Source organism: Vidua macroura, chromosome 2 (assembly GCF_024509145.1).
Source record: "Vidua macroura isolate BioBank_ID:100142 chromosome 2, ASM2450914v1, whole genome shotgun sequence".
NCBI lineage: Eukaryota > Metazoa > Chordata > Aves > Passeriformes > Viduidae > Vidua > Vidua macroura.
The window spans coordinates 32,293,651-32,365,739 of record NC_071572.1 but is presented as its reverse complement, the minus strand read 5'-3'; the positions used below and the strand labels follow the sequence as shown (position 1 = coordinate 32,365,739).

The 72,089-nt window shown below is 42.1% G+C and overlaps 2 protein-coding genes across 2 annotated transcripts in view; both read right to left on the bottom strand.

The window, feature by feature from the left end:
• Window positions 1-7,024, bottom strand: part of GABRG3 (gamma-aminobutyric acid type A receptor subunit gamma3) — a 297,044-nt gene extending 290,020 nt beyond the window's left edge. Inside the window, exons 1-2 of the mRNA XM_053970180.1 lie at window positions 6,972-7,024; window positions 3,667-3,815 (exon numbers count right to left, since the gene is read on the bottom strand). Of these exons, the coding sequence (XP_053826155.1) occupies window positions 3,667-3,815; window positions 6,972-7,024 (202 nt within the window). The remainder of the gene's footprint in view (window positions 1-3,666; window positions 3,816-6,971) is intronic.
• Window positions 7,025-13,732: 6,708 nt separating this feature from the next.
• On the bottom strand, window positions 13,733-70,070 carry GABRA5 (gamma-aminobutyric acid type A receptor subunit alpha5). The gene is made up of 11 exons (XM_053970209.1): window positions 70,000-70,070; window positions 69,290-69,348; window positions 68,512-68,664; window positions 60,438-60,559; window positions 58,615-58,682; window positions 58,283-58,503; window positions 42,304-42,386; window positions 23,618-23,761; window positions 17,684-17,836; window positions 16,228-16,439; window positions 13,733-15,276 (listed from the first exon to the last, which is right to left on the bottom strand). Exons 3-11 carry the CDS (start codon window positions 68,595-68,597, stop codon window positions 14,974-14,976), a joined length of 1,392 nt encoding a protein of 463 aa, XP_053826184.1. The 5' UTR covers window positions 68,598-68,664; window positions 69,290-69,348; window positions 70,000-70,070; the 3' UTR covers window positions 13,733-14,973.
• Window positions 70,071-72,089: the final 2,019 nt, after the last annotated feature.

The window sequence follows — 72,089 nt, the reverse complement described above, 5'->3', positions numbered from 1 at the left end:
ATGTGACTTGCATGGTAGCAAGTCTTACTTCACGTAGAAAATTATACATTTCCATTAAACAGGTTTTCACTTCAAAGCACTTTGAAACAACACACAGAATACCTGACTATGGAAGAGATGTTAAGACCCTCATAGGTCTGAATTGGTTTAGTTTTGTTCTAGGATTGGTGCCTTTCATACCACACAAGAGACCTGAGTACCTCAGATCTATAACTGTAGCTGGTAAAAAAATAGGTGAAAAGATGCTTTACATCATAAAACACTTTTCTTTTTGATCTAATCAGTACACTCTTATTAGCTGTTCAGTATAAAGTGCTTTCTTTCTTTTTTTTTTTTTTTTTAATTCAAAAAAGCATGTATTTTTTGAGGTGTAATGGAAACTTTCCAAATGCCACCAATAAAATAAAAGCACTCAAAAGCTATAATATTCATGGAGATAAGAAATCTGCCAAGTGTGTGGCCACAGGGGATGCAGTCAGGCATTCCCCTGCTGGTAGAACACTGCTTTGTTTCCAAAGATCAAAGGAAATTCCCTCTTAGCGAGACAGGTCCTGTTAAGGCATCACTTTGCTAATAGCCTTCACAGGTTAGCTCTTTTGCCTAATATTTAGTTTGTTCAATCCACTCTTTAAAAATCCTGGCTTGGAACCTTGCAAGTGATGCCTGAAGTGCTGTGTAGATTCTGCCTATGATCTGAGCAGCAGTCATTTACGTGGAAGTTGAGGCCAAGTATAGGCCAGGATGAGGGGGGAAAAAAAAAAGTCCTAGCCTTGCATCCAAGCAGTGACCTACACTCCTTAAAGTGGTTTAGATGTGCTTGGGTGACAGTAGGTAGGAAAGAGGGTAGCTAAGTGTTCACAGCTCCCTCACTGATGGCTGTACTGCTGGCCTGGAGGAGATGTGCTTGCTGACAATGGCAGTGCCCACAGTATGGCAAAGGGGCACTCAGAATATGCCTTTACCAGGCAGGTCTTTATTTTGAGCCAGCCAAAATATCAGTTGCCCTGAGAAGAATGAAAAACCACAGAGAAGTCATTGCCTGTGCCAGCATGCACTTTGATACATTTTATTCACCACAGTCTTCTCCTTTTCTCCATGGTTTTTGGTTGCAGAAGTGTCTTCCCAAGTGATCTGAAACCGGCAATCCTAACCTTAGAAAGTGCAAAGTATTTCCTGGGCCTTTCTGACTGCATTCAGAACAAAGATCATTTCCTCAGGACCACAGCTAAAGCTACACACTGTTAGAAATAGTGGATTTGCAATAAAGGATTGAAAAACTGAGTGAAGAGCAGTGTGACATGAAATGGTGAGTGTCCCTGTCCTCTGGGTCAGACAACTTACTTCCCAGCAGTCCCATGCTAATGTAAAGGCCCTAGTGAGTAGGTGATTGCATACGACTCCTGGATTTAACCCCCAGTATTGGCTGAACTTCTGCTTGATTCTGAGAATTCTCTCTTCTTCTACTGGTTCACTCCACGCTTCCTCTAATTTCCAAAACACACATTTTCATATTGTATAGTCTATGTTACCTGGCACATTACCTTTTTTTCCTGGTCCTCTAGCTGGTATGTATAATGCTTTAAAGCATTTGTATTAATACTGAGACCTTCAAGGCAGCAAGACAATTCTGTTGCCAGGACATGTCAACCACCCTGTTAGGAGGATAACTGGCTCCCAGATGGAATGGAAGATGTGCTTGTGTGTGAGGCACCAGCCAGCTATTCAGGGAAGCTATCTGTAATGCCTGATTCTCTAGCATTCCCCTTGTGTTCTCCTTGCCAAATGCGACACCTCTGCAACTTCAAAAGGGCAATGTTATTTATCTGCATCAAAGGTAGGAGAGGTGCAAAGAGGGACCAAGGGAGGAAGCAGAGATGAACTAACTTCTGTAGCATTTGAACAACACTCAGCTCAGGTTCTGAAATAGCCAGATTGCTATCAAAGACAAAAAAATGGCCTAGGACCAAGATGCTTGATAGAAATAGATGTAGTTGAGAACTGTAAAATCTGTTTGATATATGAGGAGCTGTGTAATTTGACTCCTTTTTCTAAAACGGGATTTACAAAATGTTGTGGAGACACAAAAGGAATTATTTTGGTAACAATGACTTCCCAGTGCTGTAAGATATGTCTGACCTCTACTGATTTTATGGCAACTGAGATGGGGACTTTGAATGATTACTTTGCCCCACATAAGCATAATGTAATTCACTCTGCCTTAAGTCAGCAATCTGAGGACACAGTGTACAAAATAAATAAAAAAAATTTGCCTGAGACTGTCTTCCGGATATTGATATGGGTGGGAAAGTATGTTAAAGCACCTCTCCATCAGATATTAAAGATAGCTAAATCCAGTATGACAAACTAAGTAGAGAGAGATAAATGTCACTTTGTGATAAAAGCAGGCACACCTATCAAATATGATCTTTGTAAATACTATGAAAATCAAAGTAATAGCTACAAAAAAACCTAAACTGACCCTTTTTTTAATACCACAGGATAGTCTCTTTTTTTTTCTGCAACTGTTGCATTATTGTGTAGCTATGAGACTCTAATAATTGTAATGATGAATACATATACAGAGCTCTTACTTCCCTCTAAACTGATCCAAAGGCATCACCTAGAAAGTATATCAATACATGTGCCATTAGCAAACAATAATTACACTTATAATCAGTGGTAGGAATTCTCTGTCTAATCCCTGCAAATATTTAGGAAAAGCAATATATTAGGTGATTGTTTTGAGTATTCCCCATTCTCAGTTTGTTCTGAAGCACATGCAAGGTACAGTAAATATAAATGACAAATTCTTTCTGATTTCTGTCATACAAATTTGCTGTGGACAAACTGAGCAGCAGTTATGCTACAGCCATTATGCTCTAGGGGTGTAAAGTGGGAAAAAGGGCATAACTACAATAGGTGGAGCACTAAAAAAAAAAAAAAAAAAAACCAACCAAAAAAAACAAAGAAAAAAAAAACACAAAAAAAAAAAAACCCAAACAAAAAAACCCACAACTGGTTTGAAACCTCATTATACAAGTTAAAACAATAAAATAGCCCAAGATGGTAATATGCAGGTACCTACAGGCTCTTAATTAAATTTTATACTTATATGTAGTAGTGATGACCACCAGACACTGATTCTATAGAATTTCTTTTGGAGATGTCTGCTGGTTTGTGCAAGATCATCTCTGGAGTTGCCCTATACACAGGCAAATCCCAGTGCCTTAAGGAACAGCACTAAGGACCTTTCAGGATCATATTTTGAAGAGAATAGGTGCACAGTCTTCTCTTGCTGTGTCCTACTTTTTGTTTTAATATGCTGAGGTTTTGCTTACTTCTCAGAGTGTGAGATTTTTCAGCATGGACTGGATGATTAAAGAGGTGTGTTCCTTCCTCTGCCAAAGACCTTCTGAATACGTAAGGACTAGCCCTTCCATATCCTTACACAAACTGTACAAACAAACCAGATTTTAGGACCCTAAGCTACTGCCAGATTTCTTTGTGAGAATTAGCATTTTTAAAATACTGACTTAAAAATCAATTTCAGCCAAAAAACTTAATCTACACTTCCCCAGATATTCGTGTACACTTCCAGAATATAGTAACATGTCTACTCTGCACTCAGAGAAGCTTATCCTCACTTGTACAGAAAGAAGTACTTACTTCCAATATCTGGCCGCAGCTTTTTGTCATACTCTCTCAACAGCTTGTTTAGTATGAGAGTCACATCTGTGTCTTGCGTTTTTGGAGCTAAAACCCATTTTTGGTTAGTTGTTCCATCTTCATATTCATCCTCTTCAACCTTTCTAGAACTGCAAAACAAACGAAACAAATAGATATTATTTTACATTACTAAAATAGGAGGCAACAGGATGCAGCAGGATGCAACAGGTGCAACAGGATTTTCCCATTAACAATTTTTGAGTATCTGTGGATGGGTCATGAATGACAATTGTTTAGAAATTGTCTTCTGGAAGTGTCTTCAAAAAGTTATACTATAGCAGATAATACAGCTATCAGAGTAGTATTTTATATCCTGTATTTTAATGAACCTATTCTGACTAGTTTACAATATACTTTACAAAGAGTGAACATCTGCAGTATTACTTTATTAATACATCAAGACAACTGATTCATCTCTTGCACAAAGGCTAATAAGAGTATTAAAAATTCAGATCTGTTAAGGCTTCCTGATCATTTTATCCTATTAATAAATAATTATATTCTCAGTGCATGAATTTCAGAGTTTAATGTATTACAAGGCTTAGAATTAAGAGCTCATTCCTTGAATTTGAGATGGATTATCACAAGCACACAAACACATTGCATAAATTAATCTGCATTTCCCTCCAGCTTTAGTAACTTTTTTAAAAAACAGTACTACACCTAGAGTAGCAACTTTATTCCTTTATAGGTGGATTATGTTTATTTTAAGGGTATATTAATGCAAATGTGGTGAAACTACAGTTTGGCCAGAAATCACAGCAAGAGATATTTTCACACAAGACAAATTTCATTTGTGCAGCTTTTTGTGAACGGACTTTAAAATGTTGATTTGAAGATTATATCTTCATCAGATCTATCTTTTGGTATCTTAGAAACCAAATCTGTTTGATGCCTCTCACTGGAGAAAATCTATGACAGACTGAGATGAAGTTATTAGGAGAAAAGATAACCTCAGTGGTGGAACCTATGGAAGGAATAATGTGTTATTTCAACCTGCAATTACCCAGGGGATATGATATCATTTTGCAACATTTTTACATAAATGTCAATAATGATGTGAGTGGAGAATGACAGGAACCAGCCTTGTTTGTTCATGGGATGTGCTACACACATCTGTGCAACTTTCTTTCTCTCCCTCTCCTTTTCTCCATAATGACACTAGTGTATTTTAAAATACCTCAGATGTCCAGAAGACTTGATAAATACTCTATGTGAATATAAAACAACCTGATACAAATAAAAAAATTTAATCACAGAGCATCAGCCCTCACATTGCTTGAAGACCACTATTTGAGAATGTAATGAAACTTTAAACTGAAACTGCTTTACAGCCAATATGCCCCTAAAGATTAACCATGAATCACTTAACACGACCTCACAATTTGCAATTGCTGTAGGCACAATTTCTATATAAAAATAATTTTTAAACCTAGACCCTGGGGATTTTCTTCAGAGAGCTCATATAACTGAGTTGTAAAAATAGAGAATACTTAGGACAAAATTTTGAATAGACAACCACTACTTTTCTGTTATTGGGCTCTATTTTCTAAAAAACTTGACTTTTTTTTTTTTTTTTTTTTTTTTATAATTCACCCAATGAGGATTGAAAAAAAAACTCGAGAGGATTTTGGGAGATTTTTTTTTTTCATCAGATTCATGATAAGCCCTGTGTTTTAATACTGTTACAGAACCATTCTGAAAGGAGGTATCATCTCCAAACATACATGGTTGATATTTCTGAGCTGAAGCTCTGCAGTGGTGCTGAATTGCTGATAGCAAAGAAGGACAAGTCATATGTCTTTTTCTGCTGCAGCCACCACAACTTTACCACAGGCATTCAGACTGCACCTGGAAATGAGAACTGAGTTCAGGTAGTATCACGATTCCTATTTCAGGGAGATGCTGCTTTAAAACAAGTCACTAACAAGAGTCTAACTAAGCAGACCTTTTAGATCCCCTCACTCTAGCAGCTTCTTTCCTAGAAAGTACCTTCAAACCATTTAAATCCCTACCTGTCTTCTAGATTAAGACTGGAGGTGGGAGAGGTTTCACAGTGGATCAGACTAATACACTAGACACATATTTTTCAAGCTTTTTTGCTTTCTTCCTTAAGAAGTTATTATTTCACTTCCAATGCTTGCCTCTACATAGTTAAGGCATAGTGCTCCTTCAAGGCCCTTGACATTGTATTTTTCTTTTGTAACCCTACTGGTGACTGCCAATTCCTATCACATTCCTGTGATCCAGAGAAATAACAAGCCAGTTATCTGGGTGATGACAAGCCAGTCTCAAACTAGGAAGGAAGAAAGGCTATATGCCTTTCCCCAGTTCTTCATCAGTTTTGATTCTGTAAGGTGACAGAGAAGAATCTGTGCATAGGGAAGAAGTCTAGAAAACTCCGAGAGGCTGTCAGGAAAGGGTTTATTTCCTGCAATAGGTGTGTCCCACACTTGATGTGGAGGCTGGCAGGAAGCATCCTCTAGTTGCTGTGGGGATTTAGGAGAGACACCACTCAGGTGTGGGGCATGCTGCCAAGGACAGGGGAAGGCCTTTGAACATGCCTGTAGCCTGGTTTGTGGTGGTTCCTTCGTGGGGGGGAGCTGAGCTGACCCCTTTGCCTGGGTTATTCTGTGAGGGTGTACGACATCCTCGGACAACCAAAAGGACCGAAGTCCAAAAGGTCAGGGCTGACGCTGCCGGCTGTGCCCCTCTGGCCTCTAACAGCGGATAATGGACCCCCGTCGGGCAGACCCTTCCCGGCCCTGAAGCGGGGAGCAGGGGGTCAAGCATCCCGCGGCTCACCCTCTCCCTCCTCACGCCCGCCCTGCCTGCGGATCCCCCGAGGGTGGCGTGGAGGAAAGCCGGGGCCGCGAGGGGAGCCCGGACAGCTCCAGCCGCCGTCCCACCGGGTGCCGCAGTCGCCCGAGGGGGAAACTTTCTGCCGGGCCGGCTCAGGACAGGGCCCTCGCGGGCAACCTCCGGCTTCACGCGGGGCCGGGAAGGGACAGCGGGGGTGCCACCGCCCCGGGAGCACCGCGGAGCCAGGCGGGTCCCGGGATGGAAGCGGGGTAAGCCGTGCTTGGGAATAGAGCCCCGCCACGGCGCGGAAGAAGGTGGGGAGAGCCCACTGTTCTTCCTGGGTGCCGAATATTGTGCAAACTCCGGCAAATGGGACTTCAGCCCTCCAGCCCCAGTGCAGAGAGGAGAGGGGCTGGAGGGAGGCGAGGGGAGCGCAGACTTACCAAGCGTGGAACACTGAGAGGAGGAAGAAAACCGGCAGGAGCTTAACGGACATGGTCCGGACAGCGCTGGCCAGGTGAGAGGTGCGGCAGGATGAAGGAAACGTTGCAGAATGTTCACATGGAAGGGAGAATGAGGCAATGAGGTAAAGGTCTGAGCCTCTCCTCTTCTGTATTCTCAGCTTAATACCCTGAAGAAAACACTCTCTTCCACAACGCTCCGAGAAGGGAGGGGGGAGGCGAGAAAAAAAAAAAAAAAAAAAAAAAGCAGAAGTGGAACGAGGGGGGAAATCCCCAGCGGAGAAGCCAGGTATAAATCAGGCTCCGCGGGCTGACAGGTGTTCAGCGGGCACGGAGCTGCGGCGCGTCCCCTTTGCCGGCAGCCACTTGCCGGGCGCAGCGGCGCGGCCTCTCCCGCTGCCCGGGCTGGCGCTGGCCGTGCCCCCCGGGCGGTGTACAGCGCGGAGCAGCCCGGGCCCCGCCGGGCCGCGGGTGCCGCGGGGCGGGCCGGACCGGGCCGGGCCGGGAGGGGGGCGGGCAGGGGCGGGGGGAAGGGGCGCACCTTGATCCCCCCGCGGAGCGCCTGCCCGCAGCCAGCCCTGCAGCGCGGCACCGGAGCGCTGCCGGGGACCTCCCCGCATCGGAGAGCACCTCGTCCCCGCTCCCTGCCCAACAGGTTCCCGCCTCGCCGGCAACTAGAGGAGTCGGGAAGTGAACCCTGCCCCCGCCCCAGCGGGCGCACACACACGCACACAAGAGAGGGGGAGCAGCAAACCCGGTAGCTGGGACTTCTCCCCGACATCACCAGCCCGACGCCCCAGACAGGGTGGCCGGTGGAAGGATCCCTGTGCTGTTTTGCGGGGTGTCCTCACGCCCAAACCCCACAATTACTTGCCGAAAGTCCCCCCCACCGCCCGAGGCTGGAGGTGCTCTCTTCAGAAGGAGGGAGAGGGGTCGAGTGCTGGTCTCGGGGTGATCGGAGCGACGGGCATCCCGATGTACACACAGGCGCAGATCCGTGTAATCGGTGCGGCTGCTTACACGGACAGATAGGCAGTGTGTTTCGGTATCTAGGTGGATGTATGCAGGAAGTTTGCATGCACTATACAAATGCATAAATACACGTTTATATGCACAAGGTATGCCAGAAAAATGTATACACGGAGAAAAGAAGAGGTCTACACGATCCCGTAGAGCAGATTACATGGACTTATGTGTACATTGTGAACTTTGAAGTAAATCAGGTTTTTCTTCTGTGAGAACTTGGAAATGAGACAACAATTAAGTGTATTCAGGGCAAAATTAGTTTGGGTTTGGACAAGCTTTTTCTTTCTACTTCAGTAGGAACAGCACAGATCTAATTTTTAGCGACTCAGTTCTCTTCAGGTATGTGGAGCTTTGCACCGGCATCAGGGTAATTGGAATATTCCCCTTTGTTTTCAGAATGGGGAGTGACAAAATTTCACTTACGTAATGGTAATTTGAAAACAAAAACCTCTGCCAGAAGTACAGCGAGTCACTGCTTTCTTGTGATCAGAAATCGCGGGAGTGCAAATCTCTGTCTCCTTTTCCCTTAGACATAACTTCCATGTTCTGGAGGACTCGTTTTTAACTGTTTAATATATTAAAAAAATCTTCTAGAAGATGCAGTCTTGCTTCTGGAATAACTCCTACATGATGCCTAGAAGAGCTAGCTATAGAGATTTCTGTTCCCGAAGTAGATTTTAGAAGGAACGACACAGCTTAAGGAAAATCTGTCGTGAGTCAGGCAATTAACTCTGTTATTCACTTTAGGGGTTTTCTTTCAACCTTTAGGGTTTAGTTGGGTTTTTTATTTCCAACCTAAACGCCTCTTTACTAGATTATACAGCAGTGTTTACTTTGTCTAATTGCAGTTACGGTGAATTGCTAATAATCTTTTGTTGCAAGGCTTGTGCTCTTTTCCGTCACCAGCAGAGAAATGCGGGTGGAAGCCAGGCCGCCTGCTGCCCTGAGAAAATGAGGAAGGGAACGGAGGGCGAATGCTCGGGAGTTGCCTGGCTTTCACCAGGAATAGCTATGCTGACGGTCAAGCAGCACGGCGATCCTCTGGTGTGAAGTTTGCGGGAGCACCGGCGCTGTGGGGCGGGCGGGAGGCGGGACGGGCGAACAGGGGAGCCGCCGCCTCCCAGCGAGCCGAGAAAGTCCCGCCAGCGCCGGGGAGTCCCGGCTGCAAGGGGTTTGGTACCGCCGCACGGCGACGGACAGCAGGCACTTGAAGGTTTCTTGAAGGCTGCTGCTTATGCAAATATCATTTAGGGCTCCCAGGTCGCAGTGCCCACGTCCCGGCTCGCAGCGCCCGCGCGTTTGGAAAGCAAGGACGGGAAGCGCCCGTCATGCGAGGAGGGGTTTCCCCTGCGCTGGCCATATAGAAAAATGTGTGTATTCACACGCACACTCAATTTGAATAAATAAAAGCTTAGCCCGGCCTCGGCAACCCTGTCGGGGAGCCCAGCAGCGCGAAGAGCTGGGGCGGTGCTGCAGCATCGAAGGCTGCGGTGGCCCGGGCCGGGGGAGCTCGCTTCGCCGCCAGCGGGAGGGGGTGGTTGGGGGCCGCCGTGCCTCTGCCACTTCCTGGGTGGGCGGCACGAGTGAGCCAGATAGTAGGCAGCAGAAAGACCCAGAGGAGAGACAAGCCGGCGGCGATTTACGATGGGAAATGGCGAGGGCAGGTACAGCTCCGCATCCCGCTCTCGGCGGCCCTGCTCCGCGGGGACCCCCGGGGGGATGGGAGGGAGCCGGGAGTGGCTTCCCCGCTGCGGTGGCTCCGTCGGGAACCGCTCCGCCTCTTCCTCGCCCGCCAGCCCCATCCCGCCCTCAGCGCATCCTGCCGCGGTGCCGGGATCCTCTGGCGGCGGCAGCGGGAAGCGCGAGGGATCGGGCCAGGTCTCCCACCCCGCGCTGCCTCCAGCCGGCGGCAGAGCGCTCGGTTACCCCTGCGCCGTGACCGGAACTCTATGTGACCATCGAGTCACTCAGACCTCGAGAAAGACCCTCACAGTGTCCCCTCTTTCCTTGCAGAGTGTCAGAAATCCCCAAAGCTCGATCGGAGCAATATGGTTCATTGGTTATTGACTCCTTCTCCTCAGGCTGTAAGAAAAAAGGTGATGTTTAAGATTTTCTTTCCACTGTCCTCGGTGTGTTAATGCCAAAGGGATACTTTAGCACCACTCTTCATTACACCTCGGTCATTGCCTCGTTCATTTCTGCTCCTCCTCTTCATACTCACATCCTTTTATTTTACTTTTAAGCACACTTTCTGCCTTTGCTGAGCCTTTCAAGTTGTATATTCAGGTAAGGGTCATTATGATCCAGCACGGGTTTTAACAAAAGAACAGTTTATCATGCCATTTAATGATAGTAAAATGTTGATGTTCTCAGTAATATTCTCCAGCACAACCAAATGCATTCACATTTTAACTTACCTTTCACTGAACTTTCACAGAGGGCAACTATGTTTTCAACCTGAGGGAAACCTCTGTGGTACGTCCTGTGCAATGGGGAAGTATGAGTCTCTGAAAGTAACTGTGCAGGGAGCCAGCTAGCATAAATAAGGGGGGAAATGCCAAAGAAGGGAATAGGACTCATGGATCAAATTCCTCACTTGCTAGAACCCTGTCTCAAGCACTGAACAGTTTAGGCACCTGAATTTTCTGAGATTCAGTGTTGAAGGAGAGCCCTACTGGTGGTTTTCCTGGCACCCCAGTGCTACCTATATACCATGAGAAGCACAGAAGGGAACTGGGGCTGCTCTGAGACAAAGAAGGAAGGACCTGAAATCCATTTCCTACAGCTCCTGGAGTGCTCCAGCTGAAAGCTTATTAGAGATTTCTAAGAGGCTTGAGCCAGTTTATTCTGACAGAAGGTCTCTGTTGCTCCTGCTGGAGCCTTTAGGTAGGAAGTTGAACCTCAAGAGGTCCTGACAATTTCTGTGTGCTCTCAGTTCTGTCCTTCAACACAGGGATCTCTGCTCTCTGGTTCATGGGCAGGATAGGGAGAATCCCTCCTGATGCTGCCATGCTGCAGCTTTTCAACAGATTTGTGTAGACTTCTGGCAGAATCATGGACATCCAGGGCAGGCAGGGCTGCTCCTCTGGGGCCAGGCTACCCTTGAGCAGCTGTCCTGAAAACATCAAAAAACACCAGTTCCCAGTGAATGAAGAACTGAGCCCAGATCCACTGCAGCCAAAACTGCCTTGGGTGGCTGGCTCCAACATTTATTATCACTTATGTGTTAAGTTATAGTGGGTGGTTGCCCTCTGTGTGCTACTTTTCCTACCTACAAATCCAGCCTATCATTGTTGGTCCATCCATTGCAATCTATCAGGATTTCTCAAAAACTCTCCAAATTCATCTAAGTGAAATTAGTTGGTATTTTCAGTCAATATTCTTACTTTTTACTTTGCTTTTAGCCAGGGACTAATTTAAGCAGCAACTTTTAAGACATTATGATTGTGAGAAGTGATAATTGTTTTTGAGGATGGCACTGAAAAGGAAATAATACATTACAGAATGGGACACTTACACTTCAGTCTAAATTAGGGGTAATCCTTAGACAATCCTTCAGAAGTCCTTTGGACTTCATAAAATCTAACTTCCAATCTTTCTATCTTCTCAAAAATGAACAAATGTCTGTAACAACATAGTGGAAGATGCAAATTTGTTAAAGAAAGGATGTCATCTGAGAGTCACCATGCAATGACCATACTGAAGTATTTGTACTGACATAAAAACATAGGAAAGGTTAGAAAGGACTTAAGCAATCTTATCATTTCAGTGTCAATTCCAATCTGAGAAATAAGGGTATTAGGGAAATACATCCTTATTACAAAGAACTTTATCTCCAGATTTAAAAAATCTGCAAGTGCTACATTCATTTTTTCTACATAAAATGAAAAGCAAAATAGTTTCATTTTTCTTCAGTTTACCTTAGATGTTGAGCAAGAATTTTTGAAAGACAAGATTATTTCATAAAATCATTACTTCCTCAGTTTTGTGTAAATATGTTCAGTTATTCCACAGTGGGCACATTCCATTTAGAAAAAAGCAGAACACAACTTGAGATAACAGAAGAGGCTTCAGTTTTAGAACATACACTGTTGCTTAAATTCATCCTTGAAGTAAGCTGGCACAGCTCAAATATCAGAAATTTAAAATCTCTTCCATTGTATTTGACTTGTTCTTTCATTCTTAATTGGTGCAAGGAAGGAAATTTGGCAGCAGCCTGCACACACTTCCCCTATAGTGCTGAATTGTTGTGATTCACTTCTCAACTCTTTTTTCATGAAAGCATACATGAAAAAATCAATGAGAAGCAATTCCCATTTATTACTCCCTTTGGCCATGACTAGGCTGTGAAGTAGCTGTGTCCTGCAGGGTCCTAGTTCACCCGTGCTGGGGACAATGAACAGCTTAGTCCATTCCCAAAAGCCCAAGCTACTTCCAGGGGATACCAGAGGAAGTTGATGCATATCCAGATACCACCTTACCCTGAGGAAGGACAAAGCCAAGATATTTTGGTTGAGCCACGACCTGGAAAATGCTCCCATCTCCCACAGTTCAGGTAACATCTCAGTGAGTAGTGACCTCCCACACAAAGAGTTCCACTGACTATGGAGAGATTTAAATTGTGAGGTAGGATATAATGCAAGGCAATAGCATTTAAGTATTCCAGCCTGGAGTGTATTGGCTTATTGAAGCATCTTCCAGACTATGGGACACCTAGTGTTCATGCACAAGCACAGGCTGCAGGTAGACCCATATTTGTTGAAGATTACTTTCCACGTAAGTAAAATAGATCAGATTTAGAGATCCTTTCAGTGAGTCCTGCAATAGACCAGGAAATAATGCTGTAATACAGAGTAGGAGTCAGACTTGGGTGTAAGCAGATAAAACAAAGTACAGAAACTCTCTGGGGAGAGTTTCTCCAGAACTGGCCTGAATAAGATGCTACTCAAAGATGGCTCTGAGTTTCTCATTCACAAAACTCAGTCATGTAACTCTTCGAGTTTCTCACCTGAAGAAATAGCCAAGGGATTTATTTATAAAGTTTTGCCTTGCAATAAGCACTGCAATTTTTCATGGTTTTTGATCCCCGAAGGGCCAAAGGGATCCCCCAAGGGGATGATGAACAAGGAGATGTGCAGCTGCTGAAAGACACAGAGGCATGCAACATGGAAACAGAGATCCACATCCTCACCTCAAGCTAGCACTGAATAGATAGATGGGTGTGCCCCCTCCCTTCCTCATGTTTATCAGCATCCAGTCACTTGCTCAGTCCCATGGCTTCTCTATTGCCCTCAAGAATGTATGAATTTCTCATTCCACAGAATCAAACAAAAAGCTTCAAAAACAATAGACATATGAGATTTTTTTCTTGGCAATTTTTAGGAATGAAAGGGTTGAAGAGAAGACACAAAAGAAGCCAGAGAGCTCCCCAATTCTAGACCAGACCCTCACCTCAAAGTGAAGCATGAACTCTCCCCTCTGTCCCCAAAAGATCATGGGATTGTTGCTCCAGTGCAAGATAGCACCAAATTCTGCAATAACTCAATTCACTGTGTTCATTCAAGGCATGTCCCTTTCTGGGCAACAGGGATGATATGCCATGTGTGCACATGAGATCGAGTTGTGTGCATGTGTGCTTTCCAGTTAATTCTTCAGCTTCTGTGGTGTGCTCTTTGGTCTTTCTAAAAGGACAACCAGTATAAGAATGACATTTGAAATCAAATGTTGAATGCATTTTTTATTTAAACATTAAGATTTAATTACAAAAGCTTCTGGAACAATTAAAGGATGCCAAGGAGGAAAGAGCTGAACACTCCGACTGCATTTTCTCATTCATTGTGAAAGCTAAACACATTGTCAGCAGCAAGGCGTTTTATAGAAAAGTTTCAGATGGACAGTACAAAGACCTTTCTGTCAATATTGTCACTGAAACACCTTGCTTTCATGAAGCACATCTTTTTTTCTGATCACACTTTCTAGTGTTGGCTGATTGATTTTTGCAGTGGGAAACAAGTAATAATTATTGCAGAATTACTGTAATTATTTTCTGCTAATCTCTGCTAATATAACACAGTCTTCTTCTTGGAATAATGTCCAAACATAATTTACTTTACCCTGATAAAAATGTCTACTGCTGTTGTTAGAAGTTTTATTTGCACAAATATGTTCCTAATCTATGTTAATTTCATGCAATATAATTCTTAATTTTTGGAATAAATACTGAGAATCATTATAGAGAATTCTTTGGAATGCAAAATCCAAACAAACTTTGTATTTTCATTTAAGGGCAAGATTCCATCATCTTTATTTACATAAGTAGCATCCTGCTCCCTGTGTTACTTCACTGCAAACTAGAGGAGTCTCAAGCAGTGAAAATCATCATAGTCCCATTAGGATTTACTGCATTGTATTAAACTTCCAATGAAAATTGGGCTGAGCAGTTTTGTCTATGGAGTAATGCACTACCTGTAACTGGTAAAGGTGCTCAAACATAGCCCTACACTTAATAATTTGGCACATTTACAACTGGCGTTACTCAGTAACTTATCAGATGACAATAGTGGAGCTCTTCTGTAAAATATAGGTTAAGCCCATATTTGTATGACTGTACATCTGAAGTATAAAAACCACGATATGTAGTACACTTGAACAGTTAAAAAATATAACTTATTTTATTTGTAAACTATCAATGCAAGATACTCAGCAGCAAAGAAGCCATGTTCAATGTCTTCTGATCTTTTATAAAGATCTGTTGCTGTAAGTAATATAATTGTCTCCAAAACATCTGAGGTTACATGTAGAAACAATCAAGGCAATATTATTTGTACATATTATTAAACATGCAAAAAATTTCCTGAAGAATATTGCCCAAATGTAGAAAGTCATCTGGATCTCAAATTTTCCTTGGTAGCATCTGCTTTGTAAGTATGGCTCACATGTGGCTCCAGAGTACTTCAGTTTATTTTGGAGAATTGGCACCTTTAATAACAGGCTCCCTATTCAAATATGTGGCCCAGTAAACTAAGTTAAAAGTTCCAAACAGCACTGGAAAAATTATCCGGGACATTTTGTCAATCTTACTGATGCTGTTGTAAGTCTTTTTGCTTTCAGGAGGCTTTTCTTCTGCAGGTTTCACTGGAGCAGATGTAGTGTTTGAGATGACAGCTGGGGCTGAGTCCTTTGGCATGTTTGGTGCAGGAGTCATCTTCCCAGTGCTGTAGGTATTAGTTGGTTTATTTCCCAGCAAGTTGCGCTCTTTTTTCTGTAGCGTAAAGAACAACATGTTATACCACAAGAAGAGAAAATGGAAACATGTTCTCAAGAGACTGACCCAAAAAGCTGAGCGCCATAATCAAGCATGCCCGTTAATGCCTGTTGGCTATTCTGACTTTGACTATCAAAGTCAGAATCAACAGTCAGTCATCAAACAGATGTTTTTCCTTTGATTTTGTAACCCTTACTCAAATGTGACTTTCCCTCATGGGAGAAAGCTAAGACTCACTGGCCGGACCCACATCCCACCTGGCATGTGCATTAGCAGCTTCTTTGGTCAGTGAGATGTGGTCTGGCATCTGAAGAGGGCGCTGCCCCAATGACAGCTGACAAAATGGGAATCTCATTTCCCCAGCTGCTGCAAAGGGTGCGGGGAAGGGCTCATTGCCCCTGCCAGCTTGGCCTCTTTGTAGGCTCTTTTGGGATGCCTGTGGGTATGAGATCTCTAGGAGATGATTTACTAAGAATCAGTCCTATCCCAAAAGTTTCATTTCAGCATGAAACTCAAAAGTTTGTGTTTTCACAGAACCAGTCTTTGGTTCCTTTTTTTACTGTGGTGGGACCCTGACTCATGGAGCTTAATGTGAGCTTTGTTATTTATTTAGGAGAGCATACAGGGACTGCTCTGCAGAGATATGTTTCATGGTATATGTCCACTATTATCAGAAGTCTGATCACTGAAATCCTGCGTCCTGTGTACTCGATGCCCAATGTGCTTCTGTAAGCAGTCCTCTTCATACAGATGATAGGGACTGGTAGTCTTATCTCTGTGAAGGGAAGACACCATATTTCCTTGCAAATTTTCCTCTACAGGAAGGTATGTCATGAGGAAATGAAATACCTTTTTCACAAAGAAGCTGAAAATTGACCCTCCAGTTATTTAAACTATACTGAATACCTGCTTTTTATTTTATGTATTTAAAAAATATAAATTAAGCACCTTGATTTTTGCAGCTTCCTGGGCTTTTTTGCCATCCCATGCCCAACTCCTCTTGGTGAAATAGTTGACTGTTGCAAATTCAATCAATGCCGAAAATACAAAGGCATAGCAAACAGCTATAAACCAGTCCATTGCAGTAGCGTAGGCCACTTTTGGCAAAGAGTTACGGGCACTGATACTTAAGGTGGTCATGGTGAGGACTGTTGTTACTCCTGCAAAGAAAAAGGAGTGAGAGATCAGTTTTCTAACCCTTATGGGATGCCAAATGAGTTATGAGCAGGTCCCAATTCAGCAGGATACCTAAGAAGGCCACATGAAGTCAGTCAATGTTTGCATATCACAGTTTGAAAGAATATGAAAAAATGAAAGCCTTCATGCTCAGATGTTTTAGTCTATGGAATTCTGGTTAGTTCTAGCTGCATTTAAATAAGGATTTATAGGGTAACACAAGCCCAAGGTTTACAACTGTCCGAATGAAGTGAGATTACTTATTTTGTTTTCTTATACAGAGATTGTATGTTTAAAATTATTGACTGTTACTGTCTTCCTTGACTGTAGCTCCTCCTTTCCCGTATGACAATAAATGACAAACAGCCGATGCTTTCATCTGTGGGAGGATTTCCCCAAGATCAAAAAACTCAACTCTCAGTTAAACCTAGAATAAGTCAGCAAAGTGATGCTACTACGTATATTCTCTCCATACAACTTGTTCAGCTGATTTTTGAACAAGGCTGCCAACTGACTTCAGGGGGCTGGTACAGAAGAGTGACTCCTTTCAAATAGCTGAAAAAAGCTTTACTTCATAAACTGTTCCCACTCCCCTTGTTTTTCTTCCGGTAAAAATCTTGTATTTCATCAACATTCGCTTGAGAAAGTGCTTATTTTCTGCAACCAACTAGGGATAAACCAAGTAATTTAATGACACCCCAAAGGCTTTTTCCATAACAATTTCTTTAGTAAATATACATTTTCTAAATGCAAAGTCATATTAATTTGTTTGATGGTAATAGAGATAATTGTCACTAATTAACCTCTACATGGTTTTCCCAGATAAACATCCTACAACAAAGATAAACAAAATGTCTTGAAGTGATATCTGCTTCAAATGCATAGCTAGGGTATACATTAAGTATGATAATCCGTATGTCTTTTTTCTAAACCATCCAGCATCCACCAAAGTAGAAAAAACCCAACATAAACCACACTAATCTGGTTCTTCCATCTTCTGTTCTTAATTTTCACATAATTGATTGGCCAATTTCTGTCATAACTTTACAAAAACAGCCCAGACAGGGCTTTTAAATTGATTTTGAGTTTAAACCAGAAGAGAATGAGAAAAGATTTACAACATCTCAAGCAGAAATACACAATAGTGAACTGTGGTTTTATTAGAGCAAATCACTTCCACAAGCCACAAAGATCCTATCTGTGTTCTAGGAGAAAGTGGGATACTCACCAAAGACAGTTCTAGCAGGGACAGATTCTCTGTTTAGCCAAAACGACACTTGCGATAAGATCACAGTCATAATGCAAGGAAGGTACGTTTGGATGACAAAATAACCAATTTTTCTTTTCAGATGAAAATGGGCTGTCATAATAGTATATTCACCTAGAAAAAAAATATGCATTTGAGTAAAATAATGAAGGCTTACTGATTTAGGACTGAATGAGACCAGTTCCACCCCCCCATTGGAGGATATCACTCAGCCATTCTCAATTTCATGAAAAATGTCTGGATTTCTGTACTGTGGAAAACCAAGAATTGAGACAGAGGTGCTGCTAGATCCTCACAGTCTTCACATTCTGTCTCCAAAGCAGAAGACAATGACTGCTATTCCCACTACACTATAAAGCTGCAGTCCTCCTATGCACTTGGAATGTTGTGATGTTCACAGGCTTAAAAATCTGCTTTGCTGGCACTGCCTCAACACTGTCTGGTTTTGATTCAGTCTTACAAACTCTTGTAGCATAGTAACAATTAAGGTCCTCAACTCTTCAAAACCTGATTTAGCAGCAGGTTTAGCAACCTCATCAGCAAAAGTGTTACAGCCAAGCCATCAGTTGTCAAATATGAAAATGACACTCCTTCTGCACCACATTTTAGGGCTTGCCAATTCCAGCATCTTCTGCAAGAACTGCCATTTTGCATATGGATTATGCAATGTCTTATTAATCTGAGTACCCAAACCCTTCAGACTGCTGGTCCAGAAAAATAAATGTCCCTCTATTGCATGCAGTGTTCCTAGAATTTGGCACACTTTAGCCCTTCAAAAGATTATCTGTTTCTGGATGCATATTGTGTCCTGTCTTGTTCGCCAGTGCAATGAATATTGTACTGCCTTCATGCAGAGTTCCCTAAAAGCTGCCACAGCAGTGCTAAATTCCATTTCTTTTTCATAAACCAAATTCATAGCATTGTCTTAATATGTCGTTTATCGGCTCCTCTGAATTTCAATAAAAGCCTAAATAAATGCACTCAAAAATCCACAGACCAGCTGTCACCTTCCCTAATGTTTCAGAAAAAATCAAACCTTAACCAGTTCTTTCAGATTGTTCCTGGAAAACCATATAGTTGTTACTGAAGGCTACTCCTGGTGGTAACTGCTCCCTGGTTCTTTCAGAGTATTTCTGGAAAACCATGTAGTTGTTATTGAAGGTTATTCATGATGGTAACTGCTCCCCAAAATCCAAAATCTTGCTAGCTAAAAGCATGCTACTATTTGCTTAGGAATAATAACAGTAAAAACAAAATATAAGAATAAAAAGCAATCCATTCCTTCACGCCCTAACAGTTCTTCACTGATATCAAAGAAATTTAAAAGCATGCATCATTCAGTTGGGTACTGATGAATTAGAGAAATGCCTGTTTTGAAATATATATTGTCCTTCAAGAACAACTATAGCTATAATCTCTCTTGCAAGATTTGACTGTTAGTCTCTACAGAACATCCACAAAAGGAAAATATTCAACAGACTGATTCTGCCTTGAGTGAATAGCTCTGAGTTGAGCTGTTACCAGCATTACTAAGCTATTAGATTTGGCAGATTACTTCTAACTGACAATAAGGCTAATTAACAGAGAACAGGTTTACAGTGAAAGGGTTTTTGCATGTATAGCTGCACTCGTACACTATGCTACAGGAACTCTGCTATTCTGCATCAAGTTTACAGACCTTGTTCATTATAAGGATTTTAGAAAACTAAATAACACGGAAATACCTTAACTGACATCCTGCCTCAATCTTTCTGTCTTTCTCCGGAAAGACATAAAAATTTTCTGGTGATTTTTCTCTGATTTTCTGGTGAAACGGTTCCCTGAAGAGTGATGTGGAAATAGACATGGAATGCTGTGAAACTGGGGAGGAAACCCTTGCGAAGAGAAGCCTAATTCCCTTCCATTTGGTGTAATTTTGAACCAGGAGACTGAACATGCAATGGTCTCAGGAGGAAGTCCACTTGTTCTTTATTAAGGAGTATTTGCAGCAGGGTCTGCCTGCCTCGGTAATCTCAGGCAGAAAGACTGTTTCTCAGTTGCTACTGCACTGGGATGTGTTTGAGTCACAGTTTCCCCGCTTGCTACAGAGTGACAATGTGCATTATCGATTTTGACAATATGCTCTCAGAGCTGGAATAAAAAAGGAATCTACACAGCTTCGGAAGAGCAATAGGACCCTCTTTTTTAATTTTAAAAACACAGAAAATTACTGCCTACATTCTGATGGCCCTCCACAGCTGATTTTTACCTTACCATTTTCTTTAACCCATCAAAACTCTTGTCTCCACTGAAATAATCACAGCACCTTGATTTTGTACTTGCTCTTCTCCCAGCTGATATATTTGATTTCCCATGCTGTCCCTTTCAGAGATGTGTATACTAGAAATACTTCCTCCTGTAGACTTAGGGCTTAAGAAAACCCCACAGCTTGGTTTTTAATGCCCTGGGACTGCGGCTTGAAGTAAAGCTAAAAGCTGCCTGAGCTGGCCTTTAGTTTATAAACAATATACTGGCTCTGTTGGAGCAGCAAAGCTCCCTTTTACTTCTGTAAGGCCACTGTTTATCCTTAGACCATAAGCTTTCTTGAGCAAGAGCTAATTTTTGTTATAGGTTTATGTAGCACTCAAAAGAGAATCCTGTTCCTGATGGGGTCCACTCATCACTGCAGAAAACAAATTATTGTTAGTAAACAAAAACAAATCTAGTACTAATGAAAAGCCCTAGAGCAGAAATGGCTGCACTTCATGGAGCTGTGCTACTGTGCTGCTGCTCTTAAGGGGGGTTTTATGCTTTAAAAGCTGCTACAGTTTTTTTTTTTTGTTTTGTTTTTTTTATCTAGTTGATGGAGTTCTGGAGATCACGCTTACAGATTTTCCAGGATCTTAAACACATTATTCCACTGTCATTATGCTGAGATTCAATTGAGTATTTTTAGGAGGGTATATCAGACCCCAGGCTTGTTTGTTTACTGGATATACCTGGACTCAGTTCTATCAATAGCTGTTCTGGCAAGATCCTGACATTAGGTACATTAAATACCTCCCTGGATATGCTGACATACAGAATATTTTGGCTCATAAAAAAAAAGCATATTCCCTTTTATAGTGATACTAGAGAAATATTCATCTCAAGAAAAAAAAGCAGAATTATTTGGTTCAAAATGAAGAGCTGAATGATTCCTTTATTATTTAGGCTTTGGATATTATGGAGCTCAGGCTCCAGCTGGCAGTATACAAAAGAGTGGGTTTATGTTTTGTTTTGTGCCACTGCAGATCCTAAGTTAGCTATGAGAGATTCTGGGTATGGGGAAAATAATTGGACAACCATTTGTGGAAAGCAGCAAGATCCACTTGGACTCAAATCTCATATCTGATTGATTTCAGCACTTTTACCACCAGGACATAACAGATGTTGGTTCTGTTAGAAGCAGTTTGAGTAGTAAAATGTTGTTCTTTCAGATGAATAACATTTGGTTATGTTAGCACAAAAACCCTCAAAAAATAACAACAACAACAAAAACCAGCCCCCCCCCCCAAAAAAAAAACCCCACCAAAAAAAACAAAAAAAAAAAAACCCAGGTGACACATGACAGAGCTGTTTTCTGTGCCATGGTTAAAATGTTCCAAGTTTCAAGATTGGCTGGAGAATTAGGAATGCCAGGGTATTTTTTTCTGAGGAGCTGGCCAAACAGCAGCTTGCCTACAAATCAGCAGAATCCCAAGGAACCAGTACTGGTCTGGAACTTCCATTTTTAAAAAGTCTGCTAGAAAGAAGGGCATAAATGACCTATGACATACACAAACACTTTGTCTATGCAACTGCAAGGGCTGTGTAGTTTGACTTGTGTGTCATAAAAGCCACAAAAGATCTAAGCACTTGGATTATGCAATAGCTATTTGGTTTTTCTTTTCCACGTTCAACAATTCAATAGAAGGAAGAAATGCCTTCGATGGCCATTCGTAAGTAATGCTGATTACTGGCCTCCTACGAGCTTGATGAACTCCAGAAAATCCATCGTTGACTGATGCTTTCCCTGTGCAAAATCGGATTTTTGTATTTTGCTAATCCCCGGTTACAATCTGTGTCCTGCTCTTTGTGATCCACCCTGCAATCAGAATCCAGCCAGCCCAGATGTAACCCAGGACATTAATATAAAATCTTGACATTGGAAACACAGCATTTATTATAAATCTTAAATACGTGAGGGAGGTGTTTACTGTGCAGAAACTTTGGGATTTGTCTGGAGTGTTTCCTTGGGCTGAGGAGTACAAGGAGCTTTCACAGGCAAAGCGGCAAATTGGAAGTGGCCTGGAGCTGACACGCTGGAGCACTCACTGCCTGGGCTGGATGGTTTTCTTGCTCTGAGGAGTAGGACGAGGTTGTAGGAGATGCTCCAGTACATCCTTTGGATCTTTTTCTTGGCAACAATGAAGGCAAGAGGGGAGCTGCCATTCATTGCGGAAAACAATGCGGCTATGATGGTGAACTGGTAAGGAAAAAAGTGTCTTTACTCTTTAATGGGAGATAGTGTACTCATTCTTTTTCTGAAAAAGTGACCACTCTGTTTATATGTTTCTCTTGACTTTATGAGTCTTCACTTTAGCATCAGCTTTGTGTCTTCTGAAATTGGCAAGGGAGGGGGTGAATGTATACAGGATGGAGATGGCAGTCAAGTTTAGTGGCTGCCCAGGGCAAGCCTTCCTTTACTTTGTGTTCTTTCTGGAGTACAAGCAGCAAGCTCAGATGTCTCCTCTTTATTTGCCAGTTGGAGCACAAAGTTTTATGCATCTTTATGTTTCAGTCCAACTAACTTTGTCTGCAAGTGTACATGTATGTACGTGTTTTCATGTCTCCTAAATTTCCTACAGATAGTAAAAAGTTCCCAATTTAATCTATACTTTGTCCTCTACCACTCTGCCCATCATTTTTCTCCAGGGAGACAGTGTATCACCAGCACTCTGTTGGGCTTTGCCTGCAGGAATTGCTCCCAGGCGTGTTGCCACAGGCTGCCCCTTTCCCCAACCCAAGCCCCTTGCAGCCACCAGCAGTGGAAATCCCCCTTTTCTTCATGGCAGGCTCATTAATTTCCACCTGTTCTCCCTCTCTTCGCTGGATGCCACTAATGCTCTCCAGCCGAGTGCATTGTGTAAGCTGGTGAAGCCCCGGTCCTACTGAGCGCACGTGATCCCTTGTCCTGGCCTCGACCCCCCCAGGAGTCTCCCCCCACCAATGCACACCCAGGGCTGCCCTTGCGTGGGAGCCTTAAGAAGCAGAGGGGCACAGCTCACGTGGATGCCCGGCCTGGGATTAAAGCTTCTTTGCCTCCCTAATGCTGCCACATCTGGCGCCTCCGCTTCCAGCCTGAGAGGGAATGGGGATCCTCGGGGCTTGCACCTCCTCTCTGGCCCCGTGGTTGCCCGGACATGCCGCAGAGCTGTGCCATGCCACAGTCTCCCCTGCCCCCCCCATTCCCTCCCCCCCACGCGGTTCCATCAAGCAATCATTTTAAAGCGATGATTGAAAGGGATCAAATGCGTGGGTGGTGTTTGCCTCCCAGGGTGGTTCCTCCCATGGGGAAATAAACCAGCAACAGCGCTGGCAGCCACAGCGAGGGCGATTGCCAAGAAACTGCGTGAGGCTTCTCAGGCACTCCTGTAAATACCAGGATCTTGGATGTATCTTCAGCCACAGCCTTGCAATGTACCTAAGAGGTAGCATTTAACCCTCTCAGTGTTTAAATGCCTCTGCTAAGTGGCCATGAACCTGCACAGGATCTTCCTAGCATTCCACATCCCACAGGTGCTTCCCTAGCCTTACTGCAAAGTAACCATAGCCTGTGAATCTCACCTCCTGCTCCAGCCATCAGCAACTGTGGGGTGGAAATATTCCCCCTACCTGTACTGGTACTGATGTTTTCCGTGCCCACAGTTTGTCCCATCAGGTGGTACTGGTTAAGTCGTGAGCCATCTTCGGCGACCACCACGGATGTTGTGGTGCTGTTAGTCCACACATAGATCACTTCAGAATTGGGGTAAGCATCTGCCAACAAGGAGGGGAAAAAAGACAGTAAGGAGTAAAACCCACTGTGTAATATTTTAGTGGATCCTTAAATGATAATGACAGAGAGAGAGAAGAATGGAGGAGTGAGAGTGAATGGAGAAAAACAAATAAAGATGATATAATCAGGGTCCCATATGCCCAGCTCAAAAAATATTAGGTTGAAGCCTTCTAATATAAGAGATGTGTGGGATGGTTTGTGAAAGGCTGGAACAGCAGAGGTATAAATATAATCCATCACAACCACTCAGTTTGGGAAAGAGCAGCTCAGACCTACACTCACCTCACTGGTGGCTCCTAAACTCCAGCAAGCTGCAAAAGGTATTTTGCTGAAGTTCTCCTCAAAAGGACTCAGACACCTTGAATGCCAGGACAACAGGGAGCCTCCATTTCCTGTCCCGTCTCCAGGACAGAATTCTAAGTGATGCCCCGTGCAAGTGCAGGGTCTGGTGTGTATGCACTGACTGGAATATGTACATGTGAGTGAGGGCATAGGTCCTGCATGTGGGTAAAGGAAGCTGGAACATGCCTGCCTGTGCCTGCGATGCTGAAGAGCAGACACAGGATGGAGGGGTGAGAATGCATGGAGACCAGGAAAGGGGCAGGGAGCTGTGAGAAGAGGGTAGGTGTTTGTGCATAGCAGAATGGGTGGTGGTGTGAAAACACCTGCACAGCTGCATATGTGATTTCTCTCATGTTCATTTAGAAGTCCTAGGAATTAAATGTGGCTGCAGTACTGCAAACTCATTCCTTCCTCTATGATGCTGCTGTAACTTTTAATGCTCCAACACCCAGAGTGTTCATAGTATTATAAGGGAATCTCAGTTTTCTTTTACAGTCAGTCAATTTTAGGTCTTCTCTGCAGATGGTCTCAAAAACCCCAGGAGACAGCTCTGTATTTAATTATATTTTATTTTATTTAAATAGCTCTCACACTTTTTAGAACTGTTCTAGTACTAAAAGCCTTCAGGTCACATTCCTGCAAGCATGTTACAGTAGGCTAGAGTACATTGTACTAAAATCTCTGGAAATCAGGCAAGGCTTACTCTCCATATGGAAGGTGAAAAGCAGGTAGACTTGGAAGTGGTTTGTAGTCAAATATTAATATCTCATCTTCTGCACTTTTGAAACTGGAAGATGGGAGTGCAGAATGTTTCTTTCTGGAAAAAAACCTGACATCCTAGTTCAGGAGAAAACATATGGTAGCTTTCCAGATCAGGACTTGAGAGTCAAGGACAACAGGCTAGGTCGAAGGATGAGTACTACTCCATCAGACTGCATGTTTTATTTGCCAAGTGAGCTGTATTGGAAAGGTACAGCTCCATGGAGGACTTACAAAAAATTCATAGGCATTGGGTCAACATGAGCTTCTGAGGCACTGCAAAGGCAAGAAATATGGTAAGGTGATCCCTGGATCCATAAAACGAGGAATGTCCAGCAGAGAATAGGAAGCAATCCCAGTTCAGGCTAAGAGCACTTGTGTAGCACAATGAACCTGACTTCAATGCTCGACCAGGTAGCAGGGAAGAAAGCAGCACCTTCTTTGCACTATTATTAATGTTACTGTGTCGGATGTGGGAGGCAGGGCACTAGGCTATATACAGCTTTGCTCTGATTGTTTATGGCTTTTCATTCACACCTCAGAAAATTCATAGAAATTATGAGAAGAGAGAGGGGGAGAGAGGTCAAAAGAAGGTTACAAGTACCTCCAGGGACTGGAAAATAAGTCATGATTTGAAACTTAAGCAGCTCACTGACAAAAAAGCTGAGATGTAGCTCAAGCTCAGAGTATAGATACTTGCATACAGAAATCAGAAAGCAGGGTGAATCTCTTGGACTACTCACAAAAGGTGCCTGAAAGATGGTTCCAGGCAGATTCAGATGAAGAACAGGGCAGAATTTCCTAACTGGGTGGGAGACGGGTAATTATACAGTGGATAACCTTCTAAGGAAAAAAAAAAAATTAACTACTGTCACTAGGAAGACAATGATAATTTGAAATCTTTTTTTGACCCATATCTGACAGTTGCTGCTGTATCTAGGGCTGGAGCTGATCCTGGGTTTGGAAGTTGAGAATCTACAAATTTTTCATCCTTTGTTAGCCATGCAGGACTGCCCACATGCCTTCCTTATGCTTGTATTTGTAGCTCTGCAGTAAAATTACTGTAATTATATGTCATGATCTGCTTTGAAAGGCTAAGAAGGAATAATATCTTCCCTATTTCAAAATATTTGCATCACAAAAAGTCATGGAATTTCACCTTCCCTTTAGAGCTGAGATACTTTACTATTTCTGAGATGATTATAAGTTCACAATATACTGTAAATAATTTCAAAGCTGGATCTGGTGAAGACAAGTGGGAGGAGATGGGTCAATTAAAAAAAGTAATGCAAAAAGCCCTCCTTTTATTAAATGGTATATGGTATATGTTGTTCATGGGCTGATTATCCCCAGGGAATGTGGGATATATTTAGGTAGATTTGGAATTGTCAGAAAATTAGATTTTTATCTATGTTACTTCCTATGCAAAAAAAAGTTCCTAACAACAGCGTTGGACTTTTTTATTTTTTTCTGGGATGATCTAGATGTATTCCAATTCAGCACTTCCTGTCTGCAATGATCCCAACAACCAGGATAATTTGGTTTGTCCTTGTTTTCTGATGATGATATATATGAATTCATCCTGACTAGATGCTTCCCAATGTGAGTACTGTAACCAAACTCACTGAAATTGCAATCATACATGAATTTTGGCCTGTAAGGTTTAACAAGAATTCAGATGCTTTGGTTCTCTCCTCTGCCTCGCCTGCGGGGCAGGGGAGTCCAAAAATAATTCAACACCTCTGCTGCAAATTGCAGCCTTTACTGGGTGCAAAAACACATGCAGTGGAACAGGGTTGGTGCCTCCAAAGCTGCAGGAATCCAGCAGCTCCTCTTGTAAAATACCTTCAACTCAGAGAGAGGCTGCAAGGTGCCAAAACTCCAGACTTCACAGGTATGCCTAAGCATTACTTCATGAGGCTGTTTTCTTTTGAAACCATGTCAGGGAAGAGGGGTGCCAATCCCAGGCGAGTTGGTAAGAAGAGAGAGCATTCAGGCAGGCAAGAGCACAGCATGAGGCCAGTCCCCTGCCTGGGAGGAACTCTTGTCTGTAGGTCCTTCCTCACTGGATCTATTGTGAAGCTACAAGACAGACAGCTGTTTCACTGCTAGGCCAGGAATAGAGTATCCATGGGAGAAGGGAGAATAACTCATCTAGAAAAGACTCTTGTGCAGGGCAGGATGGTTATAGCCAGGGCTTTAAGACACAAGTGGATAACAGATGTGTGCCTGAGGAGCCCAACCAAAACCAATGCAACTTTCAGTGATTTTAGGTCCTCAGGAGAAGCCTGTCACACTAGGAATAGCATGAATTTACCCCAATCTAGCTATATTCTATTGTGATGGATCACATATATTATATGATCCTCATCTATCTTCCATGCAAATATAATAAAACATGGTTTGTGTTTTAAGAAGCTCTAATATAAGATTTCTGACTTTGTGCCTCCTTTCCTTACAACATATCAAGTTCTGACAGGAAGAAGCCACCCCATGCTCCTTGATGTGGCAGCTGACCATCTCTTTTCTGGTCATCTAAATAAACCTCCAGAGGGATAAGCCTGTGTACTTTTAGCAGGTAGCTGTCTTCCTACTGCAAACCTTATGCCATATCTTCACAGAAGCCTCAAACTCCAGTTATCCCACACTTGACAACCAGAAGCTCCAGCTCTGCAGCTGATAACCCCTGCAGGATAATTAGGCATGGTCATATTGAAAGCTGAAACTGTGGGTACAGTACAGAATGATGTTATTTTGCTACCAGGGTAGAAGTGCTAATGGAGACACTATTATTCACTGACATACCAAATTTTGTAAAATCACTCTTCCACTTAAGCAAAGCTTCCAGTAGGTTGCCTACTAGCCTTGTTTGCTGGAGCATTTCAGGTCTTTCTGTTTAAAGATATGAGAAAGGTGTACCAACAAAAGGACATATGGAAATATATAATCTACTTTATGTTACACACAGGGTGGGGATGTCTCCAAGAGGGTGATAGGAAAATGTAGCTGCAGTTCTGGAATAGCAATCTGAGAAAATTATGCTGGTAGTTTTGCAAAAGCAAACTCAACTTCAAAACCACTGCAAATCCAAGTGAGAACACTTGGTGTTTATTCTATTTTAAGCAAGTGCATGTCTTCTGGATTTCTGAATCCAAATAATTAATCTTGTGTTCTTTACAATCATTTTGTCTTTTCAAAGAAAGGAGGAAGTCTCATTAAAGTATGCTTTCTCTTCTAGGCTCAATTCTTTGAAAAAGGAAAAAAAAAGTTAGCAGTTCAGATGAACAGCTAAAATTACGAACAAGTATAATGTTATTATATGTGAGAAAATGACAACAGACATTTATTTATACTGGACAGTTGATAAATGGCTGCAGGCTTATCACCTACCAGAATGATGAAAGAAATAATATCTTCTCTTATATATTTATTGACAACCAAATCTATTTTTCTACATTCTAGCAGCCAACATACACCACAGTAAAGGTGTCCCTTGCTCTTCTCCCACACTTTTCCTGCTCCTGTATGGCTGGCAAGGAAAGCCAGATATGGTCTTTCTTATGCCAGTGAACAGTGGGCCAGGGAGAGACCACAACCAGAGAGAAATTACATTAAGAAAAAGTCTAGTACAGTACAATAGCAAGTGTGTAAGATCTGGAGAATCCCAGACATTGGCCTTGGCATTGAAGACAGCCCTATTTTCATTTGCAAATGAAGCAGTGGGAGCAGTGCAGAATCCTCCCTTCCATTCAAAAAGAAACTCACAAGCAGGGAGTTTTCTTCTGCCACTGCCCCCACCACAGGGCAGTGATGGCATCTGACAGATACTCTCCTTCTTGTTTTTCTTCCTCCTCAATATTTGAAAGAAACTCCAGGGGAAAAAAAAAAAAATTAAAAAAAAAAAAATAAAAAAAAAAAAAAAAAAAAAAAAAAGTGGTGGTGGGGAAGAGTATTTCTTGGACCCTTAAGTCAAATAAACCTAAATGTGGATGGATGAACCCAAACTTCGAGTCTATGGAACCCAGACGTATTTCTAGGATTGATTTTTTTTTAAGCTGCAATCCCTGAAAAAAAAAAATCACCACTGATATCTGCCAATAAGTTTTCATTCCTGCATTACAGGGCATAAAACAATTGAGAAACAAAGAATCCCTCTCCAAAACACCCCCTAAACCCTTTGACAGACCTCACAGGGAGCATAAGGCAGTGCCTGCATAGTTAAGTTAAGGCAGCCTGTGCAGCCTATTTGGATGCCCTCCCAGCATGCTTGAGGTACGTTCCACAGTTAAACAGGCCATTTATCCACAAACTATGGCTGGAACCTTCCTTTTAGAATTATGCTAGTTGGATGCTGAATTAACTTAAAGAGATACTGTAGAAAGATGACTTCTGGTTTGTTTTCTATTTTATTCATTCCACTTGTGCAGTTACATTCTAAGCCTTTATTATCATGACTCTTAGTACATGCCACAAGGATTGTCAGACTGCCTAATCTTGGGAGTATTGCTAATCCCTGCCAAAGCCTGTTGATTGGAGAAGATGTGCATAAATTTTCAGCTTTTTTCAAAACTCTAATTACAATCTGAATACACATACAAATATCTATCTTATCTAAGCATTAATGTATTTGACTCACTTAGAGGCTGTTATGTAACTCACTAGTGATCCAGATTTAGAGCCTCTCAGACTCCTGCAGGCTACAAAACAGCACTGCTACTAAACCATCCATGTACCAGTTTGAATTCTACGAGTCAGGCTGGATATTTTGGGGTTTGTGCACAAATACTTCGTAGCCCATTACAAAGCATCTGTCAACAGTTGTGCCTATGTGACTCAGGCCAGATTTGAGCTCCATAATTGGAATTTCCCATTAAAATGACTTTATAAGGATGACTTGATGTACAAATGAGATCATTCTATAGAAAGAGCAAATGGAAAACAAATCTAGTAAAAATGTATTTTTAAATATAACAATAACAAGACATGGTATTAATATGCATGGTCCAGGTCTTGGGGAAAATAGCTTTTTATAAAAATAAATTTTTAATGTAAAATAGGAATATAAATACTAAGAGAAATGTATTCACATATTAAATGATTTAGAGCCTAAAATAAAGACATGCCATAGTATGATGAATTCTAATGTTCTTGGGAGAATTTTAGGGTTATGGCAATTACTTTAGGGATGTGAAATCATTAACATTGAGACTGATCATTTAAACTGATATGAGTTTACAGCAAACAGATAAACAGCATGCATGATTTTAAATACATCACAGAAAAGAAGTGCAATGTGTACAAATACACGGGACTACAAATTCATGTAACACAGAGTAACAGGACAGCAGGGACTGGTGGATACCTCTGGTGATCATACGGTCCCACACCCTGCTCAAGCAGGGACACCAAAAGCATTTTTTCCAGCACCATGTCCAGTCAGGTTTTTAACATCTCCCTGATATTCAAATCTCTGTGGCCAACTGTCAATCTCTCTTGACAACCTGTTCCAGTGTTCAGCCACTCCCACAGTAAAAGCATGTTTTCTTCTGTTCAGATGGAATTTAATGTTTTTTAATGACCACTGGCCCTTATTCTGCCAGTGGGCACTACTGAGCAGCACCCAGTTCCCTCTTCATCTCTCATTCCCCAATCCTTGCAATTTATACAGATGGATTAGGAACCTCTGAGCCTTCCCTTCTCCATGCGGAACAGTCCAAGATCTCAGTTTCCCCTCATAGTAGAGATGTCCCAGCCTTTCAATGATTGTTGTAGCCCTGCACAGGGTTCCCTCCGCAAAGTCTCTATTCTTCTTGCACTGGGAAGCTCAAATTGACCATGCACTCAGAATAGTTACAGATCTGAGAAGAAATTAAATGCCCAAAAGGAAAAATTTCTGTAATGACATAGTATCATTGTCTGTGACAATAGAGGACATCCAAGGAGGACATTTTACAGGAAAACTGATGAAACTCATGACCATATTAATGAAAAATTGTAGGACACCACTGGCTGTAAAACAGGCAGTAGAAAATCCAGTCATACTAAAATGTTCATTTCTGTCCTTCCTGAAATTAAAATAAAAATAAAATTCAGTAATATAAGTAGCATTCTATATGTTTTCCTGATACAGTTTTATTTGATCTTGTTGTGACATTCTGCAGGGAATAGTATAGGATGTTCTGAAAAATGTGCCAGACAGGTCTCAAGAGACTTCATTACTAAGCAACACTAATATACTCTACTGATCATTGCTAAAAAAAATAAAGCTCTAAGTTAGATAAAAATTATTCTCTTTCAGAATATGATTTACAAGTCACCTCAGGAAAAGGTGGGAATAGAAATTTGGCTTGGAAAAAAATGGAAGCACAGACTGTACCCACAAAGTGGTGAAACATACAGAACTGAAGATGTCTGTCAAATTCATTTTGAGACACATAGTTTTGCAAAAGCCATTTTCTTTGGCTTTTCAAATAAAGAAATCAGGTGGAAGGTCCTGTGTAATTTTAGAAGATCCAGTTAATGGGAGAAAAGTCTAAACATGACCCGACTTTGAGGTCAAAAATATAAAGCAAAGGAAAAAGCCCAAACTGAAAGCAACTGTGATTTTGGAAGTTGGATTCATGGTTAGCATAGGCAAATCTGCTGACTTCTTTAATACTATAAATTGACTGTTTTCAAGTTGGTACACTAAATCACAGTCATAATGATGATAGATGTAACACAAATACTAATGAACAGTGTCGGCCTAAGAATTCAGTTAGGCATAGCACCTCCACAGGATGCAATTGCAGCTTTTAAGAAGAGCCCAGAGCTTGGAGTTGTGCAAAGTAACACAGAATGTCTCCCAAGAATGATCACGATCACCAGTGACAGCAGCTCTTTCTTGTCCCATCATGCTCACCCATGCCATGAGGAAGCAATAAGAGGGATACATCTATTTCCCAAGCACTAGGATTGCAACTGGGAGTGATTACTTGCTGTGAAATCTGACACATAGGCAGTAAAAACCAAGCATGGCACACTGAACTGAGCTCTGTGTCTCAGAACCTCAGGAAGTTCTCAAGGCTTTACTCAGAAAAGGAGGAAAAAAAAAAAAAACAGCAAAGAAAATGTTTTTCCATGGTGCAGCCTGGAGCATGCCAAACAGCAAACAGACATGTAGGTGTAGACAACTGAACTCTGCCACTCATGGTGTATGGGACCCCTGCCACATACTGACTGAAAGAGGTGTCTAAACAGGGTGTGCTGTGGGGATGTTACACATCCAGTGCTCCAAGGCACCAGCAGCACCAGGCCGTCCCCGTAGCATTCCTACTTTCATCTGAGAGCTGATGTTAGGGAGCATCATGCCTTCCTTCTTTTGCCTCTTCCTGTTTCTTCCTCTCAATGACAGTAGTTTTAACACAACTTCTTTCTTAACTTTCAGGTTTAGTGGCAGCTGTCTCAGGCTAGAACTAACCTGAGAATTGATTTTACATCACATTTAATGGTGGCTACACAACTACTTTTCATATGGAACTTGTCAAAATCTGGTATGCCAGCCTCTAATCCTTTTCTTTTTCCCTTTTATGGCTGGCATAAATATCCACTGTAAGAGAACTAAAGAAACAGAATGGTAGGATATGCTAGGAGGATATTTTAAATGCTGAATATCCTAAGAACATTTCTGACCTTACATTGGTCTTTCTAGGCCATGCATGTGGTAATTGCACACCAGCCAGCCAATTTGAATGCTGTACTAACACTTAATGAACTTTGAATTTACAATCACAATATTAGGCACTTATATTAGTTGCTTCATTAGGAAAAGCAGCATGGTTATGAGGATGATGTTAAGACATTTAATTTACTTTTTCTATGGCAAACAAAAGTATACTCCAAAGTGTGGCAGATACCATTACTCACTTTGCATAGTACCTTTAAAAAGATTAAGCACCTTTGCTAATCTTAATTGCAGTGGTCCCCTCCTTTTGCAAGGTGCCACTTAATATCAGCAAAGCTAACATGACCTGCTCTGCAGGAGTGCCACTGGAGTTTCTTTTGAGAAATGCAGAGTGAATTTTAGAAAATACTCCAATTGATCTTGTTGCGGAGGGTGCCTTCACAAACATGGTATTTTTGGCCACATGTAACATCATAGAATGAAACTGTAACCTCACTTTAATCTATATATATTCTTCTTACCCACTTAAGTGGCATCAGGGACTCAACCATCATAGCATATCTGCTGAGCTTACCATTCAAAACACCCTTACTTATAAATCTGTATGGCCTGAAACCAGCTGAGAGTGATTGGAAGTACTTGCACAGCTAAATATATACCTCTGTTTCTGAATCCTATCCCTTAATGAAGACATTTACAAATCTCAGAAGGACTGCTACATTAATAACACTGTGCGAATGTGTAATCAATAGGTATGCAGAGAGAGCAGGCTGAAATATTATTATTCAAACACTTTAATACTGCCTTGAAATTGCAATCACAATAACTTACTCCCTACACCAAAGGTGCAGTCATCTAAACCCCCGAAGAGGGATTATAGATCTCTGCTCTGGGGCACAGTGCAGCCCTGTATTTCAGAGAAGGGGATAAAATCTCCTGAGGCTGTCAGTTCAAAGTTCCCAGCCTCAGTGATGGATACAGGGAGCCTCTCTGAGGTGAGCTGTTGCTGACCAGGGGCACTGCCATTCCACCTGCTCTCTGCTAGAGTACTCAGGCACACATCCTCTCTTTGGGAACTGTCCCCTCCTAGTCCCTCTGGAGACCCAGATCCAAAGGTGCTCACGATCTCATTTTCTCTGTGCATACATAAAACATCTCCTTATTTACAGCCATCAGCTGACCTATTTTAGGAGGAGATTAACCTGAGCCTAAAAATATCTACTTCTCTCCCCTAAGACGGTGAGAGCAATCAGCTCAGCTGTATATATTTATCCAACAAAAATATAAATTTAGGAGAGAGGAATCCTAGCTTTGCTGACATATTTAGCTCTGGGATGTTTTCAGCAAAATGGCTGTCTGCTAGCACAGGCTGGCTGTGAGGAGACTTTCAGTGGCAATGATGGCGAAGGGGGAAAAGACAGAAGGCTTATCAGACTTTCCTTCTTCACAGTTCTCTTTCCTTCTCATTTCTTCATGGGGGACAACATGAAGCAACTGTTTCCTCTGAAGAAGCTTGCTGGGCTGGGATTGCAGCAGCACTAGATGACAGCTTGGACTGGCTTGGCTCTCTGTGCAGGAGAGGAGGCTAATGAGGTTCCAGCAATTTAGGTGAAGGACTTCCTGGCCCACCAGAGACTGAGGTGTCATAAAGGAGCTGCCAGACTAGAAACTGAAATCCAAGTTTGAGCAGTGTCTTACAGCTTTTTTCCTTCCCCAAAAACCCTAGGCAAGTAATTTTGTCATTAATGTACTGCAGTAGCACTGGGAGGCTCTAATTGAACCTAGGGACCCATAACGACAGAGGCAATAAAAGCAAGTAATGAACCACTCTATCTTTGCACAGAAGAGACTGTAATTGCTCTTTGCTTCCTTTATGCCCACCTGCAAAATGCAGGCAGCAGAGACCTACCAACCTCACACGGGGATTGTCAGAATGATTCCAGAAATGTTTATGAAATGCTTACAAGCCATGGAAACAGCCACCTTAGAAAATAAGAGACATTAAAAACCTGGCTTGTAAAGCAGTGGAGCAGTATCTACCCATTTGTCACATTTACAAATAACATCCCATTTGCCAGTGGTATAGACCCATGATCCACGGCTGGCAACCACAAGACTGGCGCTGCCTTCTGGGGCATTATTGAGACCAGCAATGTCTTTGCAGGTTTGCACCCAAAGGCCATTTGAAAGCTTAAGCATATTAAGCACAGTTTCTGCATGTTGTTTTCTATTGCTGACAAGTCTTATTGATTCCCTGTAATCAGGCAGTTGTGCAGCCTTCAAATTTGGGCTGTAATCGCCAAAGTGGGAAATGCGTGCTGATGTTTGTACCATTAGCAATGCACCCCGGATCTCCACGCGGCTCCACCACAATCCTGTCTAGACCGCTTTCATGTGAGACAAAACCACCACTGCTGAGTACCTCCAACCCCCACCCCCGCCTGAACTTTTGTTTCCTTGAGCTCAAAACCACCACCAGTTGAGCTTTTCTTCCCCAAAGAGCCTGAGTATGTGAGCCACCTCATGATGAGGAGGCTGCTCCCTGGGCAGGCGGAGCACAGCCTTTCAGAGCTCAAGGGGCTTTTTGCAGCTGCTACAAAAGCTGCTGCTGGCACCCCCCAGGAAGCCGATCCAAAGAAAGGGGCTTTGTTAAGGATGATCCTGCCTGCATGGACACTGCTCTCAGCTGGTAGGGAGCCAAGCCCTCGGCCACTGCATGTCAGCAGAGTTTGCAGCCTGGGCTCAGCTCTGGCTGCAAGATGTGGGAAGGCAACAGCTTTTGTTCTTTCTGACCTCCCTTTCTCACTTTGTTATGAAGCTAAGAGGGAAAAACTCACTGGCTTCTACGCAGCAGGTGACCAGATGTAGGAGCTGACTGACCCAGAGCTGGGCACTGTTCCGCAGGAAAGCCATCACGCTGCCATTTTAATGTATTTTAAAAATTATCTCAGTGCAGACATACAGTAACCATGTATATATGACAAAGCCTTTTAGAAGTTAAATAGTGAGAGTTACTGCAAGTGCTTGAAGGATATATTACAGTTTCTTCAGATTTTTCAAGGAGGTCTTGGATGTGTGTCCCTATAATGGGTGAAGTAAAACTGACTGTTCTGATCATTTTAGGGAGCCCTTTTCCCTTTTGTCAAACTAAAAAGTATACTTCCACGGCAAACCTACCAGACAAGTGGTAAATTATGGTCATGCTCATTTGCAAGTTATGCAGACTGGGGTCCTACAACAACAGCTGCCGTAGAAACCCACCACATGGTCCAGGCCCAGAATCCTGTGTTTTAATATCTAAGTAGATTCTTGTTAAGAAATCTTCTTACATCTCTGAAATACTTGAATATTTTCTTTTACACACCATTCTTGATGAATTTCCTGCCTTTTGGATGTTCTGGGCTACATTGCTCCACCTTGACTGTGGAACCTAACTGCCCAAAATGCTGGATTAAAGAAGCTATATTGCTATGCATACATGTATATGACTATAGGCTATGATGCAACACCTGTGAGAAGGCTTAAATATCTGCTGTTCTAACCCACTGCACTCAATGTAAAAGAAACAGCACAGCTCATACAAGATGCCTGAAGAAGTGGTTAAGTTTTCTCTATACTGAAGAGCCCTACTGACTGTCTCATTGAGATCCTTTGAAAAATGGGTCTTCCAGCAGAAATAGCTGAAATAGTCGTTAGGAGAGATACAAAAGCTCACCATCAATATAATGTAACGCCTAACTAATCTACAGCAGCGACTGTTTCTTCTGAACAAAGTATGGTTTTGTATTTCTGAGCTAGCAATGCAGAGAAAAATGGACTTCTAAGTTGCTCTGACTAGGGTATAATACACTTACCTACATGAGATAGCACTGCAGAAAAATAGGAACTTCTAAAATATGATTCATCTCATCCTTAGGCATATATCAAAAGTAATTTTAATGAACCTCACTGCAGAAGTACTTATTCCCTTTCATTGGCCATAGAGGGACTCTAGATAACTAACTGGAGCATATTTTTCTATCTGAAATTTTCATAGATCCAACCCATCCATTCCCTAGGGCTTTGCTGTCAATACAAGGCTTTTGATACAGGCCAAAACCCTGTGCTCATTCTGCATTAAAAGATTTAATTTTTTTAAACAACACAGCCCCATGACAAGTCATCTGTCCATGATTCCAAGGAAAATAAAGGCAAATAACAGCAATACGTTAGGTGGTCTCCACCCGCTCCATTAATTCTAAGGCTTCCACAGAAAATTAGCTCAGGCTACATGCCTGTGCTTTAGTAGCTAGCTATACTTAAGTAGAACAACAACAATGGTCCAACACAGTTGTCTAGACTGCCTTTTTGATGCTGCCACAAGCAAGACTTTCATTGTGTCTGGAGTTCTAGCTTCTAAACAGCTAAAAAATAAGAGGAAAATTATGCTAACTAAAGAGGTGGTTGGTAGCTGAGATTAATATAGGGTTGAAAGAGAGAGAAGAAAAATACATCAAATATCTTAGAAATATTTCGTTTTAGTATTCACCTAACTCACCTTATTTTAGTAATTCAATATCCATTGCAATGGAGGGGTCTAAGGAAGCAGTGATAAACCTTAGGAAAATGTAACAGAAGATATAACCTTAGTAAGCAGAACACCACCAAACCTATCCATTCCCTATTAGCTGACTTCTGCCTTAAATTGCAAAATCACAATTTAGTCTTGAACTTGGCTGCTCAGCATTTCACAGAGGTCTGCCCAGGCTCTCTCCACATGTCCTTTCACAGGGAAGGCACTAATACATCCCAGCAGAGTCAACAAGCTGTGCTGTCTCTGCTCTCAGGAATAGATTCAAGGAGCCTCTTCTGTCCAGCTGTAGGGACAAGTAGCAGAAAAGCTCTGCCTCTACATACGAGACTGCAGTTCCAGCTGTCCCTGAGAGCAACCTATGAAAAGCTTCCTAAGAGCCATTTCCACTTTTCAAAGTCTCTTAAAATTAACATTTGTCTTTATTTATTATTCATTTAATTATATTCTTATACAAGACTTTTACACACAGGTTTTAAGAGGCCGAATACATTATTTATCATATTTTACTAAACCAGAATTAAAGTCTCTTTAGAAGGACCCCATTTTCAAGTTCTCCCTCCATACTTGCAGTTTTCCTGCAGCTCTTGCAGGTGCTAATTGGGAAAAAGTACAAAATCAAGAAAAAACCCTGTAGGTGCCTTCACCTCAGTGCCTTCTCTGCATTGTAAAGAAATATCAGGGAAATTTTCTTAAAATACATAAAAAAAAAATTCTAAGTGGCTACAAGAAATGGATAGTTTATTAACAGTGAGTGCCTTAATGTTCAGTGTTCCCATAAAATCTGGGATATTGGTGAAGTTACTGTCTCCTCATTACTCTGACTTCACTATGCTTGTTAGAGGAAAATAATTTGAGCATGTCTCCTGCTACAGAACTAGCCTGTGCACTTTCCTTTATCAAAAGTCAAACTGTGACTTAGTTTGAGGTGTTAAAAAGGAAGAAGTACATAAACTACGTTAGCTACTATCTTCAGACACTACAAATTTTTTCATTGCCAACAGCTGGAAAGCTTGCTTGTTGATCAAGAGTGATCAACCTTGCCCATGTTCATGGCCAACTTAAAATTCATCAGGAATAAACACAGGTCCTCTTTTTCCTGTGCTCATGAGCTTGGGGATCTCATTATTTTCAGAATATTCATTAAACTCTTTACTTACTCTAAAAATAGCATGGGGAGGGGGGGTTTTGCTGCTGAGTGACTAGTGGGCAGCTGCTCCGTGTATTTGTCCATTCCACAATACAAGATCTGATAACTCCATGTACTCAGGCACTGTGTCTTCAAGAGACAGTTGTCATAAACAGACTCCACTTTACAGTATTCGATATTGTCAAAGCACCAAGTAACAGCAATTAACTAATTCATCTTCAGGGCAACCCCGTGAGCTAGGTAACACTGACATAATTAACACAGGAGTAAAATGAGATTTAGGAGTTAAGTCAGTTGCCTGGGCAGAGGCCTTCATGGTCTAGTGGATTAGACATCTGCCTCTCCAACCAAAGACGTTGAGTCTAATCCTTTTTCTGACATTGATTTGCTGCATGACCTTATGGAAAGTCAATTAACTTCTCTGTTTCAGCTGCACTGGAGATAATGATGCTTACCTACCTGGTGACACATGGGCATTTGGAAACTGTACTAAATTATACTCTTAATGCATTCTTAGGGACTGTCAGTGGAAGAGGTGAAACATTAAAGCTAGGGAGTTTTAATGTCCTTGCTATTTTATATAATTCTTCCTCCCCACACCAGAAATAGCCTGGGGTTGAGATCAAATTTCTTGGGTTAAGGTGCTCCTAGGGAAACTGCTTCTGGCATCAGGAATTTTCATTACATCCTGTTTGACCAGCAAAGTTATTTAGAGTACGGTCAGCACTAGAACTGCAACAGAAAGTTATTTTAAATTTGGTCATGGAAGAAACCAGCACCCTTCCCATGCTACCATGATGTAATGAACAAACTGTCACAGCAATCCCCACCAAGCACCCTGGATTCAAAGAGAACAGAGCCTGCTGCAGAGATCTCTGAGCCTGTGCTCATGTATCACCCCCAGTTCCCTTTAAATGAGACTTCTGCAGGATCATTTCTACAGGTGTCCTGACCCCTAGCAGGAACGCAATCCCACAGGAAAAGTACCTCTATACGTGTACTCCTGGAGTAGAGCCATCTGATATTGCCAACTTGGAGCAGTGGGGAGCTGTACTTAAGAGAAGGACAACTAAAGGACAACTAAAACCTGCTCTGTTCATTTCATTAGGAGCTGTCCCTGTACTTTTCATGACATGCCACAGAGTGCTAAAAAATACCACTTCTGTAGTGGCCATTTGAATCTGATATGCAGGCATCTAGGCTGCAGGCATCTAGGCTGGTGGCATGCACAGGTAACTTTTTATCATATTTTGTGTATTTGACTGGGCTTTTAATTATTTCTACAAAATATTCTCTTGCTACATATCATGTTTCCTAGGCCCACAAAATCTCCCACAATTCTAATTTAGCAAGAAATCAGTCAAATAGGATATAAGAATTCAACATCTACCTTTATTTATATGAGAAAGATTAATTTTCCTTCTCTTTCATAATGAAGAAAATATCAAGCACTTTTTGCCTTTTGCCTGCTGAATTATAGCAAACATAGTGAATGCTCATGCAGACAGAAAATTAATAACATGTTCCTGCCTCTGATGCAACACTGATCACTTCTCAGCATCCTTTCTGCTGCTGATCCACCGTATGCCAGCTCTTTCATTTCACTGCCCTGCTCTCTTCATCCTCAGACTGGTTAGCACCAGTTTCTTCTCCACCCTCCCAGCTCCATTGATAATGTGTTTAACATTTACTTTGATGCTATTCCTTGAGGCTTTTCAAAAACCTTTTTGGAATGAAGACCATTAAAAAAGAAAGCCTGTAGGGAAAGACAGTGAGGAAAGCTAAAGCAGAAAGGGTATGTGCTTATGTATCATATGCCCCTGTAGGCTTTGTTTTGCTGGAAGCCTGCAGGTGACTCAACGCAAACCCATACTGCTGTAAATAGGGAATAAATATTGTCCTCTCCTAAAATATACCTGGACTAGTTCAATAAACTCAGACTTACTGGCTGCTACTTGTACAAACATATGCATATGAAATCCCAATAAATTACAAGGGGGCTGTCAGATCAGTAATACAGATATTCCCAAGGCTGAAAGACTGTCTATAGCTTGTCCCTATATGTTCACTTTTTGCTGAGGCCAGTGGTGTGGCTAGCACAGACCAAACGGTTCCACTGTGGTTCAACACTGTGAAAGAACTTAAAGGTGTCTTGTAATACCTTATAAATGTATTCTAGAATTTTATTCCGAGCATGGCAAGGGGCATAAACTATTCACCCCTCACAGGCCTAAAATAGAAATCCTTAGTGCTGGTTTTGACACAGATTAAAATTACCTGTGTGCTAAGAGGTGATTAACATGTAACACAATTGGCACTAGCAGAACATATAATTACATTCAGACAGATTACTGGGCACTCCTTCTAAGCATTTGTAGCTTATCTTGTAATGTTATCTCATGCACTCACATGTTTGACTGGGATGTGCTTTTTTTTTGGCTCTTACTATGTGGAGAATTAGAACCTGTACCTTACTGCACTTAATCAACTAATACACAGAAACATCCAATTAACTTTAAGATTGTCCTCTGCTGCATCAGGCTGTTTATTTATATATGTTTTAGTATTGCATTAACTAAGTTTTAGTATTGCATATTTTGCAAGATTTCATAAAACTATACAACATATCAGTTCTGTAGTCTAGGCTAGAAATCAACAAATGTAATTTCCTCTATTGATAAACTATACATAATACCAGGAAGGATAAATTCTTTTTCTTTGTCATATTAATTCTTTCCAGTGGCTTTTGTTTAACTCTGTATATAAACAATTACAGTCTCCTGTGAGATATTTTTCCATTTTTAAGTTCAGAATTAAATGAATGATTTGCATAGACATTTTTTTAAGTGGAATATAAAGGTGTCTGGACCTTCAGATTTATATTGGCTTTGCATTAAATTAATGCTGCTGAAGTCAATGAACGCACTTGAACCTGCAGTGACTCTGTAAAATACTGGTGGCTAATTGCGGGAAACAGAATCTATCTGGATTGGAAGAGGGAAAGGAAAGCAGTCCTCTTAAGTTTGATAATGTGGTATAGTTACTGTAAACAGTGTTTTTACTTCTTAGTATGATCACTAGAAGACAATGTATAGTCAGTATTAAATCAGGGCAGATACAGATGATAAAGGCAAAGCTTAATCTTGCTAGGATTAGTGACTCTAAATTGATACGGCTGAAAAACATTGCAAAATGCTGAAGTTAGGTGGCTTCAGGGGCTAGCAAAATGCCTTTCATGGTACTTATCAGAAGTCTTCAGTGACAATGATTGCACCTGGAAGCTCTGATTTGATTACCGAAATTAAAAAAAAAAAGTCTGCTGCAGTAGCCTCATTTGTACTTTAATTAAGAGCTTTGTTTTTAAATATAACCATCTGATTCCCTGCGGTTATTTTTAAAGCAAGCTTCTGGCAAGGCAGCAGTGTGGTGGATTAGAGGCTTGGAATTGAGGAAAAATCATCGTTCAGCATACAGTTTAGAATAATGTGTGCATATATACAAATACATGTGTATTAAACATCATGTAACAGGATACAGGACTGGATTTATTAAAGCCAAATGGAAAGATATTTCCTCTTTTAATATTCTAGATCTCTTTTAATATATGCAAGGCAGATATTGCACTGCAGTCTGGTTCATGTAAATACCATAATAATTTCACATCAATCTGATCGGTCCAGTGAAAGTTCTGTTTTACTCCAAATGTAAAACCAAGTTATCAATTTAGCTGTCTCCATCTAGAACTCCATCTAACAGTGGCTGTTACTCTTGATGTGAATATATAAGGAATATCACCCATCATCTCACCGTTTATCATGGAGTATGCAGGTATGAGTTGAAAAGCAGCAGGCTCAGATAAAGCATAGTCATGGGAAAGAAGCAGCAGGGTAGCAGCAAAGGGGGCAGAATGGGGATGCTAAAGAACCATGTTAAAAGGGGAAGGCTGGGGGGGAGGGTGAAAGATCTGTACAACACATCTCTGAACTTGAGAAGCCAGAAAATGGTATTGTTTGAGTTCTTATTCCAGAAGAGAACTTACAGCTTCCAAATTTTAATGGGCAAGCATGTGCATCCATGGGGAAATCTTCAAGCTGCATGGGACATTCAGCAGAGATGGTCAATCTGTGGGGGAGAAACAAGAAAACACATCATTTTTTTTTCCCCTGTGCTTTTCTTTTAAGCCCTTTGCTGCACTCCATGAGTGCTGACACAAGCATGCTTTTCCTGAAGGCTCCTTGCTCCTGCTGAAATCACAGATAACCCCCTGTTAAACTGAATGTGAGATAAGCCAGGTGGACCACTCTGTGTGCATGCCTTAGGCATTATCTAGTAACCCTGAGAAATGTGGAATGATTTTATTTATGTAAGCTGTCCCAATAAGATGATTCTTTGCTACTAGTATGAAGAAACTCCTGTGATGGTGTTTCTGCCATATACTTTATACTTATTTGCTCTCTGTACATACTACAACTAGACAAGGAATTTGACTCCTGGGTCAAATAGCACTGTTACAGACATAAAGAATCATTGACTTTATATGTAGATATAACTATTTAAATGCATTAAATATATATTTATAGATAGAAGTATATAATATAACTAATATAGCTATATATAAAGTTATATATAATCAAGGACATATATGCATCACTTTATCTAGCACTATGGTTAACTTCTGTGGAAATCACATGGTATTGGAGTCCATTTCAGTTCAACACACTTGAATTACCTGGGCATCTTGTCAGGCAAAAACAACAGGGTCATATTCCCCAGCATACTGCCTAGGGAAGCAATTCTATCCTGGATTCCCCAGCAACTATGTGGAAATATTTCATCTAGACTGGACATAGGGGTAGGGAAGAAAATACTCTTAGAAAATACTCTAAGAAAATACTCTTAGAAAATACTCTTAGGCAAATATAGATGTTTCCCATGGATGTTCCAAGAATAGTCTGAGGTAAATTTCTGAACAGTGCAATATCAGTTATATTGATACCAAATGCATCAAATATATCAAATATCTCAAGAGATCCAAAACATGCTTCTAGCACAAGGAGAATCTGTTTTGATTATGCCATTTTGATATTTGCATAATACAGACAGTTTGCTCAGGATAGTGAAGATGAAAATCTCATTTTATTTTATGAATATCTTTACAGCTTTCTTATTTTATGCTGTTATTCCTCCTCAGAGGCAACAGCCCAGAGACATCCAAGGCTCTACAGACTGCTTGGTGCTGGGGTGACACAGGCCTCTACTGGAGGGCAGCCTGGTTCCTAACCAAACTATTGCTTGGGCAGTGAAAACCTCCAAAGAAATCCACAACGCCCTACTACCAGCATGCAAAAGTACACTTTCCTATCACTGCAGCAACATAGAGCCATATATATTGGATATATATCTATATCTATATATATATATATATATATATATATATATATATAGTCATCACTTCCTATGGTGCCATAAGAACTTCTTTCAAAAGGGGCTGTAAAGGGTAACAATCTGTGTACAGATGGCACAGTGCTCAGCCAGTCGAGTTCAGTACAATGCAGTGATGCCTTGCCAGGGCACTACAGCTACGCAGACAATCAACTGGGGGAAACAGCTCCACTCTGTTGGAGCTAACACACAGAAATTCTGGAGCTGTACCAATGGCTGGAAATGGCAAAATGAGCACAGAAAATCATTCTCAGTATCATTGGCTAGAGATCATATTCTGAGGATGAGCTGGGAAACAGGATGAAAAAAAGGCAAAATGCACACAGTAATAGAAAATGTAAAGATAATATGCCATAGAAATGCAAAGAAAAAGAAATCCAGTTCAGAACAGAGGTAATTTACCATTTGGTGAGAACAGACAGGAGGGTACAATGTAGAAAAGAAATTATTGAGGCCTGAGATATCTGCACTTAAGAAAAACTGTTCTTGAGCTTTATTTTTGTAAAAGATATTTTAAGATCACTCAGATATGTAGTTGTCTGCAGTGGAGACTGCCCTTGGGCACCAAAGCCAGCAAAGCCAGAGTTACTAAGAGTTGTGTGTGGATGAATTTAATATGCTGATTCTAGTAGTATCCTGCCCAGAATTCACATCCTTTTCATATAAATCATTCTAAAGGCACTTGAAAGCAAGGCTGCCATCCCTCCAATGCACCATTTTATTTTCTGTGTTAAGCACTGCAAATTTAAACTTCTTGATAAATTCAGAAACCTTGCTCCAAGAACCCATGAAAAAGCCAGCATGCTTTGCTGCAGTCTATCTCCTGTCTCTTTATCTACCAACAGTTTAGGCATGTCATTTCAGAGCTGTAGCTTGGCGTTTTAATATACACACTTGTCATCTGCAAACATCGAAGGAGGGAATGCCTATATCCATCTTACAAAGACAACAGGTGTAGAATCAGGAAGTGAAGGAATATTCAGTGCAGAATTATGCATAAGTCCTCCTGCTTTATCTCTCTGTCCTATGAATTGTATCCTGCTACCTGCATCTCTGGAAATAACCCTTGTGTGTAATGAGGAAGGTTGTAGACATTCATCAACTATAAATGTGGAAGAGAAGTGAAGATGAGTTGCACAGAGACTGTGACCTAGTGGAATTTAATTAAGTCTGACCAGAAACTATTTTTGCCTGTCTTAAATAAAAGGGTAGCAGATAAGGCTGAAGGGCATCTGGCTGCCACTACCTGACTCAGAAGCTGCAAGGACTCTTAAGGTGCCAGGGCTACTCCTCTGTCCCCTCTGAATTCCTCACCCAGAAAAAGGCAGAATATCCTTTAATGTCCCAGGGTGCTGCCTAATGCAGTCTTCTGGGTCTAGCCTGAGGGAAGGAAGAACCAAGTTTAGGAGCTGTTAATGTGCTTGGGGACAGCCTTTCCTTTCATTAACATGAATTCTTTGGATAAAAAAAGTTCCTTTTGCTCTCTATCAATGATATCTGCATGCTTCTTTCCTCTTCCCATGCCCCTATCCTAGGACCACTCCTAGTCTGGCAATCTTGAACAAAATTAACTAGCTTTACTTATTTATTACATGTTATTAAGAATTATGTAGTTGAGCCTCTTAGGTGATTTTTAAGTGCTCAGTGAACACTCTCCTAGAAACCTCTTACAAAAGTGTGCATTACCCAAGGCTTTTGAAGTGTCTTATAATGGCCAATGTGACAAAAATTTTGACAGGAAACTTGTAAGAAAACTTGACTGTGGGTGCTGATTCACAGCACAAATGTCACCACCCTGAATTTCTGTAGGTGCTCTGTGCCCAACACGAACTGGTATTCATAACTGTGTGAGGACCTGAAAAACAAAGTTACTCAACTGACTCCTGGTTCAAAGAGACTGGATTTTCTACTGCATACAGAAATAAAAGCAGCACAGCAGACATCTACACTCTGGGGGCTGGAAGCATGGGTTGTTGCATACAGATTTGCAGAGTACAAACTATATATTCAGATCATAGCCCCAGGAGTCTCAAAAATTGATATCTGAGGCTACTCCTTCAAATATCACCTGCAGTGATATTTGCACACTTTGGCTTTTAACATTGTGATAAATCTTAGGGACCCTTTGTATATTCTAGTTTAAATAGTTGATTACTACACAGTCCTTGGTCACAGCCAGCATGGCTTCATGCTTTTCAAACCTGATTTTCTTTAATGATAATGTAACCCATTAGTTGATTAAGGGAAGTCAGCTGATGCCATCTTTTTGGATTTCCATACAGCTACTGTCTCTCACAGTATCCTTCTGGACAAAATATCCAGCACACAGCTAAATAAATATGTCATGTGAGGGGTAAGCAACTGGCTATGGGGTTGGACAGAAAGGGTTGTGGTGAATGGATGACATAAGACTGATGACCTGTCACTTGTGGGGCTCTGCAGGGCTCTATCTTAGGCCCTGTGCTCTTCAACGTCTTTGTGAATGACTTTTATGCAGGACTGGAAGGGATACTAAGCAAGTTCACAGATGATACAAAACTGAGAGCAGTTGTTGCCTCCGTCAAAGGCTGCGAGGCCCTGCAGAGAGACTTCCAACAAATCAAAGGGCTGGGAAATCACCAACAGTATGAAGTACAACAAAGGAAAGTGCCGGATTCTGCACCTGGGATAGGGCAACGCTGGATATATGGACAGACTGGGGAATGAGATGCTGTAAAGCAGCACCATGGAAAGGGACTTAGGGGTCCTGGTCAGCAGCAAGTTGAACATGAGTCACCAGTGTGCCCTGGTAGCCCAAAGGGCCAACCGTGCCCTGGGGTGCATCAGGCACAGCATCACCAGCCGGGCAAGGGAGGGGATTGTCCCGCTCTGCTCTACACTGGGGCAGCCTCACCTTGAATATTGTGTGCAGTTTTGGGTACCACACTATAAGAAAGATATTAAATTATTAGAGAGCATCCAAAGGAGGGATATGGAGATGGTGAAGAGCCTTGAGGAGAAGCTGTCTGAGAAGTGGCTGAGGGGAGCCTACAACTTCTGTGTGAGGGGAAGAGGAGGCATTGATCTGTTCTCTGTGAGGACCAGTGGCACAGGACCCAAGGGAATGGCCTGAAGTGGTGTCAGAGGAGGTTCAGGCTGGATATTAGAAAAAGGTTCTTCGCCCAGAGGGTGGTTGGGTACTAGACCAGGCTCCCCAGGGAAGTGGTCACAGCACCAGCCTGACAAAGTTCAGGAAGCATTAGGACACATGATGCGATTATTGGGAATGGTCTCATGCAGGGGGAATTGCACTTGATGCTTCTTGTGGGTCAATTTCAACACAGCTTATTCCGTGATTACAACAAAATTACTCTCAGTTTACATTTACTTAAGAAAGAGAAAGGAGGCCTGGGCATGCACACATGAAACAGTCTTTGCCTAATCCTTTTAATATGGTGACTCCAGAATGATGATGATTGCTGTGCCCAGTGTAGCACAGTTATCTGAGCTAGAGACAGTCACCAAACCAGGATTTTTCTTTCACAGCACACACATTGCTCAAAAGGCAGTTCTTTCCAACAGAAGCACTTAAAAGCTTCTCTCGTCCACCATCATTCTGTCTTAATAAAACCCCTATGGGATTAGTTCCACTCAAACAGGGTCTTTGACAAGATTATAAGCAGCTGTTAAAGGTCCTTTGCAATAGGAGAATAAAACTCTGATTTTATTGAAGATAATGGTAAAATTCTCCCTGACTTCAATGGGACCACTATTCATCCAAAAAATGTAACAAACCCTGATTGTTACAGCTGCTGATTTATTAATGACAAAATTTTGTTCTCATAATGCTCAAAATACTCACACAGCTAACCAAGTGTTAATCAACCAACAAAATGCTATTGTGTACCTTAACTATCTGAAAAAAAAAAGGTTAGGTCTACAAATTATTTAATCTATCACCTATAATTGTGCATGAAAGCTTTATCAAAGCTTCATAATGTATAGCCTTTAAGAACATAAAGTGATTACTGACATTCTGTTTCAAGACACATAAACAAATATCTAAGAAAAGCACAATTCAAGCAGCAAGACTTGTTCACTTCAGAAAAGTCACCTTCAACCATTTCCACTGGGGAATTAAGCATGACAATGCTTTCAAGAGATTGTTCCTTTTTAGCAAGAAGGAAGTGAAGGAGGTGTTGAAATCAAGGATGCGGCAAGGAAATAAATTCACATATTAGGGAGGCAGACATTTGGAGTAAGTGTGCTTCAAAGGGACGTGAGAAACCCTCAGTAGCAGTCCCCAAGACAGGAAGCACCCTGTCCTGCAAGACCCTGTTTTAGGTCACTGCAGGGACCCCCCAGCTGTTCCCATGATCTCCTCAATGCAAGGAGCATCTGTTCCTACTTGTGGGTAAAGAGAGGGGGGACTGAGCATCCTTCTCCTACCCTGTGAGTGCAGGAAACATTTTCCAACATATTATCTGCAGCTGCCAGGCAGGAGTTGAGGGCAGTCACCTGCCCGGGAAGCCACAGACAGCTGCAAATCTTGCTTTTGCTTATCAAAAGTTATTTGCTACTAACTTCAATATGAAAAACATTAAAACAGAGAGCTCTAGAATGAGAGGGAAGCAGAAAGGCAGAGTCACCAGTGGCTTTTGGGAGAACTTAATTCAAATAAATGTTGAATAATAGGAGTTACAGATGAAGGGGACACAGAAATACTTTTGTTGGTACTAAGGTACTATGGCCAGAGAGATACGGAGTTTTTGTGCCTATTTGCACTCATCCCCAAACTAGCTCCATCTTCTTATTTATTTCTGTGCACTACCCTCACCCCTGTTTAAAGGGAACATTTAAATGCTGTGCTTTGACCCCACCTGTGCTGCCAACCAGTACCGGCTATGGGGCTCAGGTGAGCCAAGTGCCCTCCCCAGTATGAGACCAGCCATTTTCCTTAATAAAAGGGAAAATACTTGCTTAAAACTCACCTTAAACCTACCACAACCTATCTCCCCAACATGCCAAAAAAGCCTTATATAGCTCACTCCAGCAGGCTTGCTGGCTCCCTGAAAAGGGAGACTTCAGGGCTGAGTCAGACCCTTTTCAGGAGTCAACTCCAGGAGAAGCTTCCTGGGGTACCTGCTCCAGCATGACCTCAGCAGAACAACTTGAACCCTTCTGGTATACCCAGTATGCTCACTGACACACATGGGGCCAAGAGAATAATAGAGTTATTGGTTTGGGTTGTTTTTCCAAACTGTGTTGTTTCAAACTTTAGGTTTGTGAAATTATTCATTTGACCTTGACTAATGATACCATTCAGCTGTTCTCCTATTCTGATGTCTTGGGAACACTTCAATAACCAAACTTCTATTTCTTTCAAAAGGTTTTAAAGCAAGACTTGTTTCAGGCCCCAGCACAGTAAGTGTATAGTCCAGGGAATTGATCTCTCCCTGTGTTCCTGAAGTAAATGTAGTGTGCCATTATAAGCATATATACATATACATATACATATGCATATATATACACACACAAACACAACACACACATAACATATATATGAGGACCTTTCTTTGCTCTGAAGCACTTGCCATACAGTCCTAACAAACCCTATTGGTGGTGGTGGGTTACAGAACACCACACAGAAGTTTTAGAATGTGGACAGATGTTGACCCATGGCTGTAAGAGTCACCCTGAAACCTGCCCATGGCTGGGTGATTGTCTGCAGCCTGGCTCGGGGGAAAGAAGTGATTATTCTTAGAGACTCAAACAGTGCTTTGCTAATGGATTTCCATCACTTTATTGGAAAAAAGGACAAAATGCAGATTCAGAGACTTGATCTGCATGTCCATGTGGGATGTGGAGGCAGTTTACCACTGTCACCTTCTTATAAACACTGATTTCTTTGGAATACAGCACATAAAGTGAACAGAGAACAGAAAGTAAAGCTAAAACTAGAGTGAGGTGCTCTGCAGAAATTTCTGTATTAGCCCATTTTACCTTCTTAACCACTCTGCCAACAATACTACCATGTCCCAACTTTCCTATGATGCTGAGATGTTCTATCATTATGTGACAACTAAATGTCCTTTAAAATGCTACAGGGAAGGGACTATGGAAGACTAAGAGCTCCAGTCATTGATGCTTTTGGGAGCTGTGAATACATAATTCAGATGTATGGTGTACTTGACAGGAAAACTCCCATTTTAAACAAACAAAATCCTCAGCACAGCTTCTGCTGAAGTGTAAAACAAGGCTTTATTTGCCTAGATGAACTGTGCTGAAGACTAAGTTATTGTGACATGATCTGAGGTGGCAGAATTGATCTCAAAAGCTGTGCCACTATAAGAATGACCTCCTTGCATGTGGAATAACTTGACATACCCAGTGCATACTCTTAGACAAGAACGGGGGAGATGTTCAGCCTCTAGACACAGGAAAAACAGGAAAAGGCAATGAAATAACCAATTGGACACACAAATTACACTATATAGATTTGGGAGGTTACAGAAAGCAGATGTTTATAATAAAGGTAATACCTTTAATTCTCCAGTACTTCTTTTAAGTGCATGAAACCAATGGATGAAGCAGTGAGTTTATGCTTATCCAACCTTGCCATGCAAGTTATCTAATGAAGCCCATAAGCAAGGTAGAACTTGTTGGAAAAGGCTCTGTTTTTTTATCAGACTAACTGGTGCAGTAAAAACCCCAACCTTTTTGACAGACAATTCCTTCTTCAGGTTCTCTTCCTAAAAACTTTACTTTCTAAAGAAACTTTAGATCAAAATTGCTATGCAGTTCTGAATGCTCTGCACAGTATCACACCCATCTATTGGATAGTTTCACTTAAAAACCTCTCCAAGCTTTCTCTCCTTTATGGTCCGAATTCTCTTTTGGCACCCCCTGAAGAAGGCTTCCAAACTTCTCCTCTGCAGCAGCTTCTTTTTTTAGTGAGTTCTTGAATTAAACCCCAAAAATCTAACTAGCTCTAGCAATGCTGAGAAGCTGACGCAGTTGTTGATGCAGGAGAAAGGGGAAACAACATCTGAACCAGCCCACACCTCATTTTGCCAGGCCACCCATTCCCCAAGTCTGCCCATGCTACACATTTTGACTATAATCTCCTTATCTGCATGGCTTTTTGATAGCATGTTCAAGGAGGAGCTAACTGCAGTAAAGTTCTTGAAGTGCTGAACTATGAGCTTCTTTTTGTCTCTCAAGAGAGGCCAGTTCCAGTTACTGGCAGAACCAGCCAGCAATACCTGGTGCCAGTCAACTGCACATCTGATCTTTGCTTTCAGTGGAAGACAATCCAAGTACAGGAGAAAGAAAGAAGCATAGAAATCACACTAAATGATGAAGGCTAAGGACTGTGATGGACACAGTGCAGTCATCCTTCAATTTTGATATCACCTGCTAGGCAATTTGATCAGTGCAGGTTTTCTGACAGTCCAAAAGGGCTTTTGTTTTTCTGTTTCTGCCTGTCAATATGGCATGTGTTCCTCCATGGATGAAGGCTATCGCACTGCACAGACATCTTTTTGCTTCCTCCCAGTTCACACACCCTTTATATTTCTATGAATAGGCATAAACTACATGAAGTATTTTCTACTGAGAAAAATTATCTGGATTTAGAAAGTAAAAGTGGGAGAAGGGATGAGGAGGAGAAGCAGATACCAGGATGCGCAGTACCAGCCCATTTGGGCTCTCTCACATTTAGATTGGGATGCACAGACATGGCAGGGTAGGTAGGAAGGATTATGACCTGGCAACCCAAAATACAGAACTAAAATCTTTGGTTATTTCCAGAGCTCGAAACCATCACAGCTTCCTTTCAGCCACTTACATTTAACCCCAGCTTCCTCTTATCCATCTCAGGATTACCTCCAAGGTCACGCCTCATCATAATTTGCTGCCTTTTGTGTTTCATTAATGCTCCCCACACCTCTGCAACAGAGGGAAGTAGTGATTTGGATTAGAGGGAAGTGTGCACATCCCTGTGTGTATGTACCTTATTGGTACATGAAGAAAGCTGTTTAGCCATCCAAGCAGGATGTCATTATCTGGGGTTTTTTTGCCTTGCTTCTGAAATGATACATGCTCCTGATCCATACAGCCATGAAGGGCCAGGTAAAGGGTGAGACTGTGGGTTTTCACTGCTCCAGGAAAAGAGCCCTATGATTCCTCAGCTGTTTAACACCATAAATAGCCATTAAGCAGACCTCAATTTACCATCTGTTTGTTATTTATACCACCACCAGTGCTAGCATCTGCTACAGCATAATCACCTGTTTGTTACCGTTCAACCTCAGAGAAGGAAGGGCCGAATCTCCTAGTGACATTTGTTTCTTGACCTCCTCATAAGGTGCACCATATTCTCTCCTACACCCACCTAGGCAAAAGCGGAGGACTAAACCCAATTTATGTGTGTTCAGATGCGCTACACTTGCACATCAGGCTTTAGGTTGCACGGAGAGGAAACTGTATTAGTCCTCCACAAAACAGGTCCAGCTGCTGGCCAGAACATCCCATAGCTTTAGGTTGCTGGCACAATACCCATTTCCAGGCTACATGAGTTTGGAGGTGGGAAATAATTAAGATGGGACTCATGTGACTAAACAAAGGTATTAGTTACACTGTACTCCTTTGCCTCTGTGAAAAAAAACAATAAGAACCCCTGAAGTGTGAGTGGAGAAAAATAAGCCTCTTTTAATTTCACTACTAAAGCAGTCATCTGAAATAATGTAGACTTCTAACTCCATATGAAATTCTCTCTCCTGCATTGGGAGCAAATCTGAGCCCAGAGGCTCGGCTGCAGTCACCAACATTACAGATTAACAGAATTAGGTGAATCCCACCCTCCCTGCTTGGGGCATTACACCACAGTGTATTTTAGATTACTCATTGGCAGTCAGATGTTTCAGCACAAATATAATATACTTCAGAGGATGGTATTTCTGATTAGGCAGACTAATTTCAGTCTAAGTGAAATGACCAGGGAGTCCGCTGTAATGTTATCCTCCCCTAACAGTAAAAAAAGACAGCAGAACCGTAACAATTCTTCAGCATCTACCAGAGACTTTCAAAGCCCCCAGATACAGAAGCAGACTGGGAAGACACAGAGTCACCAAAGCATCTGTGTTTTCCCTGGGTGTTTGGGGGCACCTGTCAGGGCACTGCTTCCTTCCAGGTTCTGTTCAGTCACCCCATCCATGCATGCCAGCCCTGCTGGTTCATGCCTATAAAGCAGGTGGAACACAGGAATCTGGCAGAAACTGTACCAGCTAACCCCAAAGGGAAGTTGGGTCTGCCTCTGCACTCAGGACAGACCTGGAACTAAAGCTGTACCTTTTGTACCTCCTCAAAGTCCAAGCAAGCATACCCCTCCTCCAAGGACATGCTGGTTCTTGTCTGGGTTTTGTCTTTTAATCAATTCTGCCCTTGCTGTGCAAGTTCCCATCTCTGTAATGGAGATCGCTGCAGGGCTCTGCCCACTTTTATTACCAGCAGAATAGGCCATTGTCACACAATCTACATAGGGATTATATTTAGTCATAATTGTCCATTTTGAATGAGTTACACAGTCTCCTCTGATGACTTTCTCTCCCTGCGAGTAACTCTGGCCTTGGATTTTTCAAAACAACAAATCTTGGTTCCTTGAACAACTTTTGAGAAATGGGGCAATGTGCAATCAAAACAGAGCGATGGGAAGCAAGAGACTTGATGTTTAAACAAGAATCGTGCTGCTATCCTCAGGGAAGGGCCCTTCACTTCACATATCCTTGTTTTCTCTTGCTCTGTCAAAATCTGAATTGACAAAAAGCAGCTGAGAGTCCTTGCCACCACGGCAATTTTTCATCACTCTGCAAGATTCAGCCCAAAGTAAAGAAATCACTATTTTTTTAATTCCAGCTTCAGGCAGGTTGAAGCTTGAATACAAAAGAAAATGTAACAAGTCTAACACAGGGAAAGGAATGCATATTTTTGTGTCTTCATAGCTTGTAATTAGTTTTTAAATATTTATACAATACTTAAAAAGAAATGATAGATCCCTTTCTGTAGATATAAATAAGAAATAAGGAAAAACACATTCAGATTGAACAGAAACGTTCCCATCTAGAACCAGACATCTGGTTGATGGAAAACTGAGGATTCGTTTTAAATCATAGATTTGCTGGTCACTTGTCGCTTGTGGGTACACAAGCAAACCTATGTCTGGCAAAGTCAGATCTTGAGAATGTACACATTTCTCATAGAATGATCTTCCCTTCAAACAAACAAGCAAATGAACAAACAAACAAACAAACCCTTGCTTTCCCATTAAAAGTCTCGAAAGCAGCACCGTATCTTCTGGTCAACTGGTTTTAAGATCACTAGTTCTAGAGCATAAAATGGTTAGGTTGCTAATTCAAGTCCTTCATGGAAGAGCAGAATTAGTGCACTCAGGACATGTGTTCACTCGCACATACAATTTTAATGCTAAGTGCTAATGTAAGAATCAATCTTTTCAGCCTAAGTAAGCCTGCGTGTGCAACACAGCAGAGCAAGCAGCGTGGTTATGCTGCCATCAAGTGGACACACTTTGCTGAATTGTAAACACCTTTCTGGAGCAGTAAAGATAACAGTATTTCAGGGCTGTATTAAAAATTTTGGAGTTTTTTTAACACCATGCTGAAGAATGTCTGCATTCTCTAGCTGTTAAATTATCCATATGCAAATTAATGGGACAGTTTTTACTGTAAACTCTCCCAGGTTCTCTGTCAGCCTTCAGTCACCATAATAACACAGGAAAAATCTGTTTGTACACTCCTCAGATATATGACTATGTCCTATTTAAATTCCCAGATTACATCAGATACGTGGAAGTCCTGGTGATAAAAAAAGAGATTTGGGGTCCTTTTGACCAACTGACAGTGAGAATGGGGCTCTAAGGAGTGCCCTTGTGATGGCAGAAGGGATGGAAGAAAGATTTTTCACTCTCTACAAGCTGATAGAAAACCATTAAAAATGCATAAAAGCTGCTGGCCAAAAGTTAATTTATGATCCACAAGTTTAGCTCTAGTGAGCATGCTCTACTTCATATAATTTTTGGCTTCTTTTCTTCACAGCATTTTTTTCTGGCATTCTACAGCAAAGTTTATCAAAGCTTCTGTCTTCACAGCCAATTCACACTGAGCAAAAAAAGACAAAAAATGCAGCTCACTGAAACATGATGGTTCTCTTCTTAGCCTGAAAATGTTGCTTAAATCACTGTTCCAATTCTTCAAAATAAATGAATTCTATACAATTTACAAAATTTATTTCTCAGATAATATAAACTAAATATATTTTGATTTTTAAAAGGAAATAATCTAATTTTTACCTTAATTCACAGAGCTATTACATATATATATTAGTGAAATATGACATATGTTTTCTAGTGCTTTTTATACCAGTGTTCTTACTGAAAAAAAAAATAGTAAAAAATTTGAAAGTGGAGCTACAGACAATACTCCCCTCTAGGGGCAGAAATAGAATTTGCAGCGTTCCATTCAGGAGCGCTTCATTTGTAAATGACATTAGTGAAATAAAACTAATAGGTCCTCCCAAGTGAAAGGCATGCAGAATTATTAAGTCATTCCCCACAGAGAACACTGCTGTCTGTGAAATCTGTCTGGAGGACATGTGTTCCTGTATTCACACAGAAGGGCTTTAATGCCACACATACAGAGAAGCTCATTTATCATATTTCCCTAGCAACACACATCCCATCAACTTCTGACCCAGACAACGTATCATCAAATGCAATAGGCAAGTGTACATTTTTCTTTATAAGTAAACACGTGTGTCATGGAAACGTATGTCCTGACAAGCACTAAAGCTGGAAGTTTGCTCAGCTGCTCATACTTGGTATATTTGGAAGTGAAATTGGATGGAAGGTCAGCACTGGCTCGGCTGCTTTCCTCCCCTTCATTCAGGCAGCCAGATGCAAGGTTGCAAAAGCAATTCAGGCATCTCTGTCAATGACAGAGGGTCCAATCCTCCCCACACAGAATACTCCTACGTACAGTCTGGGAAGCTCGCAATTCCTCCTTGGAAACGAGGAGAATGCAGAGCTAACAGAGGGTTGTCTACACATCCCCAGATCCTGAGAACTGAGTAAGCCTGATGGGAGCTACAGGAACTGGAGCTCAAGCCTCAGCTGAAACTCAGTACTTCACAATGCACTACCACTGAGACAAGCAGCTCCCCCCAGAAAAAGCCCAGTACTGTCTATCTTCTCAAGGAAAGCCATCCTAGGTAACTCTGCTAGCTGTTACCTTTGTTAGGACACTCAAGGAAGCTGAAGGGGCTGGCTACTTGTCACAGCCATCTCTGAACAGGTTGGGATGATACCCTCAAGACACCCTGTGGTACAGAATGGCTCTGCCTCAAAAGGAGCACAGTTCCATGCATGTTACAAAAGCAGGCTCCTGACTAATGTTTAAGCAGAAGGGTTATACACTTGAAAGTTATTACTTGTAGCAGTGGAAAGCAAGCTGATTTAAAAGCTTTGCACTCTATTTCTTACCACATATACTGTGGTTAATAGAAATTCTATTTCCACAGACAATATTCTAACAAAAAAAAATTATGTTGCATTTTTTTAGGTTACAAAAGCATTCTGTTCTTTCTGTAGTCTTCAAAATCATCCATCCCAAAAAATCAGGGGAAAAGGAGCTAAGTGGGATGATGAGAAAGTCTGTGTCACATCTGCATTTTTCTCCAGCTGCATATGCTGAGCTTTTCCTAAGTAGGGTACCTGTGGGATCTGAAAATATTACGCCATTTTCACCAGAGAGACACCTTGGCAGAGTAACTCAGATTCAGTGATGAGCTCACCTAGGTCTAGCTCACCCAGGCCTCACTCTGCTAGCTGGGGTGGCTTAGCTCCTCACCTCATGAATCAGGGTTTCACTGCATTTGTTTAACACTGCAAAAAACAGCTCAGAAATTGTGCAATCTACCCCACAAGGTCATGTTCTGCTCCAGGCTGAATGTGAGTCTGATCTGGACTTCACTTACACAAGTAATTTACACAGATAATTGGGAATTGCCACTTCTGCAATCTCTGGAGTGGTACTTACGTAGTCCATACAGCAGTGAGACTGGTTTTAAGGCTGGCATTACTAACTTTTTTTGTGAAGTCTCTCTGATAGATATTTAGATTTTTAAGTGTGTCCATGCATCCTCACATTTTTTGGTTTATTTGTTGGGATTATCACTAATTTGGGGCTAATAAGTACAGCAACACACACAGTAGAAGAGAAAATTAGGATGGTTTTTCCTTCATTTAAACATGACTTCCATCATGTCTAAATCTTTTTAGTGCTAATGTAGTTACAACTGGGATGGTCTAAAGCTCTAAGGACATATGTAAGGATGTGTCTCCTTTTCCTTCCAGAATAAGGGATTTAAGACTAGGCTCAAAAAACTCAAACATGTCTGAAACACCTGAAATAAAACCTGGGAAGCTCCAGGTCCCTGTGTACAGAAGCATAACCCTCTTGAGCCTCAACAAGTCTTAACCTCTAGGCCCATGAGCAAGCCTGGGACTCGCCCTGCCAGCGTGCAGCACTGTGTGGCCCCACAGCAGAACAAAACACCAGGCAGAGCTTGGCTTCCCACACATGGCTGGGGGCTGCCTGCTGAAAACCCAATCATCTCATGCCCAGCTTCAGGCTCCTGAGCACTTTGCTGGGTCTCAGGCGCCACTCTGGGCTTGTTTATTGAAAGTTCAGAATAACCTTTTGCTGCTCAGTAGGTTTTTACTTTTATCTCTTTTTCAAGTTGTCCATATGACTATGGTCTTGGAGAAAACCCTGCTGAAGATAGACAGCAGTCTTAATTACTACAGGCTAATTACCTTTAATGAGCAAATTTCCATACACTGATGTGGGATTTGGCCTGAAATAATTTCAGACACCTAAAATCATTGATGTTATATCTTCTATCTATGTTATGCAATGCAATGATGACTCTTGGCAGTGTACTCAAATCAGAAGAGGAGTACAACTCTAAAGATCTGAGACACCTATTTGCTTCTCAGTAATATAATGTCCCAGCTTTGTTTGCAGGATTGTACTTGCTAAAGCAGCTTCACAGTGCTGCTAGCTCATGTCATTTATCCCTATGATCATTTGCCTTTTAGTGCTATTAGTCAAATTAATAAAAAGAAATATAACAAAAGCTCCAAGGGTTCAAGATGTACTGCCCCAGAACAAAGTCTCAGTTTCTGGTCTTGGATACTGTTCTCCTGCAGTCTGCACTACAGCTGCAAACACAAACAGTAATAGAGAACAGATCATCATAAAAAAGCTGAACTGAATCATCAATCTGTTGAGAATATGCTTTCCATTTAATCAAAAGAAATAGTTAAGCACTAGCACTATTCAGAAGCTACTAATTTGTACTTGAAGGCTGCAATTATATTTTCCATTTTTCTTGATATTCACACAAATATATGTGAAAGATTGGTTCCCTGGCTCTACTAGGAGTGAAGAAAGTGATTCTCGCCACAAGTAATTGTAGTTATCTGGGAATCAGCATCAGAAGAAATCAACCCTGGCTATTACCTCATGGTATACAGCAGAGTGCCATCATCCTCCAGGCGTAGAAGCTTGTTTGGGGTTGTCATGTTGTGAGCAATAGACTTCTTGCCATTGTGGAAAAAAGTGTCTGGGGTCCAGATCTTGCTGGCGAGCAAGTTGTTAAGAGGGAGGCGTTGCATAGGTCCTTTGAATCGCAGCCTTTCATCTTTCCAGCTTTGTCGGAAAAAAACGTCAATGGTATATTCCTGGTACAAAGAAATAATAGAGGTATTGCAGGATCTGAATAGAAACGATGGTTCCAAAAATGACTTTAGCAAAGTAAATACAACCGAATTGGCAGCCTCGTGCTAACTTACCATTTCTGTATCTGACACAGGACCAAAACTGGTAACATAGATGTCTGTTTTCACCTGAGTTATTCGCTCTGTAATAAACATAGGCTCCACATCAGTAATTGCTTTAAAATGCAAATACCTACTGGCAATGCTTATTTCTATTAATTTCTGAATCACTCAAAAATCCCAAAAAGATTGAAATTAAGAAGAGCATGCTTGAGGAGGCATTTCATCCCAGATGAAATGCAGTTGTTGACCTTTGGGAGTCCAGGCTTTGTTCTAACAAACAGAAAGAAACCAGCCCTTCAAGGATGCATTTCCTCTGACTGACAGGTTTTGATCATAGAGACACAGAATGGTTTGGGCTGGAAGGGACTTTAAAGATCATCTAGTTTCAATCCTCTGCCATGGGCAGGGACACCCTTGACTAGATCAGGTTCCTCAGAGCCCCATCCAACCTGGCCTTGACCACTTCTATGGATGGGGTATCCATAGCTTCCCTGAGAAACCTGTTCCAGTGCCTCACCACCCTCAAGGTAAAGAATTTCTTCCCAATACCTAATCTAAATCTACCTTCTTCCAGTTTAAAACCATTATCCCTTATCCTATCACTCCCTGATAAAGGGTCCCTCCCCATCTTTCCTCTAAGCACCTTTAGGCAATGGAAGGTTTCTACAAGGTCCTCCCAGAGCCTTTTCTTCTCCAGGGTGAAGTACCCCAACTCTCTCATCATGTCTTCACAGTATCATCTTAGTAGCCTCTTCTGGACTCACTCCAACAGGTTCATGTCCTTCTTATGCTGGGATTCCAGAGCTGAACACAGTACTCACAAAAGCAGAGGAGAAGAATCTCCTCCCTCAACTTGCTGGCCACTCTTCTTTTGATGCATCCCAGCTAACACTGCCAGCACTTACGCAATACCTACCACAGGATCAGATGAAGTGTATCTTGGAAGGACCTACTCCCCTCTGCTGGCTTGGGTGATCTGCCTGATTCCAGACATCTATCAGAGATGTCTGAAGTTAGGTCAAATTATTTCTACCCTCAAGTCTCTTAAGCCCTTCTGGCATCTTTTCAAATCCAGGTCTAATTTAATTTAAGGGCAAAAATTTCAGAAGTTCGTTATATAAGATAAAAAGCATCAAGCCCTATTTTCAAGCATCTCTGTGTAAAGTGAGAGGAGAAGGAGAGAAAGGGATGAAAGCAATGTGTTGGTCTCACAAGAGGAAGGGGTGGGGGTAGCCAGATTAAAAAAGGGCCAGGAAGAAACATAACAGATGGTTTACACATGGTTAGAAAATGAGAGAAATCTGGGGGAAAGAGAGCTGAAGGAGGGCTCAACAAGGTTAGGATGGCAACCACTATTCACATGCTACGGTTTTAAAATAGCTGCTGTAGAGGTTATCAAAAAGACGTATCAATACAGATTCGCTGTACTTGTCTAAATATGGATGGTTTGGGGATCTGTTTTTAAAAGGGATATGTCTTATCAACATAATTTTATACAGGCTGACCAGTAAGGCAATCTTGCAGCAACCTGCTAGCATAATGTCTTGCTCACCTTAGGAAATGCCAGAAAGAAAAATCCAAACTGCATTCAATTACAGAAAAAAAAATATATCACAGATGCTCTCCTAAGCCAGCCTCAGATGACCTGAGTGACTGCAGAACACAACTTTCAGTACTCTTTTTCTTGTGCCCCATTTGCTAGGAGAGAAATCTGCTTTCTGGACTTAGTTTAGTTAATCAAACACAAGTCCCTTGTCACAGCCAAGAGCAGGTACCCACTTGAGAGGGCACCATGTAGACAATGCTCCTGTCTAGCAGGGGACATTTTATCCTACCTCCCAGTCCAGGGCGCAGTCTGTTGTCGTAGCCGTCCAGCAGACCATCCAGGATCCTGGTGAATATGGTGATGTTATCATTGGCCTCCTCTTTTACTGATGGTGTTGGCGTTTGTGAAAAGCTGTTTTATGCAAACAAAAGGAAATATGTCAAAAGCCATGCTGGTTTCAAGGGGCTTCAGTCTCAATGGTACTTTGTGATGGAGTCACCAAGGCTCTCTCCTCTCCTGCTGCTCCTGAACAGCACAGGGAGCGGCAGCCATTACTATAAACTTATAAATAGCTCTCCCTGGAGTAGGACCTAAAGAAGGACCCATGCCATGGAGGTAAAACCATGGGATGCAAGATAACTGAGCCCTTTGATCTTTGTCCCTAATGCACAGGCAGATCCCTGTCCCCTGCGCTACCCCTTCCCACATCAGCCCCACCACCCCCCCAGTGCTAGCATAGCTCCATCCATGGCAGGGAGCAAGGTCAGCTCACAGCACTAGCAAGAACTGTTACTGGTTTTCCTAAGGTTAGCTCTCCATTCCTCGGGAACTACATCAGCTGGCTGGGGAAATGCATGAGAAGCACAGGTTTGCCTGGAGGTGCACCTTCAAGTATGCCTGAAGGTGCTATTCAATCTTTAAATGCCAAACAGCTTCTAATTTTCAAAGTTTCTATAATTTATTGCCAGAACAAAGGTTGAACTGTGACCTTATTGAGGATAATAAACTCCCACTACATTCAAAAATCCCACTGGGGTATCACTGGGGTATCTGAAAAACATACTGCTGTACAGAAAACACAGTTCTTCACTCCTCCTCTCTCTTTTGCATAAATTAATTCTCCCTTGTAGTATGCAAATAACAGCAATGTGTAGTGGGTCTCATTCCATATCTTTTGGGCCAGATTTGTGTTTATTCCAAACTCTTCTTTATTTCATCATTTTATCCATGGCTCAGACTTAGGAAGCTGCTCACAGCACAACTAACAACTCACATTTTTAAATCTGTTTGATTTTAATTTAAAGATGCTTAGGAGAATCCCCTGCTTATTAATGCCTTTGCTTACCTAAAGAATAGACATGGGAGATTATCCACAAGCATGCTTCACCTGCAGCAAGCAATGAGCATCTCTTAAGACAGCTCACACTAGGCGCTTATTCATGATTCAGCCTCTGCTGAGATCACCAGCAAATCCTCCAGCTGTGACAGGGCACACTGCCCCACCAGGAACTGAACCCTGCCTCATTCACCCTGCCAGCAGGCAGGAATAGCTTACACTCAGCAACCTGAACTTGATGGGAGACAGTCATCCAGAGATAAAAAAAAAAATAAAAAGAATCTATGTTTATTTACTACCAATCCCCAGGAAAATAAATCTGTAAATAAATAGAGAAGCTCTGAACATCTCTCTGAACAGCTTTCCTTGCAGAATACTTGTAAAATACATGGTTGCCTTACCTAGCAGAATAGGATTCATACAAAGAAAGACAAAGGGACCTCAACCTGGTTTTACCTGCATAAGGTTTTCACTAATGAGACCTCACTGACACCCCTGTAGTGCATCTGGAAGTTTTAGTGACACCAGACCTAGCTCAGAACAAGCTGCTCTCAGACACGTATCCCCTCACAGACCCGAGGACCCCCAGCCCTGCGCTCGTTCCCTTTACATTTTGTATGCTCCTGCTGAAAGAGGAAGGGATTGCAAAGCCTCTCAGGACATGGGAGTAAGGTCGGGTTGAGGGAGCACAGATGTGATTCCCTGAAACACCAAAGCTGATGAAAAGGCCTGCTTGAGGAGGTTTCTTATGACCTAAGTGCAGTTGGCACTGCTGCAACCCTCAGCAAGCTCCACACTGCAGAGCCCAAGGCCACCAAGGATCTCCCCTCGCTGCAGGTGGAGGCATAGCCACAAATCTTGCCTATTTTTCATCCCCATAGTCAAAAGACGAAATTAATTCTGTTTTCTTTGCTGTGACCACAACCTCTAGTAAGCAACAGAGTCAGACAAGAAAGACAGTTAATCCAGCAGATGCAAACTGATTACAGAAGCATTAGACATGTTTTCAGGCTGGACTGTTCCAGAAAAAAGACTGTGCACTTTTTTTGTCAGTTGCAATTGAAGGGATTCACCATTTAAAAGTGAATATTCAAAAGTAGCAGCCTAACAAATGCAAACAGAAGGCAGAACTTAAAGACCTTCTTTAAATGCAGCAACCACAATGAATGCTTTGATAAAATCCTAGTATAAAGCATGAAAATCCAGTACACCTAGAATACTATTTTTGACTTTTCTATTTTATCTTTTCTTTTTCATAAGAAAGAGATATGCATCATGCTGTCTGACTGCTACCCCGCATCAACGTAGCAACCCATTTTCATTTTCCACTGCATCTGACAAAGAAGCAGAGAGATCAAACTTCATTTCATTCCTACAAGTTTCATGAGAAGCTGTGACTAGACAAGGGGAGAGCAATCTAAATTAGTGCCTCATTAAGTAAAAATGTGAGGTTAGCAGTCATCTATTCCCTCTGGTTCGCTGACTGGGCCACTCAGTATGCATGTAGCTCAGAAACAGCCTCAGCAAGACCAGCCCCTCTCTTCTCTGACAATTAAGAGGTATGGAGGAGGCTTGCGGGGTCATTATGAAAGATCTTGGGAGAAAAGGACAGTAGAGGTAAAATGTAGGTCTTGCAATGGGAGATGGGAACAAGGGATACCAAATGCGGATCTGGGATTATTGCAAAGATGCAGTGCTGGGGGCACAGGACACAAAGCTTCACTAGTTTCTCTGCTCTTGAAAAAGCTTGTTATTTTTAGGGCTTATGGCTGAATTCAAAGCCAATTGAACTCTGAGAGAGGATTTCCATTGAACTATTTTTGTGGGGATGGGACAAAATATACTTAATTCTCAGAACTGCTCCTCTCAATCTAACGAGAGTAATTGATGCTACTTCCTTCTATCTCAGCTATGTACGTCTTTCACAGGAATAGTACACACACCCCATCCACTGAAATACTTTTATTTCTTCACAACAAAAGCTAATTAATAGAGGAAAAAGATGGAGAAACAACTATGGTGAAGACTAGTAAAAAGTCTGCACTTCTGCAAAACTGCAATCCAATTTAGATTTGGCAGATCACTTCACCCAAAAAAGAAGGCATCTGATTCCGAATTTCAGTGAAATGCCAGTATTATGTGAAGTTGCATTTGTAGATGGATTGCTGTTTGCTCTTATGTAAGTGTGATTTTTTCTGTCGTGACAGAAAGTTAGCATGTAATTTCTGTTATTGAGATTGCTGGTGAAATGCATGCTTTGGAGTAAGGGCTGAGATTGTTGTGACATGTAAAAAGACATGTAAACTCCACTTGCAAAGTTACATGCATATATTAGATACTATATAGCTCAACAAATAGAGAGAAATAGGTGCTACCTACCCTAAACTAATTATTTCCACACAGCTAAGGATTAGGCTTTATCAACATATTAGTAGGTAAGCACATTATTGCTCTCTGCAGTGAAAAATGTTTTTATAGCAGAAATTTTCAGTTAGGGATAAAAATAAACCTAGAAAAGAATCTTAGGGAAATGCTAAGAAAATTCAGAGATAATTGCATTTAAAGCTCATTACTGAACATAAACTAAACCAACCAGGAATACTTCTCATCACATTTATTTAATATTGCAATTTTAGGGTAACTGAAAAAATCATAAGCCACAGAAGGGGCTCATCAGTGTAAACTGTAATAACTCTCTAAAGGTGCTCAGCTACCTTTTCTGATGACTTACTTCATAATTTACCACTTTAAACATCATTGTCTTTTTTGCCACCTAGTCAGAATCAGGGTAGGTACTACTCACAGCTCAGTTGTAATAAAAGGAAAAAGTATGGTAGATATTTAATGATTTTCCCAAAACACCTTTAAAATGAAATGGCAATAATTTCTGAAAAAAATAACTGAAGTGTATTTTACTACTGAAAGATATATTTTACTTTCTTTCTTTTAAGAGTAGTGTTTCCAATAACTTGCTTTAATAGGATTGCAATTATATCTGAACTTCAGACAAATTAACAGTTTGTGGAAGACAGTGGAGAACGCAAACTTTTGGATAAAGCCAGCTGGCCAGACATCAAAGGAAAGAGATTTACTTTTCTAAGTTAGCTTCTTGCCACCCCTTCTGTATCAATTCTTGAGATCTAAAAATGTTGATTTTGTGAATTTGTGCACTGAAGGCTCAATTCCTTCACATCGGATTAGAAGACTGACTAAAATGATGAAATTTTAAAACTATTTTCAGATTCTTAAGAAATAATTTAATTCTTTTGTTTAGCAAGAGCAGTGTTTTACTACCTTCAGGGAAGGAGCAATTTGTGAGCAGTGCAGTGAAAGCCTGTTTTTCACAGGGTGACATCTTAGAGTCCCCCCCATCCCCTGACATCCTAATGCCCCTTTTGATGTCCTGAGCTTCTTCCAGGGTCATTAAACATCTCCCAGTACTATCAGCTCCCCAGGTCACTGACCTGCAGCTTCATTGGGGCGAACTGCATGCCAGGGCTTCTCCTGCACCAAGCAGAGCTGGATGGCCTGAGGGACACTCCTGCTCTTTGGCCACCTTGCAGGCCAGAGATGCTGAAGCCATTCAGCTGTTTGGTAGTGGGACTGACTGATACCTGTCTGCTTCCTGCATGCAGTTCTAGATAGCAATTTACTTTTCCAGTTATTAAAATTGTCTAATGGGTTCAAAAAGCTATCTGGAGATATGAAGAATGAAAGGAAGGCAGAATAAAAAAAAATAAACAGACAAGCATGACTGCATAAGGATACAATAATTCTTACAAAATTAGTCTTTAAAAATATGAGGAAGAACTCCCTAGCATCACTAGTACTTGAAATGAGGTATCCCAGCAGAACTAACTGCTTGGGGCTGCAGAGACTAAGTTGAAATAACAGCCTGAAGGAGAGGTATGTTTTGCCTAAATAGCAGGATTATAGTCTTAGTAATAATGGCTGTGAGCTGGAGAAGAAGCATGTGAAAATACAGATACACCATGGACTGAATTCTTCAGAGTGTACAGAGAAATGCTGGGTTGGCTACACATAATTGGGATCTTCTGTTCTGCGTGTTTCTGCTATTATAAATATTATTAGCAGATGGCAACTATACTGTGGGTACATGAACAATGTCCATCCCTGTTGGTTCTGGCTCTTAGACACATTTCTGAAATTGCACATCCAAAACGCAAACAGACCAGGACTGTGCATCACCAGTGTGACCCCATGGACAGCCTGGGACTTGCAAAGTAAGAGCTGGCCAGCTTGGATCCAACCATGGGCTACCTCGTCTCGGGGAGATCTGTGTGCAAGCAGCTACACGTGGCAGCAACCCTCACAGGGCTGCCACTACCTGTGCGTCCTGAGGGCTCATAAGCAGTCTTTTATCTCACCTGAACATGCTCTTCATCGTTTTATTTTACTTTTAATCATTGTCTAGCTTTATTATTAATGTTTACTTTAGAGAAAATTGTGAGCTACCTTGAAATGCTTAAGTAAAACACCTTAACTTGTTAGAGCATTATACAACTCAAGGCTGAATTCAAGCAGGCTTGAAAAAGCTCTGACTAGTGCTGCGCCATTTCTGCAGAAGTAGATTCATAAAACTGTTATACCAAAACCAGGAGGGGGGGTACTTCAAAACCTCAGTTCATCTATATCTTTGCATTTTAATTCAGTGATTTTTCTTTAGATAGCTGCTACCAATTATGTCTACAGTCCTCCTCTACTGCCTACTAATGTGGATAATTCTCAATAGTCATTACACATTTATGTTAAACATTAATCACAGTCTTTTGCTGAGATTTCTCAAGTAGCCTAGTAGATTGAGATACATAATTTCTGTTTATGTTACCAGGCATTGTGCATCAAAATCCCCCAAGGTGGCTTTGGTTATGTCAGCAAAAAACGTATTTATGATTTAATATAAATATGGAATGACTATGGAGACCTGTAGAAAAATATCTGCCTTCATCTGTAATGTCCTACAGTAGTTTGATTTTCAATTTGTGCTCCTTTGACCAATCACTTTTATCTAGCACATTGCAAAAGTCATTGCAATATAACAGGGAAGTAGAAACATGGATGAAGCTAATAAAGAAGAATCTGGTAGCAACAGCAAGTGTTATCAGTATTAGATTTCTGCAGTTAATACAGCAGCCCACATGTTAATTGTACTCCTCCGTCCTGAAGAGTCAGTCCCAAAGCACTTAGCAAATTACACTCTGAAACTGCTTCTGCCTCTGAAGCAGAAGAGCTGGAGCATCCTCTGTCTTTTGAGCAGGGTCAAAATTCAGCCCTAAGGCAGTGTGTGAATGGTGCAGTGAATTGGAGCTGCTTATCTCTGCAGGCCTGGACTAAAATTACTAGATCAGAAATGGGGGGGCAAGGGGGATGGGGTGGGGGGAATTTACGTGATGATCTCATTTTAGTGCACAGAAGCTTTTTGACTAACTTGCAGAAAACAAGTGTCCTAGTTTCCTCTAACTGTCCTATTCTGGTTATCTGCCAGGTTACAGGTCACACTGATTTCTACCTGGGACTTTGATTCAGTATTTGCTTTGGAGTCTAAAGGGAGTTAAACCATCTGGGTTTTGGGTTGTTTGGTTTTGGGGTTTTTTGCATCCTCATCTATCTATTCTTCTGTTAGAGGAGATACACACTTAATAGACCCACACACCAAGCAGGTCACACTCAACTATGACAATGTGCTGCTTTCTGCAGGGATGATGAACAACCAAGAAGGGCATAAGGTTATAGTCACCAAGATGTTCTCAATGTGGAAATACTTCGTCAAACTACAATAATGTAAAGACAAGTTTAAAGCAAGTCCCACTCTGCCTTCTTAAATTCTGTCACAAAATCCTGGGACACTTTTGCCTTAGACCATGGTGTAAGAAGGACCAGGTTTTTTCCAAGGTGAATAAATGAGTGTGGAACTCTTTGCATCTTTTGTAGAGTGCAGTCCTATACCTGCTCACATAAACCTCTGAGGTCACAGGCTTCTGCCTACCTGCACGGGACACGTGCTGGATACCAGGCTAAGCTTTGCTTACAGCATAGACAGTCACCACTCAAAGTTTGGTCTTTCTCCTAGTTCCAATCTGGAACAAATCCATTTTCTTGAAATCAGAAACTGATTTGCATCTCCATTTTGTATCTTCTTATAGCAAGGAATTGATGGGTGCGCTTGTGAATCAGCATGTTGGGAGGATTCATTTTTTCTGGTGAAATCATAAATAATTGTTCTCCTCCACAAAGAAGAATCAACCTACGTTTCCCAAGCACTTGCAAAATGCTTTTTCCAGATTCCATTGTATAGCTCAAATTCAAAAAGTTCTTAAGATCTCTGGGTATAGGAAAAACATATAAATAGAGGGTGTCTGACTTTATTTTTCATTTTCTGAGACCTACAGTTGGAGTATCTCTTTGATACAGTTTTCAGAATATCACTGTCAGGAAAGCATCCAAAGCAAAAATAAGGGAACGGGATTCCTTGCTATATGCTTCAGGGAAACACGATTTCTAATTATTCTAACAAGTTTCAACTCAGACATCCTTCTAAGCAGTCACTGTCTTAGGTCACTCGGGAGGAAAGCCTGTACCAGCTAGTAACATGCATCAAGTCTCACTATTGCAGTTTTGGGGTTTTTTTGCACTACTGCCTATAACCAGCACCCATCAGGTGAGAGGGAAGGGGCAAGATCCCGACATCACAGACACAGGGGCAGAGGGCACCACAGCCCCGGCTGTTCTAAACCCAGGTCAGAGCACTCAGCAGCTGTAGGCCGGGTCTGAGCTCCTTGTGCCCCACAAGCCTTTCCCTATGCCACCATAGCAGGCATAAGGAACTGATACAAGAGAGCAAATTTGAATGGGAGAGCAAACCACTCCCTTCCCCCTGACACCAGCACCTTAAGATGAAACGCAAAGCCCGCTTGTTTTGTTCAGCTGCTCCATACCACATGGAGCCAAGGTTTCTCATCTCCTTAAAAAAGCCACAGCAGAAATTCAAATGCAACTGGCAACTCACCCAAAGTGGCTGGCTAAACTCATGGAAACGCAGAAGAGGAAGAAGTTTTTGATCATGATAAAGTCAGAGACCATCCCATTGTCCATTCCAGAGGAGAAGAGGAACGCAGGTGGTTGCTTTGGTGAAGGTGCAGCTGTTCACTTTGTTCTTACACTGCAACAATACAAAAAAATTGATAAATTATTGCATGGATAGAGAGCAGGATAGCAGAGTTCAGCTAACACCGCATCTTTTGCTATCTGCGTTTTTCATAAACTTATCTAGGCTTATGTAAACATCAGCTGTTTATGTAAAATTGTGTATCTTCAAGGACATGTTTTACCTTCTGCTGTCAGCAAACTGCAAAACAGGAAAAATTCTTTGTGGCCCAGCTTTTCCCAATATTCATCTGTGGTACAAGTAACTAAAAAAATAGCCACCATTTTCCAAATGCCAATTTCAACCCTTTACCTATTTCAACAACTTCCACATGCCTGCAAACCCAGGGCTGTGTGCAGCCTCCGCATCCTTTCCTTCCATCGCAATTTTTTCCCATTAAATACCCGGCTTCCCTTTCCAAAATCCCAGTTGAAATGCCAAGAAACACCTACTGCTTCTTGGAATTCATGCTGCTGATGCACGGCTTAGCAAAAGGAGGGTGGGTTGTTGGGGGGGGGGGGGGGGGGGGGGGAAGGAAGAGGGTAAAAAGTGACCTTCCTCGCAAAGGCACATAAACCTCACGCTAGCACGAAGAACGACAGTAATGTAGCTGCTCCAGCGACTGCTGCTTTTTGGATACCTGCCTCAGCGACCAGATCACCAATTTCAGCATTGTGCACTAACGTTTTCCTCTGTGCCCTATTAAAAACAAACAAAAAACCAAAACCACAACAAAACCCCCCAAAAGCTAACGAAACAAAAAAACAAACAAACCACCCCGAACCCAACAAAAACCCCAAAACAACCCCCAAAAACACACCCAGAGGGGACTTTCCTGGATTTTCCGCCTGAACCCTGTGGCCCCGTGCTACATCGCTCAGCAACTTGTTCTCCCACCCCACCGGAGCCGCAAGGCAAAACGCCCGAACCAAAAGCCGCCCCCCGGGGCTCCCCCGCCCGGCCCGCGCTGCCCCGCACCGGGTCCCGCTCGCTCCGCACCGGGCACTGCGGGGCTGCCGCTCACTTCCCGCAGCCCCGGCCGGCCCGCACCTGTCCGGCGACCGTCGCTCACTCGCCGCCGTCGCCCGCGCACTGCGCCCGGGGCGACGTGCACCGCTCCGCTCCGCGGAGGGTGGCACCTGCCCGCCCGTGCCCTCTCTGCTGCTCCTTCCCGTCTCCCCTCCCCACCCCCCACGGCACCCCGGGAGTGCCCCCGCCCCGTCCGCCGGCCGAAGTTTCCCGCGGCCGAGTGCGCGGCGCGGGGCGCGGCGGTGCCCGCCCGGGGCTCTGCAGCCGGGGCTCCCCGCCGCCCTCCGCCTGCCCGGCCGGGCGCGGGAGCCCGGCGCTTACCAGCCGCCGGCGGGGGGACGAGGACGAGGGGGCAGTGTTTGCCCGAAAGTTGCGGAGCGGCAGCAGGAGCGGAGCGGGAGCGGCGGCGCTGCCTCCCGGCCGCTGGCAGGCGCGGCCCCGCCGCAGCGCCGCGCCCGCGCCGCCCCCGCGCGGAGCCCGCGGCCGGGAGCGCGGGGCGGTGTGCGGGGCGCGCCCGACCCTCGGGCACCCGCGGGGACCTCCCGGCAAGGGGCCGCTCCCGAACCCGTCGCAGCCCCGGGAAGCTTCAGCGGCTCTCGGAGCTCACCGCACTGATCTCCCTCGAGCAGCCCCCACCGAGCGCCCCCCGGGGCAGGGTCCTGGGCGAGCCCGGCCTGCACCGACTGTCCTCGGGGAGAGGGAGCCCCTGCCACAGCCCGGGCGTGCAGGTGTCCTGTGACCGTGGGGCAGGGGCGCCCAGCACGGCCGAGGCTTGCCGGTGTATAGGCTAGTTGCACCTCACGTGTATTAGCGTATATATGTATAAACACACCCCTACATACCCAGATCTTACCTATACTCCTCGTCCAGTGGACCTAACCTAAACCATCATAGCTCTTAAATGCTAAAGTCGTAGGTTTATATCCACAACATAAAGTCTCTTTTTACATCCTCACTGTTAGACATCCATAGTTTATATATCGGTGTTGCATATTCCACGAGACCTGCAATAACTTCGAGGTTTCCTTGCGACTGTGTGTGGTGCTATTCCTGAAAAATGGATGTATTGTTTCACAGCTTCAATGATAGGAGCATTACACTCGCTGTATGTTCAAGTCACATATATAATGTACTGCTTGCAGGTTCATTTTGAGCTACATGAAAGATAAAATGAACATTGTATAGTCCTAGTTCCTGGGGATTCCTTGAGATGAATGCAACGTTTTGCAGTATGCACATCTTACATGTGATAATATATGATTTTAGTGTATACTGCTGTGACTGTATTTCAAAGTAACACTCCAAACTCAGTTATTAAATTATCAGATCTAATGAGGTAGTGCCTGTCTTTCAGGCAACGTTATGGATCAATTAAGCACTTGTTTTTTTCCTATATCCATATAAAAGCTCTATGGAATTAATCCCTCCACTGAAATCAATATTGTTTCTGTAGTTCATTGCCACAGAGGGTGCTGCCCTGTGTGCCTAGTTCACAGTCTGCACTGTCTGAGTTGAAAAATGGTCCTTAGAAATTTCAGTTTACATTTTTTCCCACCTAATGAAACCAGAAAGTGGTTGCACCAGGGAGAATTTTCTATGTAAACATTGAATAATTTTTCTAGTATCAATCAAGTAGAATTTTTCTCGGACAGTTCTTTGTAATTCCTCCCTTCAACATTCCCTTGAGACTCATCATGGATTAGATTAGATGATTTTTAAAGGTCCCTTTCAACCCAAGCCAGTCTATGGTTTAATGGGTCTATATCTGGTGCTTAGCTGTGTTCGTTTTACAGCAATGATTTATGATCTTGAATGCAGAGCCAATGACATACGTTGTTCCTCGTTGTTCCTTAGTGACTTCAATAAATATGAAGTTGTGAATGAATGTTGCTATCAGAACAGCTTTCCCAGTGCTTAAAAATATCTGAGTTAAGTAGTATGAAGCGCCAGTAGTTTCTCATTATAATGTTCATGCCTAGGAGTGTTTAAATCACATTTTTTACAGTGCTTTGATTTATAGTACAAGCTATTTATATCTCTATATAGGTGATATTGTAAACATATGTGATCTTCAAATAATTTAAAAAAAGAGATATGTAGGAATATTGGCCTAGACTTTAGTGCAAGCAGGTGAGAGCTGTGTGCTTCGGCCTCTCGCTCCAGCTCCCTGGCGAGCAGAACAGAGTCTCGGTTCCTCTGACTCCCTACATCTTCTCCGTGAAGCCATATGCTGCAGATCTGCTTCTCAACACAAAAGGGAGAAAGTGTTTAGGAACTGGGGGAGCAGAATAGCAAGAAAATGTTTAAGGAAATCTTAAAGAAAAGGAAAGAGAAACGGTACAGAATGGTTTGGGTTGGAAAGGGATTTTAGCGATCACCTAGTTCCACCCGCTGCCACGGGCAAAGACGCC

Coding starts and splice junctions, on each gene's coding strand:
- GABRA5 (XM_053970209.1), bottom strand. CDS start 68,597: ATGGACAATGGGATGGTCTCTGACTTTATCATGATCAAAAACTTCTTC. Junction 23,762..42,303: donor CCCATTAAAATTTGGAAGCT/GTAAGTTCTCTT, acceptor CCTTGTTGGCAG/ATGCTTACCCCAATTCTGAA. Junction 17,837..23,617: donor AAACATCAGTACCAGTACAG/GTAGGGGGAATA, acceptor TTTTTTTTCTAG/GTGAATATACTATTATGACA.